Source organism: Nicotiana sylvestris, chromosome 5, assembly GCF_000393655.2.
Source record: "Nicotiana sylvestris chromosome 5, ASM39365v2, whole genome shotgun sequence".
In the NCBI taxonomy this organism is placed as follows: Eukaryota; Viridiplantae; Streptophyta; class Magnoliopsida; order Solanales; family Solanaceae; genus Nicotiana; species Nicotiana sylvestris.
The window spans coordinates 179,069,252-179,141,340 of NC_091061.1; the positions used below are offsets into that span (position 1 = coordinate 179,069,252).

General features: G+C 35.8%; 4 protein-coding genes and 1 long non-coding RNA gene across 10 annotated transcripts; 2 read left to right on the forward strand and 3 right to left on the reverse strand.

The window, feature by feature from the left end:
• Positions 1-24,826: 24,826 nt before the first annotated feature.
• Positions 24,827-25,852, reverse strand: LOC138869723 (F-box/kelch-repeat protein At3g06240-like). Its single transcript, XM_070147374.1, has one exon. It carries the CDS (start codon positions 25,850-25,852, stop codon positions 24,827-24,829), a length of 1,026 nt encoding a protein of 341 aa, XP_070003475.1.
• A 1,037-nt stretch (positions 25,853-26,889) lies between these two features.
• Positions 26,890-27,633, forward strand: LOC138869724 (uncharacterized). The gene has a single exon (XM_070147375.1). It carries the CDS (start codon positions 26,890-26,892, stop codon positions 27,631-27,633), a length of 744 nt encoding a protein of 247 aa, XP_070003476.1.
• A 9,956-nt stretch (positions 27,634-37,589) lies between these two features.
• LOC104219363 (NADH-cytochrome b5 reductase-like protein) lies at positions 37,590-51,165 on the reverse strand. Of its 6 annotated transcripts, XM_070145709.1 has the most exons (12): positions 46,975-47,110; positions 44,845-44,920; positions 42,125-42,184; positions 41,925-41,975; positions 40,882-40,936; positions 40,691-40,761; positions 40,539-40,590; positions 39,699-39,776; positions 39,066-39,155; positions 38,864-38,977; positions 37,949-38,017; positions 37,590-37,860 (listed from the first exon to the last, which is right to left on the reverse strand). In XM_070145709.1, exons 1-12 carry the CDS (start codon positions 46,976-46,978, stop codon positions 37,804-37,806), a joined length of 777 nt encoding a protein of 258 aa, XP_070001810.1. In that variant the 5' UTR covers positions 46,979-47,110; the 3' UTR covers positions 37,590-37,803. The 6 variants fall into 6 exon arrangements, 2 of the variants coding, with proteins under 2 accessions (XP_070001810.1, XP_070001811.1); XM_070145710.1 differs by lacking the exons at positions 44,845-44,920; positions 46,975-47,110 and adding an exon at positions 42,358-44,829; XR_011399980.1 differs by lacking the exons at positions 37,590-37,860; positions 37,949-38,017; positions 38,864-38,977; ... (1 more) ...; positions 40,539-40,590; positions 40,882-40,936 and adding exons at positions 42,358-43,112; positions 47,691-47,837; positions 47,934-48,735; positions 51,013-51,165 and having other exon boundaries at positions 39,747-39,776; positions 46,970-47,413.
• A 1,412-nt stretch (positions 51,166-52,577) lies between these two features.
• On the forward strand, positions 52,578-54,161 carry LOC104249193 (F-box/FBD/LRR-repeat protein At1g13570-like). The gene is made up of 4 exons (XM_070147376.1): positions 52,578-53,390; positions 53,486-53,647; positions 53,743-54,012; positions 54,129-54,161. The coding sequence occupies exons 1-4, from the start codon at positions 52,578-52,580 to the stop codon at positions 54,159-54,161; spliced, it is 1,278 nt and encodes a 425-aa protein (XP_070003477.1).
• A 682-nt stretch (positions 54,162-54,843) lies between these two features.
• Positions 54,844-57,670, reverse strand: LOC104249192 (uncharacterized). The gene is made up of 3 exons (XR_716657.2): positions 55,913-57,670; positions 55,671-55,817; positions 54,844-55,407 (listed from the first exon to the last, which is right to left on the reverse strand). It is a non-coding gene; the product is annotated as an uncharacterized lncRNA (long non-coding RNA).
• Positions 57,671-72,089: the final 14,419 nt, after the last annotated feature.

A 72,089-nucleotide genomic window follows, 5' to 3' on the forward strand; every position in this document is an offset into this window, starting at 1 on the left:
ATATGATAATGAGGTTGTGGGATTGAAGAAAAGGGTCACCATCTTTGAGAACAAAATGATCAAGCAGGCAAAAGACTTTAGGGCAGAAAGGGAACACTATTACGTAGCAATGGCACAGTTAGAGAGAGATTTGCAACAACTTCAAGAACAAAATCATGTAGCCGAACAAACTTTGGAAGCCAGGGCCCAGCAGATTGGGTGTTTGTTGTAAGAAAAGGGTGTCATAAGAGAGAAGTCAGAAGGATCGCCGACTATATCGCAATGAAGTGCAGTAGTTGTGAGGATATGACTAGATCTATGTTCTTTGCTACTATGATGACCTTTGTCCGCCAGATAATGGAAGATCTCTACTACCTCCAAGGGGATTTAGCGCGTAGGCCCGTGGCGAGACCGAACGATGTCCCGCAGGCCCCAGGAGCAGTTGAGGCATTAATGTATTCATGATTTTCATTGGAGTCTGTTAGTCTGTTTGCGAGTCTGTATTTTCTTTTATTGGAGTCTGTTAGTCTATTTTCCAGTCTGGATTCTCATCTTTCTGCTAGGGACCGTTAGTCTGTTTTGAGTCCGTCGGAGTCTGTTAATCTCTCTTTTTGAGTATTTATTTTTATAATCTGGTAGGATGAGTCGTTGTAATCAAAACTATTTTATTTTATGGAAAAATATTTGAAAATCCCAAAAATGTTTTTGTTTACTTTTACATTTATCTCCCAGAACTACGGTCGGTCTGATTCATGCGGGGTCATGATACGTAGACAATCTCCATAGGATTCGACCATAACCAAAAGAAAGAAAAAGAGTGATTAAAAAAGGAGAGGAAAAGAAAAAGAGAGAAAAACAAGAGGGAAAAAGAAAAGAAAAGAGAGAAAATAAGAAACTATGGAAAAAGAGCAATGGCAAAACAAGAGAGAGAAGTCTGAGAAAGAGCAAAGGCAAGAATGAAAAGAAAAAAAGAGAGAAAAAGGGAAGTTGCAAATAAAAATAAGGAAAAGCCGGGATTACGCAAGAAACCGACCAAATGCATAATAGAAACAGTTAACTAGTTATGTGCATTCATTCCCCAAATGTGTGGTTGCCTATCTGTTAAACCCTAAACGCTAACAAGTTTGTTATTGATGAAATTTCAGTTGAGGCAGGTGGCTAGTTTGATTGGGATTCTGGGAACTCACCTATACAACACCCGTTCCAAAAATAAATTGATCATGGCCAACCAAGAACTTGATGCGATGACCCCAATTCCGCCCAAATTAAAACCAGCCCAATTCCATACCCTTTGACCCATTTAACTACCCGACCCAAGGCTCCCTTAATCCAGACCGTTGATCAATCTGATCAACGGTCACGATCTCCCCTTTCCATTTTTAATTTCCCAAACCTTACCCTAGTCCCCATTTCTGTTTAGCCAGCCGCCTTTGAATGCTCTCCACCCTCAAACTCTCTCGAAGTTTCTTCGGAACTCTAGCTGTCTCCGACCCCTTTTCAACCGCTTTTCACCGGAATCCATGGCTTCTCAGGCCATGGATGGTTGGTACTCACCCCCCTCCACCATCAAACCATGGTTGTTCGAAGCTTCGAGGCCCGACTCCGATGGCTCTCTTCAGATCCTTCTCAGATCTGCAGTTCTATGGCTTCTTCGGCCATGCTCTGGCATATCCAAGCATTAGGAGCCTGATTCTAACTCATCCAACTCAAGATCGGACCTTCTTCCAAGCCTTTCTCATTTCTAGGGTTTCGAGGAAACCCTAAGCTATTCAAGGTTCTTTATCTGTTTGTTTGCTTAGATCTGTGTTGTATCTATGCTTTACTTGACATTTAAAGTATTTTCCCCAAATTTTCTTTTCAAAATCATTTGTCTTCGATTTAGGGTTTCTGAAAGTTTTTTTTAAAAAAAACACCTTTGTGATTCTTCCTCTTCTTTTCTTTATGTGTGTTTGTACATATCATGCTCGTGTGACTTCTTTTTACTACGCATGTACTGTCCTTCTACTTTTCTTTTATACATGTTACTCATGTGCTCACATGATTATCCTTGTTATGTTTTCATTACTCTTTTACTATATGTGTTTACTGTTAAGTTCTTCAATTTTGTTTGCTTTATTGGACTCTGTTCGTGTTCTTGCTAAATGTGTTTCATCTACCGCTTCTTAAGGTTGTATCACTTTTTCTTCTGAACTTGCTTAAGTTCTGAGTTTTTCTCAAAACGTGTTCTCCATGCTCTTGACTGTGTATCATGTCTGTTTGTTTCTCATGAGTCTCTGAAAGAAACCTCTGAGCCTGTTATCTGTCCTTTCGTCTCTGCTTCTCATTAAAGTTGAAAACCCTAGGCTTTGGGTTTGGGCAAGTTTTATCGTGGACTAGGGTTCTACTTTGGGACCCTGGACTCTCAGACTCATTATGAGTCTACAAACTGAACTCGTATCCCTTTGCTTATGATTCTGAACCTTTCTATGTTAGACTCTTTTCCAAGTAACATGACAGTTCCTTCTTGATTCACCTATTTGTGTGCTTTATATATGAGAAACTCCGCTTTCAAGAGGTTTTTACCAACTAATGATTGATTCTGAAATCCTTTAATGGGGGTTTGATTGATTGTTACTGATTTTCTTTGATTGAACCTCCTTTACCTTTTTTTGACTTGGTTCATTCGAATTGAACTTGTAATTTTGATTTCCCTAGCTGTTTGATTGATTCCCTTTCCTTATTTTTCACAAATCGTGTACCATTGGACTTTTGCCTTAAATAAACCCTGTGTATTTAGCCTTATTGTACTACTTGGGAAAAAAATTTAATCCAATTATTTCCTTAATTGTCTTCTACCAGTTTGAAATCAGAATCCCTTAACTGAAGGGAGATTCTGTGTGATTGATTGCATACTATTCCCTTACCTTTTCTTACTTGTTTTTTGCACTATAAAAAGGGCAAGACCCTTCTACACTTAGACACCTTGAGCCTTCAGTTTAATACTTCGAATTCAACACTTTAAACACACACACCTCTCAATTACAATACTCTTTCAACATTCTACTCTTTCTAAGATCTTTTGGAACTGTCTGCTTGCAACTTGGCTTTCTCAAGACTGTTTTTACTTGTTTGTTTTCCCTGAAACTGGTATGTTCTAATTTAACTTTTCTGCCTCACTCCCCTATGTGTTTATTTATAGTTTCTGCAAGCTTGTTTACTTTGCTGTTCACGTTTAGTGATTAATGTTAACTATGTAAATTATTTTTTTTCTTTGCATCTGCTGTTTGTTATGAATTCCCTATGCCCCCACTCCCTTCTATATGTTTGAGTTAAGGTTCATGGCCTGACAACATCCAAGTTGTTGCTTAGGTCTGAACCCGATCCTCAATGGATCCTAACTCCCAATTTGGCTAACAGGCTGGTCAGGGGTGTGCCAGCACTCCTGATTGTTGGGCATGACCACCAGCCTGTCCTGGCCTTCCCCTAAATCCCCTCTATACACTTACACTTACTCTTAGATTCTACGTTCTGCCCCCTCTTATGAGCCTTGCTTTGGGACCTTGAGTTCCCTCTGAACTTGGACATATGAGGGCTGGCATTTCCACACTGCACTATGCTCTTAATTCTGCAATATTTGGGTTGTAAGAACTGTCCGAAGTCCATTTGAGGCTCTTGAGGAACTTTGACACATCCCAAATAAGAGAAGGCTTTGGAAACCTAATCCTGGAAGTTGGTTCACCTCATATTGTTGGACCTTGAGTCTGAATTAGGCTCCTTGGTTGTAGCTTAATTTCTGATGTAATTTTACTTTTCTTAATTCATTCTGGTCCATACTATGTTGTAATAACTTATGGGGTTCTAGTGAAAAGAGGGGTCACTTATGTATGCAAAGTGTAGACAACATGCTCATAGGTGTTACCATTTACAATTTCTGCACTTCCGCATTAGAAATCCTGTCTGTAGGATTTTTTGCACCTCTGCATATATAGAAATCCTGCCTATAAGTTTTCTGCATTCATGCACGTTATATAGAAATCCTGCCTATAAGTTTTCTGTATTCATGCATGTCATATAGAAATCCTGCCTATAAGTTTTCTGCATTCATGCACGTCATATAGAAATCCTGCCTAAGTTTTCTGCATTCATGCACGTCATATAGAAATCCTGCCTATAGTTTCTGCATTTATGCATTTTACATCTATCATTAGGCAAATAGTTATAGGTTAAGTAATAATAAGTTTCATTCTAGATACCATGTCTATAGGACTCCTACACCTTCATAATCGTCTTAAAATCAACAGCGCCTAGAAGTCATGCCTATAGGAGTAACCAGTTGAATTTGATTCGTTTATTTCATCTACAAGTCTAAAATCAGTGGTAATGTCGTCTAACATCTGCAGAACTTATGTGTTTTCCACAATTAGTAAGCCTTCTTTAAGATCGGAGTAAGCAATATTAGATATCATGCCTATAGGTCTCACTTAGGCAAGCCATTAGGTAATTAATTAACTGTATCAGTCTTAGATAAATTACAACTAGGGAAGGCTAATTCGGACTCCTCATTTGAGAAATATATGATGAATCAGCCTATCCCACGCTTTAATTTGATTTCAGACCATAACCAGTACATGCAAGACATGCTAAACAATCTGTCTTTAAATGAGGAGGCATGTTTGAGCCCTTTAAACTGTTATGTGTTATCCCCATACCTGCCTTATATGTTTCGATTGTCGCCCTAGAATTTTGTCCTTTTAAAACTCTGAAAATCAAATCTCCCTTCCCTTTAGGACTATTAGTCCCAAATGCCTCTAGGACTGATAGGATTGGGGCGGGTACTAGCATGCAATAAGTAACGATACTATTCCGCGTTTAATACCTTAATGGGATGGGAAATGGTAGATATGGATATGATGACCGGTGCGCTAATACCACGTGCAACCCCTCTTCTGGGGAGCAATTGCCGGGTATTGCATTGACGTGATCCATATTGTTTGTAAACCTAGGCCCCCCTTTCTTTTAACTTGTTTTATTGTCCGAAAAATTTCCGCTTTCTTTATTCTCTTCAAACTTTCAATTTGCTTGCAATAAGATGTGAAAATCCCCTTATATTTGAGGCCCTTAATTACTTACTTGATTATGTGAAGTCACAATTGTAACATGGCTGGGAATCACACTAGTGGATCTTGAGGGGTGCCTAACACCTTTCCCTCGAGATAATTTCTAGCCCTTACCCGAACTCTAGTTCTTAAAACTCAAACCCTTCTTAGTGTCCTAATGCACTTAATTATTAGGTGGCGACTCTTCAAGTTCCAAAATCTAATTCCCAAAAGGTATTGAGTTGTCCTCCTAAATGTCACAAGCCCGATTTCGAGAGAAAAAGGGGGCGCGACAGCGGATATAAATCTCTGCCAACCTCTCCAAAGAATAGGTAACTGCCACATGAAATGAAATATGATGACTTAGTTAGCCTATCCACACTGACCCAAATGGCATCGAACTTCTTCTGAGTCCGTGAAAGTCCAACAGCAAAATCCATAGTGATACACTCTCACTTCCACTTAGGAATCTCTATCTTCTGAAGCAAACCATCAGGTCTCTAATGCTCATACTTTACTTGCTCACAATTTAGACACCGAGCTACATAAGCAACTATATCCTTCTTCATCCTCCTCCACCAATAATACTGATGCAATCCTGATACATCTTGGCGGTACCCGGATGAATAGAATACCGGGAACTGTGATCCTCCTCAAGAATCAACTCATGAAGTCCATCCACATTAGGCACACAAAGATGACCCTGCATTCTCAAGACTCCATCATCTCCAATAGTAACCTGCTTGGCACCACCGTGTCGTACTGTGTCCCTATGGACCAACAAATGAGGGTCGTCATACTGTCGATCTCTGATGCGCTCAAACAATGAAGACCGAGCGACTGTACAAGCTAGAACACGACAGGGCTCTGAAATATCCAACCTCACAAACTGGTTGGCTAAAGTCTGAACATCTGATGCTAGCGGCCTCTCGCCGACTAGAATAAATGCTAGGCTGCCCATACTCGCTACCTTTCTAGGCGTCACCCACCACATTGGCTTTTCAGGGATGATACAAGGAGGTGATATCATAATCTTTCAATAGCTCCAACCATCTCCTCTACCTCAGATTGAGGTCCTTTTTCTTGAACAAATACTGAAGGCTTCGATGATCCGTGAAAACCTCACATGACAAAACCGTAAATATAGTGCCTCTAAATCTTCTACGCATGAACAATGGCTGCCAACTCTAAGTCATAGATAGGATAATTCTTCTCATGAACCTTCAACTATAGTGACATATGTGCAATCACTATGCCCTCCTGCATCAATACTGCACCAATCCCAACACAGGATGCATCACAATATACCATATAAGATCCTGAACCTATGGGCAACACCAACACCAGTGTTGTAGAAAAAGCAGTCTTGAGCTTCGGAAAGCTCACCTTACACTCATCTGACCCTCTGAAGGGGGAACCCTTCTAGGTCAACCTGGTCATTGGGGCTGATATAGATGAAAATCCCTTCACAAATTGACGGTAATAGCCCGCCAAACCCAAGAAACTCCTGATCTCCGTGGCTGAAGTGGGTCTAGACCAGTTCTGAACTGCCTCAATCTTCTTAAGATCTACCTAAATGCCCTCTTCTGATACAACGTGCCCCAAGAAAGCGACTGAATCTAACCAAAACTCGCACTTTGAAAATTTATTATATAACTAAATGTCTCTCAGAGTCTGAAGTACAATCCTAAGATGTTGCTCATGCTCCTCTCGACTACGGTATTAGATCAAGATATCATCAATAAACACAATCACAAATGAGTCCAAATAAGCTTTGAACACTCGGTTCATCAAATCCATAAATGTTGTTGGGGCATTTGTTATGATGACCCAAAAGGTCGTCACTTGTTTTTAAAATGAATTTTGCATTTCGAGGCCTTAAAAACCTCTTTTAGAATCGCCTCGATTTGTGTGCGCAGTCCTTGCGCGTAGCCGGAAAGCCTACATGTGAAAAATCTTTGAAAAATGATAAATTTTGACTATAAAATGAATTAATTTGATTTCGATCAACGTTTTGGGTAAACAGACCCAGACCCGTGATTTGATGGTCCCGGAGGGTCCGTAGGAAAATATAGGACTTGGGTGTATGCCTGGAATCGAATTCCGAGATCCCAAGCCCGAGAAATGAATTTTTGAAGAAAATTATTTTCTGAAATTGTTTAAAGGATTTGGAAATGAATTTTGATTAGAACATATTGGTATCGGGCCCGTATTTTGGTTCTGGCATTCGGCATAGGTCTTATATGTAATTTAAGATAATTCTATGAAGTTTGGTAAGAAATAGAATCCGTTTACGTGATTCGGACCTTAAATGCAAATTTAATGTTTAAAGAAGTTTTGAGAAATTTCATTGATCTTGAGGTTTAATTTGATGTTCATGATGTTATTTTGGTGATTTGAGTACACGAATAAGTCTGTAGGATGTTTTTGAGGTTGTGTGTATATTTGGTTTGGAGCCTCGAGGGCTCGGGTGAGTTTTGGATAGGCCACGGGGTGGATTATTATACTTAGAAAGTTACAGATTTTAGCTGGTGTGCCCAAGCCTGCAGGCTTCGCATTGGCTTGCAAATGCGAAGCCTGGATCGTAAATGCGAAACTAGCCTAGGCCTGTCTTGCTCGCAAATGCGAGGCTTTGATCGCAAATGCGATTAGTCCTGTTTCAGTCTTGAGTCGCAAATGTGACTCTCCTCTTGCAATTTCCAACTCGCAAATGCGAGGGTCCTTTTCGCAAATGCGAAAGTCCAGCTTTCCTGAAGAGTTCGCAAATGCGAACCCTGTTTCGCATTTCCCAACTTAGCAGAGGTCGGGGTTCGCAATTCTCATACCTGCAACCTGCAACTTTTATACTTGGCCGATTTTAAACCCATTTTTCATATCCTCTCAAAACATAAACACCCTAGGACGATTTTTCAAAGTCTTCTTCTTCTTCTCCAAATCAATTGTAAGTCGTTTTTACCTAGTTTTTTTTAATCATTAACATCTTTTAATATAATTTCAACTTAAAATCAATGATTTTCATGGGGGAAATTGGGTAGAACCTAGGTTTTTCAAAAATTGGGGATTTGGACCTCGATTTGAGGTCCGATTTCAAAACAGATTATATATTTAGGTTCGTGGGGGAATGGGTAATCGTGTTTTGGTTTGAACCTCAGGTTTTGACCATGTGGGCCCGTGGGCAATTTTTGACTTTTTGGGCAAAACTTTGGGAAAACTCATTTTCATGCATTGGGGTTGATTCATTTAGCATTTATTGATGTAATTAAGTAACTTGTGACTAGATACGAGTGAGTTGGAAGTGTAATCAAGGAGTAAAGCTATAATTGAAACGTGAATTGTGTTCGTGGCATCGAGGTAAGTGTTTGGTCTAACCTTAGCTTGAGGAATTAGGAGTTGAGTCCTATTTGCTATGTGGTAATTGTTGAGTACGACGTATAGGCATGGTGACGAGTATCTATACGTTGGTGTCTGGCATGCTCGTGAGTCTTTATATTGTGATTATCATGACTTCGTTGTATCTTTCATGCCTTAGTGGTGGTTTCTATTTGTGGTATATAGTTTGTGGAAGGAATCGTGACCTATGAACATTGAGGAGCATTGACTCAAGTTGTATAACGAGTTGTGAAAGTATAAGTGATAATTGAACCTCTAGAGCATTGGCCCGAGTTGTGAAGTGAATAGTGAAGTAAAAGTGAGAAAGAGAAGAGATCATTATGTTGTCACCCTTGCCGTGCTATTGTTGATTTATTTGTTATCTCCCTTGACAGGATGTTGATGTTATTAACGTTTTTCTCTTGCCGGGATTTAATTATTGAATTGTTGTTCCCTTGCCGGGATTTTATTGCAATTTTATTTATTCCCTTGCCCTATTGTTTGTGATTGTTGTTTGGGTGAGGAAGAAAGTTAAAGCACGAAGAGTGATGCCGTGCATTGTTTGTTTTTGTGAGGAAATAGTGTAAAGCACGAAGGGTGATGCCGTGTATGAATGTGAGGAAAGAGTGTAAAGCACGAAGGGTGATGCCGTGCCGCACGCTGTACCATTCCGTGCCGATTTTATTGGTTATACGGTGAGGAAAGAGAGTAAAAACATGAAGGGTGATGCCGTGCACATTTTATTATATGATTGCTTTGGTGAGGACGAGAGTAAAAGCACAAAGGGTGATGCCGTGAATTTATTGATTGTTGATTCTTTGTTGATATATGAGTTATATTGTTTTATTTCATTTACTTGTTGTCTTTCCATTCGGAATTGATATCTTCCCCCGCAGCGTGCTCCCCCTCCCATACTTGGCCGGTTATTTCTGTATTACTTTTCCCCTGTATATATTTGAACTGCACAGGTTTAATTGGTAATTTGGTCCTAGCCTCATCACTACTTCGCCGAGGTTAGGCTAGACACTTACCAGCACATGGGGTCGGTTGTGCTGATACTACACTCTGCACTATGTGCAGATCCCGGAGCAGCTTTTGGACCGTAGTTGGAGGCTACCTTCAGTCCACGAGGAGATCCAAGGTAGACCTGCAGGCGTCCGTAGGCCCCGACGTCTCCCTCTATCCCTATTTCCTGTTTCATTTTCCTTTTATTCAGAAACAGTGTATTGTTATTTCTTCAGACTTTGTATGTAGCAAATCTTAGACCGTCTGTGATACTGTGACACCAGGTTTTGGGTGATTAAGGCTTGAGTAATTGTAATAGACATAGATTTCAAATATTTTATTGTTGTCTTCTGCTTAAATTTACATTTACGCTGTTATCATGTTATCACCTTATATTTATTAAAAAGAAATAATCAGAGAATAAAGTAATTAGTTTAAAGGATTGGCTTGCCTCGCTCACATTAGTAGGCGCCATCACGACTCCCGAGGGCGAGAAATCCGGGTCGTGACATTTGTCAACCCAAAGGACATCACTAGAAACTCATAATGCCCGTACTGGTTCAGAAAGGCAGTCTTAGGGATATCGAATGCCCTAATCCTCAACAGATTGTAGCCAGATCTCAAATCAATCTTCGAAAACACCTTGGCATCCTGAAACTGATCAAATAAGTCATCAATCTTCGACAATGGATACTTGTTCTTGATGGTGACTTTTGATTATTATAATTATTATAAAAATATAAATTTTCAAGGGTAAATTTTGATTATTGAGTAAATATCAACGTGCAATTATTAACATGCAACGTACGTTCATAGAGACTAGTTAAATATAAAGATGTATATAAACAACATATGCATATATACATGAATTTTCAAAAACATACATGATATATAGTGTACATATACCACAAACATACATTGTTTGACTAAAAAGCTTTAGGCCTTTTTGTTAAACTAATTGAATAAGAAGATATGGGGTAAATCCCAGTCAGAGATAATTTATTCTAAATATGAGTTAGGAGATAAAAATAAACAAGCATAGTTAAACATGTAATTTGATTATAGTTGCGATTAAATTCCATAATACAAGAAAAGGATGATTCCTCCAATAATATCGAATGACAACGAAGAATACATAAAGGAAAAGAGTCACCATTCTTGAATAAGATGGACCTCCGTACATTTGATAAAGTTGAATTACAGATGGATACCAAGATTCTAAGATCTTTGCTCCTTCTTGGGTGAAGATCCTCCGAGGAGGGAACCTCTTCACCTTCAGAGAGATGTATATGTTTGTGTGTTCCCATCAGCCCCTCCTTTTATTACTCTCTCTCATGATATTTATACAAAATATTTTCCTTACCCAGCGGTCCTTAACCGGGATACCTAAGTTCTTGGAATATCCCGTAGGATATTCCTCTAAAATATCTAAGTGTCGAACTTAGCCGTTCGGGCCGAATTGAATTCTCAACCTCGACCATAGCTAAATCACTCGCTGGTACATTGCTTCCTTTACATGACTTCGGCTTGGTTGAATCTTGGTCGTTTCTCCTTAAGTAGAATTCTTTTGATTAGATTTTGACCTATATAGTTAGTCCCTCCGCCCGTCGGGGTTGCCTTTGGGCGAGCTCGGTGAGCGGACTTCACCAGTCGCACTTTTGAGAAATTTGAGTACATTGGCCGAAGGGTGACCCCCTTTTTTTGTGAGGTGTCGACATGACGCTTCAAGAGCCGCACCTGACTGTTATGTCAGTTTTAAATGACATTATTTCATCATGCGTCATTATGGCGCACGTTCCCCATACGTTACATAGTTTCCATCGCTTCTTCCATTTCGAAATTAATGAGGCGGCGTTTGGGTTTTCTCGATTGGGATGCCCATATTCTTATAAATAGGGATATGCACTCCTCATTTGAATTGTTGTATTTCTAAAGCCTTTGAAGCCTGAGTTCTTTTCTTCTTCAAGTTTTTAGCTTCTGTGTTTTCTTTCTCTCTTCAATATCTTTTGCTACTGTCATCACCTTCGTCTTTGTATTTCTTTTTCGTACACAATTAGAAAAATGGCCAGTGCTTCCTCTGACTCTGTGACGTTGGCTGCGGATGCACCTCCTCATGAGGAAGGGGCGGTCATGGTGGAAGATGAACACTTCCCCTCTATGGACGAGATAATCCCATGCTCTGGGAGGGCTATAGGTCCAACTAGGGGTGTTCATAAAAATCCGAAAAATCGAACCGAACCAAACCGACCAAAAAAACTGATACTTTTTGGTTTGATTTGGTTTTGGTTTTAATCAAAAAATAACCGAAAAAACCCGAACCAAACCAACTATAGGAGTAGCTATTTCAAATAACATATATATATATTTATACAAAGTTTTAAAATTTTTATGGTGAATGTTAATCATTTGCACTTTTAGTACAGTTCTTTACCTTTATATTCTAGTTTGATTGGTAGTTTTCTTTTGTTAAGTGTAAGAATCCATTTTATGTTAAAAAAAAATATTTTTAATTGAGTCCTTAAATTATTCATCACTATTTGATTCAATTATCATCAATATATTTTAGTAAATAATAAATTTATCAAAGGGCAATTGATTTGATAGTGTTACGTTGAAAATGTGGTTGCCGGAATATGTGTTTGGTAGTGTATGTCTTATATTTAAGAAAAAACCGACAAAACCCGACATAAACCGAATCGAGAAAAAACCGACTTACTTGGTTTGGTTTCTTTTTAGGGAAAAACCGATCCAAATCGAACCATGAACACCCCTAGGTCCGACTTCAAGAACCTTCCTAAGGATAAACCTGAACCTGTCATTTCTACGATGGATGCGGCGGCGATGCATTTAGGACTAAGTGGTGAATCCCGACCCAGGTTGAAATCGTTACCGCTGGTAGTGATATTGTACATATACATCGCCTGGGATACTGTGCATTTTACACGTACCCGTTTGTTGTCGGCTACACATCTCCTCTCCCTTCCTTGGCAGAGGATTTTTGTCGTTTTTACAGCGTATGCCCGGCTCAGCTCTCCTTGTACATATACAAACTTTTCTTAATGCTTATCAAAGACGCGGAGTTATCCAACCGTGGTATTTCTTTACGCCCCAAGTTTTCACAGGAGCACGATGATTCATATGCGCCATCAGGGAACCAAGGGGTTGGTGGTAAAGATGGACGATAAAATTAATCGTCGCTTTTGGGAATATTTCTTTTATGTGAAGACAGATCACGTGGGTATCGAACCCCAGCGGATTCCCAAGAGTTTTCGCTGTTGAAAGTGAGCATTGGTTCCAACATATTGGACATGGATATTGTACATGGAAATGAGCCTAGAGAGGTGGAGAAATTGGTTGAGATGGCCTTGTGCTAGAAGTGGTACCATGATTACAGCCACATTTGAAGTGCATTTGTTGGAATAGAAGTATTAGAGAAGAGAAATCTTAGAATTGCATGGTTGCATATATGACAATACAAGTGTATATAGGTACAAGGGAATCTTTTTGAACTCAAATTATATAAATTAATTTAGTTTTAAGGATAATATGAAGTCTCATTTGCACCTATCACAATGAGCTTTGACACCATAGGTAATGTAAAGATAACATATATACCTAATGGATTCATTTGTAGAATATCAGAAATTAATGTTATATAAGATCTGGGCCTTTGTAGTATGTTATATTCAAAATGAAAATTAAGACCTCTTGAGAGGAGTAATAGTCAACCATTTGTTAAAAGGCTTGACTTTCTAGATTTTTGTCCATTTTCAAGAATAATGCAATTAAGGCAAGTAGATAATGAACTATAATTGTTTCATTAGATGGATAGAATGTGGATCTTTAAAATGAAAAAGCTGATAAATCATCAGCATCAGTATATACCTATTTTGCTGCAATATGTGCAAACTTTGTATTTCTAACAACTCCTGTTTGTTCTTCTTACTAGGCTTTAACATATCTTGAACTAAACTTGGAAGTGTATGTTGGCATCTCAAATTTACTGATCTAGAATATGATAGCTAACGGGGATTTTTTGAGTAAATAAGTTGGATTAAAAAGAATATTCCCCTTTTCTGAGTTGTTTTCGTTGAACTTCTACTCATGTCGAAGAAGTTAATCCATATACTATTCAGATGACTTGACCCCTCGGATCGCACTCAAGGTTTTGTTATCCCTAATTCCACATTTAAATCCTTCGTATTGATCCCTCATATACGTTAGGAGTGATGTTGTTCAACAACTACCTAAATATGCACTCTCTCCCGAGTAGTACACACTAAATAGGCACAGTCGACTAAGAGCTCTTCAACCAACCACAATAATAACGTAGTTAAATAAATAGAGAAAAAGCTACAGCAAATCTATATCAGAAAAGGCCTAAAAATGCCACTCAACTTTCAGAAATGGTCTATCTATGTCATCCGTTAAAAAATTGCTATTTCCATGTCACTGCCGTTAAAGAAATGGCCCGTCTATGCCATTATTTGACTAACGACTTGATTTTTTTTAATAATTTTTTTAACACTAACATTTCCACGTGTAATGTCTTCATTGGTCCGAATTAACCCATGCCCCACTTAATTTTAACCTCGGTTAGGTCGGTTAACCCAAACCCCACCCGGTTAAGTTTTTACCCAAATAATCAACTCAACCCAAAACCAAACCTAACCCTTCCAAATCCCCCCTCTCCGGTCATCTTCCCCAAATCAAAAATTGGCCCTTCGCGTCTTGGCCTTTTCCACCATTTTTCTCAAGGAACCCGCTACTTATGGTCTCTGCCTTGCTGAAATTGGTGAGATAATGACCAGGGAATTCCATAGTGGGGAGGAGGAACCAAGTGAGCTTGAAGTTGTTTGCTTGGAGGCAAGAAGGCTGATTGCTGAGAGGGAGATTCAATTTGACATAGATTGTGAAGATGCTGGATATAATGATAGTCCTAAATTGATTTCTCAGGACTTTATGAACCGAAACCCATTTCATTTTCCAATTGGAGGAAATGGTTGTTTCCCACTCTCTAAACTAGATGTAAGGATTTAATGGAGCTAGGGTTACAATTTCAGAAAGATAATGGAGAAATTGGGGCATGGGTTAATTCAGACCAATAATGACAAGACACGTGAAAATGTTAGTGTTAAAAAAAATTTAAAAAAAATAAATCCAGTCGTTAGTCAAATAATGGCATAGATGGGCCATTTCTTTAATGACAGTGGCATGGAAATAGCAATTTTTTAACGGATGGCATGGATAGACCATTTCTGAAAGTTGAGTGGCATTTGTAGGCCTTATCCGAATCTATATTAACGTAACAGGAAAATCATTCTCCAATAGGTTCCATCGAAACCCTAGATAACAAATTAGCTATTCATAATAGTATGCATAATTACAATACTAGAATTCATAACCAATAATGAAAATAGGAAGAAGTAAGTGAAAACTCATGGAAGAATTCTCCGCCTTGCTCCTAGTATGTTCTTGCCTCCTTAGGTCGAATCCCCGGTCTCCTTAGCCTCCTTCGGTCTAAATTATGTCAAAAGAATGTCCTCCCTCCTTAAAATAGCGTTTTTACATGTATTTATACCAAGTAGGGTCGGGCCCAGATGAAAATACCTTCTCCCGCATAAAATAGGACTCTGGATCTGTAGAATTTGCACAGGCGTGCCGCATGGGGCGACGCGCCACGCGGTGTGCTTGTGGGGAAGTTCAGAGAGTTGATTCTGACAGGCTGCGGGAATTTTTCATAGCGCGCCGCTCCATGCGTCGAGGTATTGGGAATTCGCAAAAATGTAAAATATGAAAGTTGTAGCCCTTTCAATTAGCTTTCCAACCATATATTATGGAGCCCAAACGGAGCTCTGAACAAAAAGTTGTGTATTTACTAGATAATGCACTGTATGCCCGCTCGATTCTTCGTTTCATTCTTAACTATCATCTGTTGATCCCCGAACACGATCCCGGCTTGATTCCTTGGGCTTTTACTCAGACTTCAAAGCTCCAAATCACTTGAATTCATTCCATAATATTTACATAGCTCGGAATCACTCATAGAAAGCATAAAATATACAATTATTGCAAAATACTAGCGATTAAAGCTCAAACTCAATTAAAGTGCAGTAAATTAGAGTGTAATAAGATACTAAAATACGTAATTATAGCATATCATCACCTAGTATTATCAAAGGCAACACACAACAACAAACTCAGTGAGTTTCCATAAGTAGGGTATGGAGAGGCTAAGATGTATGCAACCTTACCCTTACTCTTGAAGGATAGAGATGTTGTTCCCGATAAACCCTTGGCCGGAGAAAGGACGAAAAGGAGTAATGGCAACAAGTAGAAAAACTCCGATAACTCCTAAAACAATGTAAAAACAGAGAGATTGAAATGGAATAAATTAAGAGAATTTTTCGGGGGTAAGACAACATCTAGCATGTGGATGGAGTAAACAATAAATAAGATCTTACAATACATGAGCCTAAACAACTTAAACCAGTGCAACAAAACAAATCACCAGTCAAATTTCATTGACTGCGAACCATTGTACTTTTCAAATGAATTAGCCAATTAGTTTAATGAATTAGCCAATAAGAAAACTAAAGGCAGAAAGAAAATAGTAACCTTCACAAAATCAGGAATTCAAGATAACAAAGGAAAATTATAATATTTAAAATACAAAAGAAAGACGTGAAAGATGTTTAAAGAAGAGATTCGACTTCAGGATGCCAGAGACATTTGTGAGAATGAAGAAAGATTCTTAAGCCAAAATTACATATATTTTCGACCAAATACCACCCAAATCACAAATCAAAATGGACGAAATTATGTTTAGAAAATTACCGTAATTTTTCAAGCCACTCAAAACTCTCCTTAATCTAAAATTGACAAACTTATCCTTTGAATTCCATCATTATCATGTTGTAACAGCAGAACGCATAAATCACTCTTCCACACCAATTTATGTTCATCTTTGTTATATGATTATTTTATTACTTGTACATTGCTACGCAGCATAATAAGGTTTACTTTGGCATTGTCAATTTGTTCTGTTATAACATAATTTTGTGCCTAAATTTTGTCCAAGAAGCTTGCTTTTGGGGCATGCGCATGGGTGGCTCTGGGGTAAGGCCACTAAAGCTTATGCTTTAGGCCTTCAAAACTTTTTCTATTAGTTATAGTTATTTATCTTAATAAGATTTTTTAAGTTAACAAAACATTAATATTTTGTTTCAATACACAACATTGGTTCTAGTTATCAAATATTTTGTTCGTAGATATAAATATTAAATAATTAGACTCAAAATTTTAAAATATTAGACAATATTGTGGAATACTTGAAGGAAAACTTAAAATCATGAAAGAAAACTTGTTAAGACCACAAAATGATTTCTTGGTTATCTAAATTAGTCGTGTCTATTTGTCCAACCGTTGTCACATTACTAATGTTATTTCTTCACATCTTCAGTTTTGGCTTTAGGCCTCCAATTTCATTGAGTCGCCCCTGCTGAGGCAAATCAAGGATTTAAACGCGATGAATTCTACTTTTAAGGTTTTTAACATTAAATACATCGTGATGACATGATTTGGCAAATAAAGTGATGAACGGGAAATCTTGCTCAGAGAACAATAAGACTTTTCAATCAATTAATTCAGGAATTTTTGAATTAAATTGGAAAACACTCATCATATTTAACCTTGACTGTAGTTTAGAAAATTTGAACTTCTTAGTTTGATATCCAAAGTCCAAGTTGGATAATATTCTGTGAAAGAAAGCTTATAATCTCCTTGTTTGAGGTCCGTCAAGTCAACATGATTGTGACTTGATCGAAATATTCCAAACACATGGTTTGAATTTTGTGACACCCCTGTATATCAATAAAAATTTATTCACACTCGATCTTTACGTAAAAAATATTTTACTCTGAAAATATGATGTAATAACAGTATGTAAAATCATATGTTACCATTGGGTTGATGTAAACATTAAGAGTGACATGTTTTTCCATTTATTCCACAGCTCTATGTCTACATTAAAAAATTTGGCTTATGGATGATATTATGATATTTTCTGTACGACTTTTCAAAGATTGCCAAGTAAACAATTCCATATTATTTGATCACCTTCAAGTTCTTTATTATGTTAATTTGAAAAATGAGCAAATGAAAATTAATTTAAAGAACTAATAGAGAAGTTAAGAAGGATAATTAGAAGTACAATGATCAATTCATAAGCAAGTTTAACAAAATTTTGCTTCAAAACAATATACTGATAGTCATAAGTCTTGCAGCAGTTATGACTTTCTCAGTAGCTAGTAAACAACAAAAACTACAATAACCCAGTAAAATCTCACAAGCGAGATCTGAAGAGGGTAGTGAATACGCAGACCTTACTCCTACCGTAAGGGTGTAGAGAGGTTGTTTCTGAAAAATCCGCGGCTCAAAAAGATAATAGCTAGTAAACAATCTAAGAGAATAATAGAAAAAAAAAACAGAGAGAAACTATTTTTATTTTGTGATTTCTCTTATAATATGCACATGCTTTAAAATAGCTAGGTAGTTAATAATCTCAAGCCCCCTTTCTTTTTTTGTTTTCCACCCGAAGTTCGATGCCCGCATTGAAGCTCGACTAAATTTGATTTACGCCGAGAAGAGTCTCAATTGAGGGTAAAGCCAGGGGCTGAAGAGGGTTTATTACCTGAACCCCCTTCGACAGAAGATTACATTAGATATAAGGCAAAATCCGTTTTGTACCTCTATATATTATATTTTGAATCCTCTTGACAAAGCCCAAATGCATTGCTGAGTGGTCAAGGAGGTTCAAAACCTTTGTGAGATTGCTGGTCCAATTCCCACTGGTCACACTCTCTTGTAATTTTTTTTTATTTTTCCTTTTTTGAACCCCTTTAACGAAAATCCTGGCTCCGCCACCCATGAAGCGCTCCTAACACCCTTTGATATGTTGAACTTGCTGAAAATGCTTCTGAGCTGCTATATTACAAGCATTTGCTGTATCATCAGTGATTTCCCTGTCAGTTAATTGTGTCTCAGTGTCATGATTTCCATTAATAAATCTCTCATGACAAAGAAATTGGAAAAGGGTGCTCATAACACAACCCAAAATTGGAATTCTTGAAAGAATATATGCAGTTTGTTGTAGATTCATGGCAATTCACACAATGAAAATTAGTACTAAAAGAGTTTGAACTTTGTAGAATGGCTAGTGAGTTATGAATATGTGAAGAAGTTGAATTAATTTATAGTTGGGATTAATGGTGGGACCAAAAAGTTTGATAGCTTAGTCCAATTAATTAGCTTGGCACCCAAGTCCCAATTTCTTGTGATTTTCCTGCCTCTTTTTTATCTTGTGGAGAAAGATAATAGTGGCCTCCTTAAATTGACTGAAAAGTTTAATCCGTGGTGCAAGACTAACTAGGGACGGATATAAATTTGAAGTAGTAAGCCGAGTTAATATTTATGGATATTTAATAAAAAATTTAACTTTTATATATACAGGACCTGCGCAAAAATTACTGCATGTATATTAATCCAACATATTACATGATAGATACGTCCCCGAGACTAACCTTGTAGGGATTAATGTGTGGTTTATGGGTGATGACTTATTAGAACTTCACTATGCTTTTGTTCAAACAAAATTGGGTTAAGTTACTAACTGGCCGATAAGATTATCTGATTACGTGTGTTTGGTATGATAAAAGTCATTTAAAAAAAATCTTTTTTCATCAAAAGAGAAATATGACAAGAAAATGGAACCTGGATGTCAAGCAAATTAATGGACTATGCTTTCATGATCCCAATTAAATTAACCAAATTTAATCAATTAAAATTTGGTTACATCCCTCTATTCCAATCATTCTCGCGGATGTATTTTCTTCCTCCCATGTTTTGACTCAAGTATATCATTAATGTTATGAAACAATAAAAGAACAAGAACAATATTGCAGAGAAAGAGAGAGAGGAAATTCTTATTGAATTGGGATGATTTACAATGGAATAAAACCCCTCTATTTATAGGGGAAAAGTAACTTAACCACCAAGTAACAAACCCTAGAATCTTTCTAGAATATAGACATTCACCATAAATAGAATTTTATTTATAACACTTCCCCTTGAATGTCTATTCAACAAATAATGTGCCTCGTTAAAACCTTAACTAAAATAAAACCCAATGGGAAAATATTCTAGAAAAGGAAAAAGTACACATATTTAGAAATGCATCTTTTGGTTGCCTCGTTAAAAACCTTGCAAGGAAAACCCAGTGGGACAAAACCTTGTAAGAGAAAAAGAGTGCAACGCGCATTAACTCCCCCTGATGAGAGCATCAATTCACATCCTTGAGCCTTCGCATCACAATCTTGTGTATTAGCTTCTTGAATGTTGATGTTGATAGAGATTTTATGAACAAATCAGCTATATTATCACTTGAATAAATATGTTGCACCTTGAAATCATCATTCTTGTATATATATAATGTCGTGAAATAGCCTTTTCAATGTCTCCATAGATGGAAAAATTCCCACTATCACATTAACATGCTTATAGTTATAGCAAGATACATATGTGCACAAATTGCACGTAGGATGTAGTATTTCATGACCAAGAATTTTATATGCTTTTAGCAATATCCTTCAAGAATTGTCATATAAGTCATATAATAGACTTTAATTAGATGCATATTAAGTTTTCATGTCATACTAGATAAATAAGATATCGAAAAGTGATTGTACATATCATTGACTTTATATTTTCAAGTGTTTGAACTGCAGCTCCAAATACTTGTCTTTCATATTAAACCAATTCTATTTGAATTGCGTCTCTTCTATTTGGCCAATATTTTTTTGGGTCTGTATTCGACAAACTTAAGATCCTCATCGATACTTAGCGCTATGAAAGATGTCACCGACAAACATTTTATATCGGTTCCAATATTATCTTTTTCATAAAGACATAACATAGAGATCTCTTCTCTTGAGATTTATGAAGTATTATATCATGTGATCTTCTAGATCACTTGCCTCCTTTATTATGATCATTTGCTCATCTTCTTTATCAAGAAGTTTATTTGAAACCGATCTGTCTATATGCTTTAAGTGTGCCATAGACTTTGTCCTTCTAGGACTTATTCTAAATATGAGCATTTTCAGTGAGAATATAGTTACTTTCTTTGGGTCAGCAAATGCGTTTGGTATGCTTTGCAATATATTGCAGATGAATTATCTTTTTATGAACTTCAAGTTCATATTATCTTATTCGAGGATCTAGATGGACAAATGATAATTCTTTTTACGTAACTTTTTCTCAATTGTTTATCATGTCTCTCCATCATGTTAGAAAAACTAACTTTCTACCTCAATTTTGGGAATCCATCTTTGTGCGTTATGGTGTTAATCAAAATATACACTGCACATCAATAATAATAAGATGGAATTATTTGATTCCTGGCCCTGAACCACTTGTGAGGGGAGAATGTAATTTACTTTCGTATATAATGTATATCAAACTGATATAAAAAACTTAGTTCTCATAAGTAATAGTTTAGCTATTAAGTGGAGGCACTCAATAAATTATTTTACTAAATCAATTGTGATATAACCAACTTATCAAGATAAAGTCTTGAATAGAAAATCTGGAAATTATGCTCTAAATTAAATTACTGAGCAAGTTATCTTGCAAACAGCAGGTTGTGTGTTAATAATAATTGCAAATGTAACCATCTCATAGATGCATCTTATGTGGTATACACGGCAGGTGAATGGGCCCATATTCACCTTTTCTATTTCCAGCATTCATGGGATTCAATCCCAATTTTAGTTGGTCTATTGATTAATGAGAACAAGCAACATAAGAGAATTCGTAAATGCGTATGCATTTGATTTGCTATTTATTCTTTGCAAATGGATAATCTTTTGCACCTCTTTTTCACAAATAGAGGTACGTGGATCAAGATGAGACAGTGATGGATTTTTCCACAAAATTTCTCGTTTAGTTTCACCAATTTCTCCCCCTAATTTTGGAAAAAGTGTCTCATCGAATCGACAGTCTGCAAATCGAGCAGTGAATAAATCCCCCGTTAATGTTTCGAGGTAGCGAATAATGAAGGGCGATTCAAACTCAACATATATTTCTAAGCTTCTTTGGGGACCCATTTTGGTGCGATATGGCGGTGATACAGGCACATATACTGCGCATCCAAAAGTTCTTAAATGGGATACATTAGGTTCATGACTCAAAACTAATTGCAACAGAGAATATTTATGATAATTTGTCGGTCTGAGACGAACTAGCATTGCAAACGTTTAATTAAAGACTCTGCAAGGCCATTTGAGTGTGAACATGAGCTACATGATGTTCCACTTTTATCCTAACTGATAAGCAATAATCAGTAAATGCTTGGGATGAAAACTAGCAGCATTATCAAGTCTAATAGACTTAATTGGATTATCAGGGAATTGTGCCCGTAATCAAATTATTTGAGCCATTAATTTTGCAAATGCGAGGTTGTGAGATGACAATAGGCACACATGAGACCATCTAGAGGATGCATCTATTAAGACCATAAAATATCCAAACGACCCACTAGGTGGGTGAATAGGTCCACAAGTGTCCCCTTGTATACGTTTCAAAAACGCAAGGGACTCAATCCCAACCTTTGTTGGTGATGGTCTTATAATTAACTTGCCTTGATAACAAGAAGTGCAAGAAAATTTATTATTTAAAAGAATTTTTACATTCTTTAACGGATGCCCATTTGAGTTTTCTATAATTCGTCTCATCATAATTGATCCAGAATGTCTCAATCGATCATGCCAAAGTAAAAAAGTATTGAAATCAGTAATCTTTTGGTTTACAATAGAATGTGTCTTAATTGCACTAATTCTTGTCCAATACAGGCCACAAGTTAAAGATGGGAACTTCTCAATAACCCTCTTTTGGCCAGAGACATTCTTGGTAATGATGAGATATTCAATATTATTCTCATCTATTGTCTCAATATGATATCCATTTCGGCGGATATCTTTAAAACTCAACAAGTTCCTCTTGGACTTGGAGGAGAACATTGCATTCTCTATAACAAGTATTATTCCCTTAGGCAGAGTTATAGTAGCTCTTCCAGAGCCTTCAATTAATTTACTACTACCAGAAATTGTAGTAACATCTTCCTTACACATACTTAAATGCAGAGAAATATTTCTTTTCTTTGAATATTGTATGTGTCGTATATGAATCAACTAAACAAATATTTTTACAATTAAACATTGATCCAAGTTTTCTTTGTGAGATATCCATATTTGCTTCCCGTGGTTTTCACATACAAAAGGAAATATACAAATACATATTAATATTTCCAAAGAAAATAAAGTATTTTATTTCGAAGACGTTCTAACATCTAATACAGTAAAGGACAGTAAACATTGCCAATTTGAAGCCAAATCATACCAAAACTACAAATCCAGAAGCCAAAGAGGAAAGGAGGGAATGCGAGTAGGAAATCAGTGAAATAATACCATTTAATAGGAAAAAACCTTAAAAGTTCTCAAGCATCCAAATGTGGTCAGATTATATCAGGTACGTCGAGTTTTATTTAGCAATAATCATACCATAATATGTCCTTTTTGTTATAAAATAGTTGCAGAGTTTTAACCAACTGATGTAGATTATGAATTTTGACCGTTCTCAAACTTTATTCAATGACACATTATACTAATTCGATATACTAATTAAAACTACTACTTATGTAAACTACGATAATTACTTGATATTTATTCACTAACTAATACGAATAAGTAAAATAAAATAAAATCAAACAACTCAATCATCTTTAACCACAAATTCATCAGTGATCAAGTGGTCTATATTTCCACCAGGACGTTCAAAAAAGTCTGTCACATCTAAGTGGGTGATGTAGAATTCATTGTCATAGACAAAATTAGCTTCAAGGCCTTTATTCTTTAGAGATGCTTGATAAAGCTCAACCAAATGTCTTGGTACACGATATTTATGGATCTTGCATATAATCACATAGCCCAAAATATTTTGGCGTATAATAGGTACGTCATCAATGACCATTCATGCCATAATAATAAAATTATTTTCCTATTTCATCTCAAACCTCCTTTTAGAGGTGAGTGTGATATCTTCACTACCACTAGCACGTTCATATTCTTCCAAGAATGAATATGTATTCATAAATCAGATGTTATCACATTCTCATCATGAATGGACCATAATCATCTATATGTGCTTTACAAAATCTCATGTCAAATCGATGACAAATATAACTTTCAAATAGTGAAAGATTATTTTGAGAATTCTTATTATTCTCATTATCACAAATATGACGATTATAATTTCGTCTATTATCACGTCCACATCCAGTGATACCTTCACGGTAATAATTTGTCTTCTTTCAGACTTATCACATATTGTTATCACATTCTCTTAAGGAGAATGAGAATGAAGCAAATTCTACGGGACGAGTTTCCACTTCTTTGCCCACAATCATACATGAATTTGATCTTGGCAAGACATAGAAATTTTACCATTTTGGTGGTTATAATCTCTTGCAAACACTATAGGAGTTATAATCAAAGTTTATTATCTTTGCTTGCATTTTAAAATCAAATATAGAATTTCAAGAATTTAAAAGAGAAAAATAAAGTAAAATACTTACCTTAAATCCAGAATTTAATCATGAAGAAAGTTCATGGAGAATTGACAATCATTATGCTCAATCTCAAAGCTTCTACTCAATTGATTAGAGTCTCGTGCTGATAACGTGTTATGAAACAATAAAAGAACAAGAACAATATTGCAGAGAAAGAGAGAGAAGGAATTCTTATTGAATTGGGATGATTTACAATGGAATAAAACCCCTCTATTTATAGGGGAAAAGTAACTTAACCACCAAGTAACAAACCCTAGAATCTTTCTAGAATATAGACATTCACCATAAATAGAATTCTATTTATAACAATTAATATATAGATTAGACGAGCTATAAAAAGTGATGTTAATAAACATTTTTTTTAAAAACAAGCATAATAGGTAAAAGGAAAGGTGGTTTCAGTCACTTATTTCTTAGTACAAGAAATGGTTGTCAGTTCAGTGAGAACATAAAATAAGCTGATAACTTAAAATGAATACATTTCGGAACCAAAAGTTTTCAAGCGATAGACAATACTTGAGGTCCTTACATGATTTCCGAAAAAAACAAAAAGAAGAAATAAAAAAGTTTCTTGCATACATAAGCAAATATTAAATAAGTGATTTCGGTGAGATCAAACTTTCTGTATAAGCAATTCCATCGTGAACTCTAAAACATTAGGGCCAGAATCCAAATGGACCTGTGGATGTCCTCAGTGCAGTATGTGCAAATGTAATCATACGGTTTTGCTCCAAGGTGCATTTGCTAAAGTCTCAAATAAATATAGTAGCACTTCACCATTTGCAAATCTATATTTCAATTTGGCATATACAATATCGCTGAGTCGTATGGTAAATAATACAGTCCAAGATTCTTTGACACCATAGTCTTTCATTACCCACAACTTAAAAGTGCCCCATCCTTGATGTTTATGAGTAGAAGAAACGCAAACCATTTCTTCCACTAATGAAAGGCCATAATTAGACAACACATCTTCATTAGTTATGTGTATTTGCTCTAGCAAAGGTATCTCTCCATACACCTCATTTGAAGAACTAAATGAAGCCAAATGATAAGTTCTTGATATTGTTTTACCGAGCCAATGAAATGCTCCATGAACAAATACCATAGTATCCACACACAGACCGCAATTTTGGCAAGGATATATCACATTTTTCTGTCCCAACCTAGGGCAAATGGCAGTTGGATAGTAACAAATTTTTCTCCAAGAACCACTTTTTAGCGAGAGAATTTCAACAAATGGTTGATCAACTCGATGCACATCCAACTTAAGGATCTTGTACCCATCACTCATTGCGTCATATCCCAATCCAAACATAGTACGCAGTCGTGTAAATTCTAAATGGGGAAGAAGTGTCGACTCTCTTGTGGAGGGGTTCCACAAAAAAAGTTGATCAAATTTACTAACAAATCCGAGAACAGCCAACCCACTTAAACAACAAAATAAGTGGCACTCAAATGGTTTGTAGGTTGAAGGGAAATCGAGTTCTTGTACATACTTTGAAAGACAACCGAATTCTTGTATATTCGATAAAGGAGAAACATAGAAGCTAAACTTGATGGTACGTTCCATATCACCCCTATCAAGCGATGACTGGCAAACAAGAAGTTTGTGGTTATTCTTGGCATGATTGAGATGCTTCATCTTAAAGTAAGGATCAGAGATTAATGCCTGCCAAGATTTTGAAACACATTTGAACTGAAGAAGAGACTTCACGGGTAACCTGATGAGGATTTCCATAATTATATCGTCTTGGAATTGAATTCCAGTGGCCTAGATAGGACAAGGCAAGTGCTTTAGTATAGTTCAAGGTCTTTAGGGCAACAAGAACAAATATTAAAGAAAGAAAGGTACAGAAACTATCTTAGAGTGAAATCAGAACTAACATGATGATCAACAATATCCATCTGCTTTGACGGCTTTACAACTCTCTTCCCTGTAATTAATTAAAAAAATGTGGTCAGCCCCATTCATGTAGACCTGAGGCAAAAAAAATCCTGGTTGGCTCAAACCACCCTTGTTAAAAAAAAAAAAAAGAAAGAGAGAAACAGATACCATTACGAGTTCGTACTGATTTCTTCTTCTGTTGGCATCTGAGAAGATTTGCCATTATTGTCATATTTGGAGTTTCCCTATTGAAAAGATTAGCCTTTTTTGTCATCTTTGAAGCTTCTCTATTTGCGCTATGGCTTCTCTTCTTCTCCTATTGATTTGATTCAAAAGGAATTCAACTCCCCTCCATTTTCTATTGTCTCCATCTCTCCAAGTTCCTACTTGGATGGATTGTGAAAAAAAATAAAGTTAATTTTTTGGAATAATATAGAATTCTCTAAAATGTCCTAGTTTAGTATACTTGATATTTATCTAGTGGACATATCTAGATGTTCTAGAATGTTGTAGGAAGATAAGACATATCTAGATATTCTAGAGTGTTGTTAGAAGATAAGGTTGCTAGAATTTTCTTTGTACATTATCTAGAATCATATCTAGAATCATCCATAGGCTAGTATAAATAGGGGGTATCTTGTTCATTTATAAGTAAGCCAAAATCAAGAAAGCCTTCTTTCCTAAATAAGTTCTCCTATCTAAAATCTCTCTTCTTTTTTCAAGCTTCCTCTTCTTTAGTTGAATCCTCCAATCTTGGTTAACGATCTTGGGCTAGCAGAAGGTCTCCGAATAATACTCTTCTTCTGCTATTCTTTACATGGTATCAGAGCCATAAGTTGGCTCCTGGATTTCAAGGTCGGGTTAGTGGTTGATTCAACTGATTTCTCTAAATGGATTTGGGTGGTCGTGCTAATGGACTGGGGATTGAGTTATTGAACCAGTCCAACTACAAGGTATGGAAGACTTGTATGGAGTCATACCTTGTTGGTGAGGATTTGTGGGAAGTTGTCAATGGGAGTAACACAAGTCCTCCTACTGACGCATCGGAAAATAGCAATGCACGTAAGAAGTGGAAGCAGATTAATGCTAAGGCGGAGTTTATCCTCAAGAGGTTCATCTCTCATAATTTATTTGATCATATTATAAGGTGTAAATTAGCTCACGAAATATGGAGGACCTTCGATCGGCTATTCAACAAGAAGGATGAAGCTCGGCTACAGATTTTGGAGAATGAGTTAGCTAACACCACTCAAGGTAATCTCTCGATCGCTGAGTATTTTTTGAAGGTTAAAAATCTATGTTCTGAAATTTCTCTATTGAATCCGGACGAGGCTATCTCTGAAGCACGAATAAGAAGAATTATTATTCGTGGCTTAAAGCCAGAATATATTCCCTTTGTTACATCGATTCAAGGATGGGTTCAACAACAATCTTTGGAAGAATTTGAGAATTTGCTATCGTCACAAGAGCTATTAGCCAAACAGATGGCTGGTGTATCCATCAAAGAAGGGGAAGGAAATGCTCTTGTCGCCGATAAGAGGAACTTTAAAGGGAAATCAAGAGATAGCATGCACTTTCAATCCTCAAGTAGTTCGAGCTCGCTAGGAAAGAAGGGAGTCTTCCAGCAACGGTAAAAAGCCTTTAAAATGTTACCGTTGTGGCAAAGTCGGGCACATAAAAAGATATTGTCGAGCCAAAGAGAGCAATATAGCTCAAATCGAGGAAGTTGCTGAAGAAGAAGAAAAAGAAGAAGACTGGGGAAAGTGCTTCACAGCGGAGACTCGAGCAATAAATGCCATGGCTTCCATAAATTTTGAAAGAGACTGGATCATGGATTCAGGATGCGGGCACCATCTCACTGGAGATCAATCCAAATTCTCCACCTTTCGCGAATACAACGGATATGAGGTCATTGTTACAGCAGATAATACAATCCATAATGTGGAGAAGGAAGGCATTGTTGTGATCAACGAGAAGCAAAAAAATACTATCACCCTCAACAGTGTCTTTCACGTTCCAGGTATGAAGAAAAATCTATTTTCAGTTGCAAATGCTGTAGATGCTGGAAACTATTTGCTATTTGGCCCACGTGATGTGAAGTTCCTCCGAAATATCAAGGTACTCAAGGCAGATATCGTTCACTCAGGTAAGAGAGTTAACGATTTATATGTCTTATCTGCCTCTAATTCATATATTGAGAAGATGAGTAGCAATGATAATACACATATTTGGCATGCTAGACTTGTACATCTAAGCATGGATAAATTAAAAGTCATGGTAAAGTTGAATCTAGTAAAAGGTTTGCCTAACTTAAGAAATTTTGATGGAGGAGAGGTTTGTGAAGGATGTCAATATGGAAAGGCACATCGTCTTCCATTTGACAGATCCTTGTCAAGGTGCAATGCCCCACTAGAACTTATTCACAGTGACTTAATGGGGCCAACGAGAACTCCTTCATTTTCAGGCTACTCCTATATGCTAATTTTCATTGATGATTTTACTAGATTTACTTGGATTTATTTTGTGAAGCACAAGTCAGAAGTTTTCAGTAAGTTTGTGGAGTTCAAAGAAACTGTTGAAGGTGAACTCGATTCCAGAATAAGGCGGCTACGAACTGATAATGGCGGTGAGTTTACATCAGATGAGTTTCTTTCCTTTTGTCGTCGGCATGGCATTAAAAGAGAGCTGACATGCGCTGATACGCCACAACAAAATGGAGTGGCGGAAAGGAAGATCCGACACTTAACTGAGACATGTAAGAGTTGGCTTCATGCCAAGAATCTACCTAGAGCCTTGTGGGCTGAAGGTATGAAATGTGCAGTGTACGTGATTAACAGAATGCCGCTTTCTCCAAATAATATGAAGTCTCCCTATGAATTAATGTTTGGAGAAAAGCCTAGCGTGAAACACCTCGGGGTTTTTGGCTCTATTTGTTATGTTCACATTCCGGATTCTCAAAGGAGCAAGTTAGATGCCAAGGCAAGGAAATGCATCTTTGTCGGATATGATGAAAGGAAAAAGGGATGGAAGTGCATGGATCCTAAAACTCATCTCTTTGTTGTCTCAAGGGATGTCATATTCGACGAAGTGTCTTTGTATTATGGAGCTGCATTGAATGGAGCGAGTTCAAAAACTTTAAATAATGGAGATTCAAGCTTGTCCATTGCAGGTGCTTCTCTAGATAATACAACTGCCGAGGAGTTACGAGAAAGGGGGAGTCCTGTACCTCAACAACATGAAACTCAACAAGAAGATGATTCAAGTGGTTCGGGAAGGCCAAAAAGAACTATTATCAAGCCATCCCGCTTTAGAGATGAAAATTTTGTCAATACGTATTCCTGTTTCTTTGCAGGACCAATTGATGATGAAGAACCTTCCTCATTCGAAGAAGCTAAAGGAGTCAAAGAATGGGAGCTTGCTATGGATGATGAAATGGAGGCTCTGATAAAAAATCAAACTTGGAGCCTTGTACCAAAGCCGAAGGATGTACAACCCATTTCTTGTAAATGGGTTTACAAAATCAAAAGAAGAGCCGATGGCAACATAGATAGATATAAAGCAAGGCTAGTTGCTCGGGGATTTTCTCAAAAGTATGGTGAAGATTATGAAGAAATCTTCAGTCCGGTGGCTAAGATGATCTCTGTCCGAGTTGTGCTAGCCTTGGCAGCCTCGCATAATTGGAAGTTATGGCAACTTGACGTGAAGAATGCTTTCTTATATGGAGAGCTTGACAAAGATATTTATATGGAGCAACCACCCGGGTATGTCTCTAACTTACATCCTAATCATGTCTGCAAACTTAAGAAGGCCCTTTATGGCCTCAAGCAAGCTCCACGAGCATGGTATGGAAAAATTGCTCAGTATCTACATTTCCGTGGCTATAATGCATCACAATCAGATCCTAGCTTATTTGTTAAAAAACAAGGAGACTTGCATATGGTTGTTCTTTTGTACGTGGATGATATGATAATAACAGGAAACAATGAAGATGAAGTTGCTAGGCTTCAAGATGAGCTTTCCATAAGATTTGACATCAAGAAGTTGGGAGAACTACACCATTTTCTTGGCTTAGAGGTGACAAACATGAACAAAGGGATCTTTGTCACTCAAGAAGGATATGCCAAGAAACTTGTTGACAGGTTTGGATTGAAGCAAAGCAAAACATGTTCTACTCCTCTTGAGATAAGCACAAGGTTAAGGCGGGACGAAGGCTCACTTCTTGCAGATCCCAAGCCTTTTTGAGCTCTTGTTGGAAGTCTCCTGTATTTGACTATTACAAGGCCGGACATTGCCTTCTCGGTGGGATATGTCAGCAGATTTATGCAAAGTCCAAGAAAGCCTCACTTAGAAGCTGTAAAGAGGATTCTAAAGTATATCAACTCAACATCAGACATGGGCTTGTTCTTCCAAAAGAAGAATAATTTGGTGTTGGCTGGTTATACGGATGCTGATTTTGGTGGTGATTTGGATGACCGAAGATCAACATCGGGCTATATTTTCCTCTGTGGTAGAACAAGTGTTTCTTGGTGTAGCAAAAAGCAAGACTCAGTTTCTTTGTCAACCACGGAGGCAGAGTATAAAGCAGCTGCTCTCACTACTCAAGAATGTGTATGGCTACAAAGACTTGCTGAAGACTTGCATCTACCTATATCAAAGCCAACTGTGATCTATGGAGATAATCAAAGTGCCATCAAGCTTGCAAACAATCCAGTATTCCATGCAAGAACTAAACACATTGAGGTGGAACATCACTTTGTTCGGGAAAAGGTTCTTGATGGAACAATCAATACTTTGGAAGTGAGAAGTCAGGAGAATATCGATGATATCTTCACCAAGTCACTTACTAAAGCTTCGTTCGAGTTCTTCCGTGACAAGCTTGGAGTAGTTTCCAAAAAATCACTTTAAGGGGGAGTGTGAAAAAAAATAAAGTTAATTTTTTGGAATAATATAGAATTCTCTAGAATGTCCTAGTTTAGTATACTTGATATTTATTTAGTGGACATATCTAGATGTTCTAGAATGTTGTAGGAAGATAAGACATATCTAGATATTCTAGAGTGTTGTTAGAAGATAAGGTTGCTAGAATTTTCTTTGTACATTATCTAGAATCATATCTAGAATCATCCATAGGCTAGTATAAATAGGGGGTATCTTGTTCATTTATAAGTAAGCCAAAATCAAGAAAGCCTTCTTTCCTAAATAAGTTCTTCTATCTAAAATCTCTCTTCTTTTTTCAAGCTTCCTCTTCTTTAGTTGAATCCTCCAATCTTGGTTAATGATCTTGGGCTAGCAGAAGGTCTCCGAATAATACTCTTCTTCTGCTATTCTTTACATGGATAACAGATGTCTTATCTTTATATCAATGGTCTAAATTTAATTACTTGACACAACGTTTTAACCACAGTTAAAATAATAGATATCTTATGTTGTCTTATTTTCTTGCCATTATAATTGTTTGTTCATTGTGTCCTTTTCATTGTTCTTGAGCCGAGAGTCTATCAGAAATAACATTTCTTGGTTCATAAGATAGAGTAAAATTTGCGTACACATTACCCTCCCGGACCCCACATATGAGATTTCATTGAATTTTTTGTTATTATTGTTGTTGTTGGTATGGCTCTCTGTGTGTCAATTCTCTACCTGTAATTCCTTGTATATGGCAAGCTTGAAGCACTTCTTTTCGGCTATGCTTATAGTTAGAGCCACATAGATATCATACTATGCCTTAGTCTCAAACAAGGTTAAAGTCGGCTATTTGATATTTTGTATTGGTACGATCTTTATGGTTTGTCCACTAGCTAGCTCAAGTGGTATAATAATGTACTAAAAGGCAGTCCGGTGTACAAAGTTCTCGCTATGCAAAAGGTTAATTCCACTGTACGTAGCGTTACCTTGTATTATGCAAAAAGTTATTTCCTCGGCTTGACCCCGTGACCTCCTGGTCATACATGACATCAACTTTACTAACTACGTCAAGGCTTCCCTTCTGGTATAATAATGTACTACTATTGTTTATTTAGTCTCCTATTTTATGGAGCTTAATCTGTTTCCAAGCCAAAGTGACGTTGTTCATATTCTCTGATTTCTTAATATTGGTTTTGTTATGAATATCATTTTGTATACTGGATTAGGACTTGTCAAAGCAATCAAGAATTTTGTTCTTTTTCCTTTTTGGGGTCAGAAGGTGGTTTGCCTCAATTGATACATACAATCTCCCTGCTTGTGAAGTAACTCATAATATGGGAAAATTATACTCCCGAACCTTTTCGGAGTACAAGGGTTAAACTGATTTATTTTCGGTGTGATTCGGATATAGATTCTTTAAATTTTTTGAGTTAAATATATATTTAGAAACTACATAAAACAAACTATAAATCACAATAATAAACAATTTAAATTATTTGTAACTATTTGCAAAATCAAATAAAATCTTGTTTGACTCTTTAAATAGTAATAGATTTGTTCTTTTTAAAACGGAGAGAGCAAATGCTTCTTTGAGAATTTCAGATTTACAGTAGGTGCAAACTTGATCCAATTTTGTTGCGTTTAAGATCACATACATTCAATCAGATAAACTTTGGCTGAAATATTTTGGAAGTTAAAATTGGATAGATAGAAACAAATGTCGATATAGTAAGAATATTTTGTTTTGCCTTGCCGTATTAAAATGAAGGAAAAATCAAGGTTCATGAGGATATTCTATATTTGTTTCACTAGTCATCAATGTGATCATAACAAATTTAAATAACTAAGAGAAGTCAAGAAAGGATAGTGAGAAGTACAATGATCAATTCAAAACAATATAATAGTCATAAATCTTGCAGCAGTTATGACTTTCCTCAGTAGCTAATTCACAACCTAGGAGAAGAATAGGAAAAAAGTAAAGAGAAAAATTGTTTATACAATTATACTTTATGATTTTACACTTACCGTTTTTTAATAATCATGGTGTCCGGACCAATTTGTGTGCACGACGACTAATTATAATGTTGTACGATGGGCCGGGCTGGGACCGGGACCGGATCGGGCCCGCAGTCCTAACGGGCTAAACGGGTCTGGCGGGCCGGTCTTGGTGGACCGGTCCTTAATGGTGCAAAAAGCCCGTGGTGGGCCGGGTATGGTAAAAAAAACCACGAGCCCGGGACCAGCTAGCGGGCCTGGGCCTTTCTTACCGGGCCTAACGGCTAATTTTTTTAAAAAAAACTACGGTCAAAAATTAAAATTATAGCCGTTGGGCTGCAATTTTGACAGTTTGGAAGTTTAAAAAATAGTCATTTGGCCCTCAAACTTTATTTTAATCCCAAACTTTATATAATTATACTTTTTCCAATTTTCAACTATAAATACCCCCTCATTCTTTCATTGTTACTCACCAATTCATCAATCTCTCTACTATAATTGCTTATTTTATTGTTGAAATTTCGTGAAAAATTGTGAAGTTGGTGAATTGAAGTATTCAAGTCTTCAACGATTTTCAATTTTCAAGAAGTTGTTCGGCAATTCGGTAAACGCGTTCCAACTCTTAAGTTTTAATATTATAGTTTTGTTAGTTTTATTTAGTATAATTATAATTTATATGGCATTTTCTTTGAAAAATATTTTTGGTGGTAAAGGTAAAGCTAAAATTGGTGAAAGTAGTGGCCATCCTACTACCCTTCCCCCGGCTCCCCGACCCAGACCTGGTAGACGTCCTGCTGCTCCTATTATTCTTGATAGTGATAACCCATGTTTTCAATTTTCCGATAGTCAATTTTGCATAATGTTGCACCAGGTGAAAATTTAGATGATGAAACTATGAATGTTCTTTATCCTAATGAGATACAATGTAGATTATAGTGTACATTGTACTTTGGCATATCTTCTTTTAGTTTTTTTTCCTTTTAATGGTGGTATTAGTACCTTGTTGTGCTCATTCCATTGGGGGGAGGAAGACTAAGAAAGATATTCCATTTTTGGTAATAAAATTATAAGACATGCCCTTGAATATCTTTTTACAATATTTTTTTGTCTTTAACTTGCAATTATTTATAAGCTATAATATATATACATAACATACAATATATACTACAAGAAAATATATAAGGGAATATATATACATAACATACAATATATACTACAAGAAAATATATAAGGTAATATATATACATAACATACAATATATACTACAAGAAAATCTATATATATATACTACAAAACATTATAAGAAATTATATTTGGAAATATATATACATAACATACTATAAATAGTATACTATACTAGTATATTATATATACTACAAAACAAGATTTTTCAAAATTCAAAATGAGGGCCTCATCCCCAATGACCACCAACGGCCATATTGCACAAATAGCCATTTTTTTTTCAATTTACAAAACTAACCTTCTCTAACACTATAAATACCCTCCTCCCTCTTTTTCATTTCAATACTCAATACTCATTTCTCAATCTAAATTTCTCTCAATCTCCAATTTCAAGACTTCAAGTCTCAATCTTAATTTTCAAGTTACATCATGGCTCGTTCGGAAAGAGTGCGCTTATTTGTTTCGCACTTCACTATGAAGTGCTTGAAGAAAATGAAGAAGGCCAAATATTAAAATGCAAGAACTGTGGAAGAGTATTAAATTTTCGTTCAGGGTGTACCACAGGTATTTTAAAGAGGCATATAACGTATTGTGTTGATGGTATTTATCCGCAAATTCATCTTTAAGATATTTCAACAATTTTTGTTATTTTAAAATTATTAGACGTATTTATGCTTCATGTTGTACTTTCTTATTAATTTATTATGCATGGCAATTTAGTTTTACTATTGTTTTGTTATTTTAGTTTTTCGTCAAGCACTTTAATGATTAGATTTCTACATATATATTACATATATATTATTTATATAGCCATGATATGGTTTACAAGAAATTGCTTTAAACAAAAAAAAATTAAAAAAAAAAAGCACGGAAATAAAAAAAGCCCGTTAGACCCGCTAAGCCCACGAGCCCGGCCCGTCACGGGTTGGTTCCACCCGTTGAGTCCACGAAGTCCGGGACCGCCAGAGCCTAGGCCCGTTTGGCCCATTTAGGCCCGGCCCCGGCCCAGAATACAGCATTATGCTTTACATTAAATGGTTGATAATATCAACCCCCTTTGATATGTTGCTGAAAATGCTTCTGAGCTGCTACATTACTAGCAATTGCCGTATCATCATTGATTTCTCTGTCAATTAATTGTGTCTCAATCTCATGATTTTCATTAATAAATCTCTCATGACAAAGAAATTGGAAAAGGGTGTTCATAAAACACCCTAAAATTGGAATTCTTGAAAGAATATATGCAGTTTGTTGTAAATTCATGGCAATTCACGCAATGAAAATTAGTAAAAGATTTTGAACTTTGAAGAATGGCTAGTGAGTCTTGAATATGTGAAGAAGTTGAATTAATTTATAGCTGGAATTAGTGGTGGGACGAAAAAGTTTGAAAGCATGGTCCATTAATTTGCTTTATTTACTTGACACCCAAGTCCTACTTTCTTGTCATTTTCCTGCCTCTTTTTTGTTCTTGTGGCGAAAGATGTAGCCATCTCAAATTGACTGACTCTTCAAACCATGAAGAAAAAAGGTGCAAGATTAAACAGAGGCGGATACAAAATTTTAAGTGCAGAGTTACTATAATAATTCCGAATTAATATTTATAGTTATATAATAAACTTTTTAATACACATATAAAATTAACATAAAAATTACCGACCACACGTAAACAGAGGCAGAGCGAGCCTACTAGGTGCGAGTTCGACCGAATTCAGTCACTTTTGCTTAGACACTGTATTTTTATTAAGGCGAAGATGAGGAATAGTGTGACTCGTCGAGCCAAACATCTTTCAAAGCACTACTACTATCATTTGTGTGTAGTCTTAGCTCGGCTATCAGCTTTTATTTGGAATTAGGATCATGTTTGATCCGAAGTTAGGTTTTTAATCTTGTTTAACGTGGTATAATTCTAAGTTAACCCAAATTTTTAATTAATGGTTGTTTGGAAAATAGTAGATATAAATTGAGATATTATCCAATCATACTTTAGTAATCTCAGTTGGTTTTTTAATAATAGTAAGCTACTATATTATTAATACTGAAATGTATCATTAATATAATAAATGTATATACTATAAAATCAAGATCTAGGCTCTAGCATGTACAAAGGAGAATTCTAGCGAGAAGAATAATTTTCTTTTCAACTACCAATCAACAAAAAGAGATTTTAATTTTTGCCAAAAGAGAAACACAATAGGATCAAGTGTGTATATATTGAGAACAAAAAACCACCTTTTGAGTCAAAAAGGGAAAAAGAACAAAATTCTTGATTACTTTGCAAGCTCTAATACAGTATGCAAAATGACCTTCATAACCATAAAAATATTAAGAAAATCAGTGAATAAAAACATCGTTGTGGCATGAAAACAGAACAAGCTCCATAAAATAGGATATTAAGTGAACAATATATATTGTACCATATTGAGTAGTTTTTTTATAAAGTTGCATATGCAGAGGCGGATCTAGGATTTGAAGGTGGTGGGTGTCATAATTTCTTTTAGTGTATACCTTATAATGACTAATAAAAAATTAGTTAGAAATATTTATTCAATTTTTTAAATAAGAAATCATACCTTAATTATAACAACACAAGTAAAATCAACATTTACACTAGTTACATTTTTTTTTGTATATTAAAAATAAATTTACACAAGATAACATCTTCAATAAGGGAAATACATCAAGCAGAATAAGAATTTTTAAAAAAATATCTTCAATAGATAAATTATACCCCACAAGTATAGAATTAAATAAACTACAAGTTTTTAAAAAAAAACAAAATCATAAATATCATATTTTTCAAGCAACTCTTACAAAAATTTTGTCATAATTTAATAGTAAAGAGATTTAAATTATATTTAAAAACTATAGAATAACACAAATTTTTATGATATAAAAAAAAGATGAATTTTTTTTTATCTCAATCGAAAATTTCCATTTAGACCCAAATTTTTTGGGTATGAAAGAAGAAAACTCATAAATTTGAGACTAAGAGGAATGTTTATTTTATAGAATTTTATAATTTTGGAGTTTCTTTTTAGAGTGTTCTTGTTAGAGAGCACATATAAATAATAGAATTAAAAAAGAAAAGAAAATTACAAAAATAATGAAAAGATAAATAGAAATTTGGGAGGTAGCCAAAAAGGAAAATGATTGGGACAAAAAGAAATAAAAAGCACACGAAAAGGGAAAGTCGGACAAGGTTCAAGATAATTTCCATCTTGAATTTTACACACGAAAAAAGCTTTCAAAAAGATTTATCAGCCATGGCACTTTTGTCTAATTTACGACTGCGGGTGGTAGGATCAGATATTTAACCTAATTTAAGAAAATTTCAACATATGTATATAAAAATTTTATCATCTTAGCGGATGTCATGTCATGGCACCCCATTGTAAAGGGGTGGATCCGCCCCTGTGCATATGTGCTAGCTAGTGAACAAACTATAAAATTCATAGCAACGTATCAAATTACAGGTATAGATAATTAACACACTGCGATAAACCAAGAGTAAAGAGATATCAAGTTTTTTTATTTTCCCCCTAAAATAAGTATTTTCTAGATGTTTCAAAAAAAAATCCTCACTTAATACAATCTGTACCATGGCCTTCAGTAAACATCCTGAATGCTCGTCCAAACCCTTGGATTATGTTGTGTAGGATATTGTGTTTCTTCAAAATTCTTTTATTCAATGAAAGATAAGGGAAAGTAAAGATACAAACTAATTAAAATTTGTACACCATGTTTTCTGTAAAGCCAACATCCTTGAGTAGTCCAGTTAGCTGTCAGAAAGCAAACATAAACATCATTAGAGGCAATGCAATACTAAGAAACAGGTAATTAAATTCTTTTGGTAGATGGAATAAGTACCTCGCCTTGCTCACGAGGTTTTGGCTTTTCGCCAGATAAATGTTTCATCATCCCAGGAGGGCCACATACCTGGACACAAACATAGTTTCGGATGATTCCACATAAATCTAATGTCATTACGGAACAAATTCACAATATCAGTGATTCTTCTAGCAACTCATGAAATCTTGAAGAGTATGGCACAGATCACTTACCCTAACCCAGTCACTCTACACCGAGTAACAACTTGCCTATAGAAGTCCGCACCCCTACCCCTCAATTATCATGAATAGCAAAATACTCTACACAAGAAACCAACTACAGCTACATCCTTAAAGTTACCGCATACGGGAGAGCTGCCTTTTTTAGCACCTTTGCTGGAAGGCCCCTCTAACGCGTGCTATAGTAAACATAAGTTGAAGGGAAAAGGAAAAGTGAAAGAAAAAGTTCTCTATAGGAAACTTCTTCCATATAAGTGAAATACCCACTTTTCCATGCAAACCTATAACATCTCCAAAGTCTACATCCCATTTTGCAAATCTTTAACAAATGGAAACCCCAGGTAAAAGGTTTCACACCTTCTGCTTTAAGTAAAGTTGCATATCTTACTATATTGATTACATGTCCCATCTGCACCATCTTTCACATACTTTTGCATAGCACTATTAGTTCATGAACTTACACCTTGTCCAGGCACAACTATTGGTTTGCACCAGCTACCAGTCAGACTGAAGCCAATAGAAAGGAAACATACAATTAGGACCTTATCTTCCTTCTTGCTAATTCTCAGGTATTTGTGTTCTCAATTACTATATAGTCCTAGACCAGAAAGCAGAGACAAACGTCCAAGCATGAAAATCCACTTTCATGTCATACAAAAGAGTGAATTGTTGGCCTTTGAGGCACTGACAATTAAACCTCTTTCAGAAAACTTACAAGGATAAGTGTATCATCACTGGGCGGAGGTAGTCCTTTCACAATCATGTCCTTTGATACGTAACCGATGCCGCCTCTCCAATCATTGGTTGGACTATCTACAGTGTAAAATACCTGGATATTGCCATATAGAGAACATGTTGGTTTAATGAGGAAAAGGAGAGGGCAGAAGAACAACATTTCATATTAACTCTGCCAGTACCTTGAGATTAGGGTGAGTTGCCGCAAGTACATCAAGCTTCTTCTTTAGCAGTATGTCATCAGGTGACACATTAGCATAAATCAACGAGACCTAAAAGAAAAAAAGGCCCATGAGTGTTCTTGTATATTTATTGATAAAAGACCAACTCAGAAAACAACAGGGGCAAATGCTGCCAGCAAAGTACATCTTTACTACTTTGCATACTACATGGGTATTGAATTCGTCCGTTCAGTTGGTTTTGAATTGTTGAGTTCAATTTAGCAAGTTCACTCAATAGACAGGTAAACCGATTACTGAACCTATATAGGATCAGTTTGGTTTCAGTTTGGGCCTCTTTGGTCTCTAATCGATTGCTTCATAATACAAACTCTTTTTGGCCTTAGATTTGTAGAAATTAATTGTCGCGCCCTCTCCAATCAAAATTATCTTACAATAATTTTTGGACAAACTGTTTTTAGAATAAGTAAATAGGAAACTTTTGTGAAGATTTCGGTGCTTTTGCCTTAGAACCAGAAACTCAAAATATTTAAAATGGAAAACCCGGTCGATTTACTTGGTAAGTGCAAAGTGATAAACACCCCCTCCATACTGACTTGTGGATGACGCAGTAAAAGATTGGATAAATAAACATACCTGAGTATGATCGTCAGGGTTTTTAAGAATGGCCTCTATCACCTGGAGCATTGGAGTGATGCCACTGCCCGCTGCAATCTGGCATTGGAAGAATGAGTTTGAATTCTATTATATTTCAGACACACATGAATGGAAGCATAATATAATTCAACCATAATCAGCATCTGATAGAAACATCTATTGAGAATTGTACAAACAGTGAGAATTATAAATTAAAGTGTGCCCAATGGATAGAGGAGATTTGATTCAAACCATCACCGGGACATGATAAACCTAGATAACACCCACATTTTCAATCAAAAAGAACCTTAATGTTCATATTCACAATACAAGCTTTGTCTACCAGAGAGATCCTAAGAGTATTTAACAGTTTAAAATTATCAAGTCCTTGATACACTATGATTCACAGGTAAAGTTAAGTTTTGATATCAACAAGCTGCATATAACTAGACTTAGCAAATAGTTCTTCTTCTTCACAAGTTTCACATCTGACTCCTCCTGTAATCAGCATGAGTTCCATGCTTCAGTGACATCATTGCATAAAGAATATCACGTAAAGGACGCCATGTATTCAAAGCTGACAGAATATGAACATGCCTTCCACCAATTTCAACTTTCAGAATGGATAGTACTTTCTCTGCTGCTGTTTTTATTTTTGTTAATAAGCATAATAAACTAATTCTGGTGAGTACTCTGCCTACCTTTAAAACTCATCCCAGAAAGTGAGTTATTTCTACATAACTTCCTAATCAAGACCATGAATTAGAGTTTCAACCTAGTCATATTGCACTCTTTCTAAAATTGTAGTGTCACAGAGAACACTTAGATGCAAGCTCTTACCATGCCTATATGTTTCTTCATGTTTGGACTATAACGCAATTTCTCAATGGGCCTGCAGATATAGAATGCAATTGTTGACTTGTAAACTACAAGATTAATAAGATTACGAAAGAAAGAATCTCTGCTAGAATTTACTAAGTTGTGTAACTGACCCTTTCACTTCAAGTACATCGCCGGGTTTTAAGCTTGCAAAATGCTGGCTCATTTTCCCTTCAGGATAAACCTGCATTTTTTATAGTTCCAAGAAACAATGTAAAGAAAAGCAGGTTAAACAACATGTTCTGCAAGTTAGGTCAACAGTAAGTTCGATAATATATAATGTAGGAATACTGCAAGCATATACTTTAATTAACAAATCAAAGTATCCCTTGGAATCTGGATCAGATATAGGAGTATAACTGAAAACAAAAACATACTTAAGAAGATTACTTGCTGTTCAATTTAGAGCGTCCAATGAGGTATCTAATAATAAGCACCAGCCTAAACTCACAATATCAATTTTGAAGGGACAATAAACTGTGTGTGTGTGTTAACTGTACATGTCTATGAAAATAAAGCTTAGAGACTGTAAACTGTGGCACTTACTCTGGGCAGAAGCTTTAAAAGGGAATTTGACTAGTTGGAAATTTTTGCCATTTAGATACGGGAAAAGACTGTTGGTATAAGTTACACTTGGATGTAAAAATTATGACAACCTTATTGTGACAAAGAGTGTAAGTGATTAGCTGAAGATTTTAGTCATTCAAGAGAAGAGATGAATTTGTTTCACATTGATATGAAAAGTAGGTCCATAAAAAGGGATAGATGGAATTGAAGAAAAGCACATAGATGTTTCTTTTTGGTTTTAATTCACTTGAAAGGCATAGCACCCAAGGGTGTAGTCTAGTAGGCAATGAAAATGGAATAGACCATGGAAGACAAAGGTTTAGATCCCAGCAGAGAAAAAAAGCTAGGTGATTTTTTTTCATTCGTCTTACCCTTAATGGAAAAAGTTACCGGTACTTGTGTTGGTGAAAGGTAGCAGAGTATTAGTGAATAGTCGAGGTGCATGCAAAATACTCCAAGACATTACCAAAAAAAATTAAGCAGAAAGGCATATTATCTGAACCCAAATAAGATTTTTCAACATTTTATGTGTCATCCTTGACTAGGGAGTATTTGTACTCCTCTCAACCATGGATGTAACCTTCTCACTTTTTATCAGGAAAAAAGACATAATTTTCATAATTAATATTGTTATCAGCATAAAAATGTAAAAGGAGCATGACTGCTTTCTCAGTTCATACAGCTGAAGAGCAACTAATAAGCATTCAAATGCATCAAATAGTAGAGCTATACATGAAAAAGGAAACGCTAAGAAAGAAAATTTATAATAATGAAACTTACGGTCGAATGACATATTTTGGTTTTCCTTCAGCATTTTCTCCCATCGGTGCCCTAAAAGAAGGAAACAATGTATTAGTATGTCAGAAGTAATGATCCAGAAACCATATTCTCCATAATTCTTGTAACAAGTACAAAACTTCTGAACTTTCTCATGAAACAAAGACACTATGCAAATGAGATTAAAATGTAATGGAACTTACCTCGTAAGAATGCAAGATGCAATATCAAGACCTAACTTTGAAGAAGGATCGAATGAAAACCTACAATATTGGAGGAAAGAAAGAACAGATCAATAGTATAACCTAACTCAGCCATTAACTACTCTTCATATATCTGAATACAAAAGTGGAAAACAGTTCACGATTCTTTTTTCCAGTTCACAAGTGGAAAACATTATCAAACAGGCCCAGTCAGAAATGGTAATGAACACCACCTTGGTTAAACAACCAATGGTGACTTTGAACACATCCGTGTTTGATGTCCCTTCTCAGTCAGTAGAGTCTTTTGGGGAGTTCAAAGGTGAATCTGGGCAGCTTGTCCTGTCAACTGGGAACAACAATGAGGTTATCCAACAAAAGGTAAAGGAAATGGCTATCAATTCTATGTTGTGGCGTGAACAACGAGAGGAGGATGATGAAGATGATTGGGGTGATGGGTTTGCTGGCTATTCATCTGAAGAAGGTGAGCAGGAGAGTGCAGGTGAGGAGATCGATCCTCCAGTAAAGCCAAAGCCTCATGAGGCAACAACATCAAGTCCCACGATCAAATTGAACATTCATGCTCCTATTTTCATCCCCAGAAACTCTCCTACTGCTGCTATGCCAGATGCAGCAGCTGGAAGGTTGGGTAGCGCAGCGGAAACATGTGCCAAGCAGGCCACTCCAGGTGTTAATACAAGTCAAATTGTGATTACACCAACACTTAAAATGCAGCAGCAACAAAATGATCTGCAAGCCTCAACTAGTATGCATACTGGTGATCGCACAGCAGCAACAAAACCAAATTCTGGGCAGCAGCAACTCACAACAACTACTCCAATTATTTCGGTTGAGGAGAGACAACTACTTGATGCAATTGTAAGTACTGCTCCTCTACTTTCTTTAAGTCAAACAGTCTCTTGCACTGGTCGTGGGAATGTGAGCAGGAACAAATCACAAAAACAACAACAAAGTACGGCAAATATGGTTCCTGCACAAGCTGGAAATACATTGATGACTCAAGGTGTTTCTCAACACATGCCAAATCCAATTTTGGTAGGTAGAGATATATATGAAGAAGGAGAGGAAGATGATATCTTAAATCAATGCCGGGAAGAGGCATCAAGAAAAGGTGACCTATCACCTATGCATAGTGGAAAAATAAAAAAGCACATACAAGGAAAAATAGTTGGGACGACAAGGTCAGTGATTTTTTAAATGTTAGGCGACCTCCAATGAGAGTTGCCAAACAAAAGAAGGATGCCCCAACTACCTCAACGAGGTCCAACCGTTCAAAAAAGAAATGATGATTTTTGAATACTTTTTGAACACGGTTGAGGAAAACAACAAAGAACTGCAAATTGCAGATTTTACATGTTTGGAAAAGAAGGGACATGAACCAAATTGGTACTTCATTCTATTATACCACTTTATTAGTATTCTCATTTGTAATATCATCACAGATTATGTTATAAACTCTGTGATGATCATTGAATATTTGGTACTCTCCAGTTCTTATTTTTTACATGCGTGCTAGTAGGTGAGGCCTTTTCATTGCCTCAATAGGATTAGTAAGGTAAGGTTTAGCCCGGTTTGAGTTGCCTTGGTCCTATGCCTTTGGAAAAATATCCACACGGCTATGAGATTATATGCCTTCGTGAGACATTGCCGGCAGCTACACCATGAATCCTCTACATGAGGCTGTCATCATAACGCAATGTGAGGCGCAGAGGAGTGATTATATAGCCAAGGCATATAGGTAACAATACCGGTGCTATTGTCCCCCTTATTTGTACTATTCCTAATTGTTGTACTTTTATTTTCGTTTATTAATAAAAAACTAACCCTAGGCGCTTGCCTAGCGGATTGCCAAAAAAAAAAAAAAAAAAAACTTGAAGGGGATTTCAACAGTCATAAAACCAAATATACGAACCCAGCTCGGGAGGCTAGTCTATCTACCTTACAATGTAAAGTCTACCCTGTTATAACATGAAAGTCCAACATGATATATTTAGTAGCAAACATAGTGAGTGGAAACGATACACAGAAGTCCACAATTATCTACTTAGTACTAGCAGAAACAACCGATGGCAACAAAACCAAAGGTTTTTTTTCCACCCCGCCAGCTAGCATTTTCTAAATCCAAAGAAAGAGTAGTAAAGGAAAAAAGATTGAGAAGGAACAGATAGTTGAAAAAGCAAACTTATTAGTTGACTCTTTCCTTTAATCTACATGCCCAACCTTCCCAACCTTTTATTAGAATCTTCTAAAACAGTATGCAATAACAAGATTCAGGTGATGTTATGATGCAGGATAAAAAGGAAATAGTGCTTCCCAAAAGCTAAAGTCCACACATTCAACCACCTTCTTTAGATACAGATAGGCTAGAAAGCTTGGTTTTTCATATTTTAATTGGTGTAAGACCACAGTTGCAATAGTGGTATTATGAACTCAATTTGCCTACAGAGTTTTTTGACCAAACAAGCCAGATTTAGTTCACAGGGAGAGACATCATTTTCTTTTTGATAACAAAATAATTTTATTAATGTTTGGGCAAAGAAAACGCCTGTATACAAAAGTAAGAAACCTACAAAATGAAATAGTCTTCTACGAACAACACCCAATCTTCTATACAAAATGGAATATCACAGGGAGGTCATCAATGAATGAGTAACATCACTAATAAAGCATTAAAGCCACAATCTTATTAAGATAAAAATAACCTGAACAGATGACTATTGTGGCTAACTGGTGCTCGATCTTGCAGCTTAAATTCAATCCATTTATCAGGATTTAGAGCTGAAAACGAAGACAACAGTAAAATGCATTCAATTTCTTGATCTTTAACAACTATCAAAAGAAACAAATCTTCCATAAGCTGATATTACTGAAGCAGTTAAACTGGAAGGTCATCAAAAAATATGAACCTAAACAGAAGTGTAAGAGAGAGGGTACATATAGACAGATTAATGAAACAACAAAGCTCAGATCTAGCAAAACTTAGCAAAGAAGAAAATTTTATCCTCACCAAGCATCTCTTTACGCAAACTTTACAAAACTTAGCATATTCTAAATGCATGGTCATATTCCTTAAATAATATGTAGCACCTTACACGTTTAACATTCTAAGCTGTTAGGCCAGTAAAGGGTTAAATCCCGAAGCGTTGACCTGTCAGATTGTTCCTCTAGAGTCCAAGTAATGACATCTATGTGGCATGCAAGCAACTTCAAGTCGCTTTTTTTTCTTTCATTTGTTCCACCATTAGCAATTATATTTGGACGGAAAGATTTCAAAGCAAAGGAGAGGAGACAAACGACTATAGTAGCTTCCTGTTACTTCCATCCTAAACATAACAAATTATAATAGATTCTGATCAGTACTATGCAATGACATCCTACGGGATCAAGTCCACCGTACTCACAGGCTAAAAACCGGTTTCTTACGGCTTGTTTGGATGGTTGTTATACATTATTTCATAATGTATCGTATCGTACTGTATTGTTTAATAAATACAATGTTTGGACAGATTGTGTCGTTTGTCATAGTTTCATGATATCACGCACCAGCAATATGAAGAATAAACTTGCAATATTATTAAAAATAATTATGATACAACGTAAAATTACTATATAAAAAGGTAGGGTAAATGTTAAAATAAAATAATTTTATAATAATAAAGGGTGAGATTGAGAGAAAAAGACAAGGTAACGACGCGACCACAACAAATCGGTCGTTACATAAAGTGGCACATTCCGTCATTATGTAACGACGGATTTAACAATACGATACAATAAAATTTAAGTAACAATCAAAACAAACATTGCATTTAAAGTAACAATACGATACAATACAATGGGTAACAACCATCTAACAAGTTGTTAGTTAAAATACAGTTTTGTTACAAAATAAAGAAGGAAAATTTCCTTAACGAAAGCAAGAAAAATAAAAACATTTATAGACAAACTAAGAGATTAAGGGCTCGTTTGGTACGAGTGATAAGAATAATTAATTTTGAAATTAAATTTGAGGTGAGTTTATCCCATATTTGAATGGAATAAAATTGTAGTGTAACAGGATTAGTTATTCTATAATTATAATGTTATTTTTATCCCTATGAAAGGGTGGGATAATAATTACAGGAGAATCGCTTCGGGGATGGTCCAGTTGGTTTGAAGGGCGGTCATCCATGTAGATGACCTGGGATAGATCCCCCTCAATGCCTTTTGGGTCGAGCCTGTCGCCTAGTGCGATTTATATATCCTGTATGGTTTGTAGGCTATTACATAGTAGAGTTTATTCACTGCGCACATAATGCTCACGACAGAGGCTGTAGCCGCTGCGAATTTTTCTGGGGTTCCAAAAATCACATGTTTCCCAACCAAACGACCCCTAATCGATTGAAAGGATAAGCGGTGGGATAAGATATGGCGCAAGCTTTCAAGTTCGTGGCCATGAAAAGCTTACTCATCAATGAAGATGAAGTACCAGACCAAAATATTCACTGAGGTATCAAAGATTTTTGTGTGCATCTTCTAAAGCAAGAAGTAGTCTATGTAAAATTTTATGAACGTGGAAATTTAATCAAATCATGAAGTTTGGTTGAAATGTTATGGAAGTTAAAATTGAATAAGAGAAACAAATATCGATGTAGTAGTAACACTAATCGCTTTTGCAATTGATGAACCTCTACATTACAGGAATAGACTTTGTTAGGAGAAACCGCTAAAGGGATTTTATCTATCGAAGTAGAGAACCAAACCACCACCAACAACAACAACAACAACAAAATATCCATACCCAGTATAATTCCACAAGTGAGATCTGGAAAGAATAGTGTGTACGCAAACCTTACCCATATCTGGCGAGGTAGAGGCAAGTAGAGAACCAAACCAACACAGAAAATAAACAGCCAAAGTTTAGGTTCATATCCAAGTCATAGAAATACTACTCTCCACCAGACAAAAGACATCCATATAATATTGCATTCTCCTGACTCAATTCCATTCCCTTTCCAGCTGATATACAATTTCAGCTTTACGTGATGCCCGCTGAAATGTCGATAACTCTGCAAGTATCTCCGCTCCTTTTTCTTTGTTTACCCAATAAAAGTCTGGCTCAATCAACATTCTCACCAGCATCGGAGATTTGGCCAATAGAAGCTTGATAAGCTGCATATCAAGCTTTGTGCCTGTTATTCCTTTAACTTTAACCGTCCTAACATGATTCAATGTCACATCTGAAAAGCTTGTAGAAATGTCATCAGCTTCATCATCTGATTCATCCATAGATACCTAAGAAAGATTAAGAAGATTGAAGATCTAATGAGTATGAAAATAAGGAAACCGTTATTACATACAAAAGAAAAGAAAAGGGCAGCCCGGTGCACTAAGCTCCCGCTATATGCGGGGTCGGAAGAAAGGCTGGACCACAAGGGTCTATTGTACGCAGCCTTACCCTACATTTCTGCAAGAGACCGTTTCCACGGCTCGAACCCGTGACCTCCTGGTCACATGGAGGCAACTTTACCAGTTATAGAAGAAAAAGAGAAATATAAACATCATTAAAAACCTTCACATCAAGATCTTGTAAATATGGGGAGCTTCGCAGCAAGCAAAGAGCACAGGAAAGATCGTCTAGTCCATCCAGAAATACGCAAAGACGTTTAAGATGGTTAAGAGCAAGGGAAAGCCTTCTTGGTACTTCAGCAACCAAGAACTACAAAATAAAACAAAAAATCAAGATGACTCAAATCCCAAAAGATGGTACATTCCATTAAAATGCATTACAATGAAGTTCTAAAGCAACACTTACCTGGACACTCCCGTATTCCAAGCGGAGGTGCTCAAGAGCATGATGTGACTGAAAAAATTTGTCAAGATCGCATTTTTCTGATTCCTCAAAAGATTCTCCATACAAAAGAGAGAGCTTAGCAAGAAGAGGAACATTGTTTAAGGAAATAAGTTTTATAAAGCCCGAGAAGTCGAAGGATCTCAAATTGGGAGCTTTAATTTGAATGTGGTTTACAGTATCTGAGATTTTCAATACTAAATTCTCAAGAAACGGGCTACAAGAGATTAAACTTTCTAGTGACGTAGAGGAAATTGAGACATAACACAGTTCCAGACTAATTAACATATCAAATCCTTTGAAGGCTGGTGGAGGACATATTAAACAATTTTGGAGTGTCAAATGCCTCAACTGCGAACACGTGAAAAATGATGGAGGCAATTTGTATCGGTTCCACTCCGAAAATTGAAGAACAAGATGTTCAATGCCGTTCCTAGAGAGGAAATATATCAAGCTGCCAATCTGAGGATACTTTTTCAGTTCAGACATGGAGAGGGTAAACTTAGTAACTGGTCCACAATGAAGGGTCAAAATGCTGTACATAATGCTTGCAAACTTAATAGAAGGGGATGGAAAGTTATCTGTCGTCTTCCAAAGTTTATCATCAAGTGTCAACTGTGGAAGTCTGCACCAGTTATACCTCCATTTCTTTGATAAGATGCTCGTCCTCATCGCATCTCGCAAAGGCAAACGCATCAGAATGGCATTGACAACATTTTCAGGTAGATCGGTAGTCCTAGGTGGCATCATAAACGCCAAGAGGAATCTGCAGAAAATAAACAAGAACACACAGGTAAGTAGTATTCAAATTATCTGCATATAGTACACAAATGACACTCATCCATCTCCTCCTGATATCTATAAATTGCATTCTTTAGAGCAACAACACCTTTCCAATAATAATTCAAGAATACAGGGGATTATACAGATTTGTTATTGGAAAGGAAAATTCAAAACAACACATATGAGAATCACATTGTCTTTTGCCGCTAATAAGCTTCAAAAATTTGACCAGCATCTGGTAATTTTCACTCTTAAAAAGCAGCTCAGCAGCTGTTCACACTTTTGCTGGATTCAACAGCAAATCAGCTACTATTAGATTTCCAATAACCTAATACTTACCTTAGTATTTATTAAGTATCAAGTTGAATTCTATTAAATTACCAATGGAGGAAATGTAACGTAATCATCTAAGAGCAATTTATAAAAAAAATTCAGCTTACCAAGACTTAAGATTTTTGGTGAAGGAAGATCTATATCAGGTGATTAGGGTGAGGTGATTAAGCGGGACATGATGCTACTTCAGCTTAGTAACGACATAACCCTAATTAGGAGGGTGTGGAAGTCGAGAATTAGGGCAGAAGGTAAGGGGGTAGCTAGGTGTATTCCTTTGTCATCCTAGTGGCAATAGTATGAGTCTTGTAGTCTTTTTTTGTTTTTTCTAGAGTTATATTCTACCTGTTATTTCTTTTGCTTCATTTATTTTATTATATCACTATTGTTTCTATATCGATATTGTTGTTGCTCATTGCTACTGCCCCCTTTCATTTTCTCCTTCGAGTCTTTGGAAAGAGCATGGGTGGATCCACATTCAATAAGCACCCATTGTTTAAGAGTCCGAAACAGTATATTTTATATGAAATTCTGAAAAATTGCTATATAATGACAATGAGCACCCACGAGCAAAACTTGGGGTTGGGTGCTTTGGTTTAAGGTCACTCTTAGCTCTCTATATCGGACAATCAAAACTTGATTGAAGCATTTTTATTTACTGTTAGAAGATCCTCTCTTTATTTCTATTTTTTCTCTTTTGCGCTTTTCCTTATTTCCTATTCTTGTTATCTTTTCCCTTCTATTTTAAAAAAAAAATATTTTTTTCTTGTGCGCACCTGACTAATTTCATGAGATATGTATTATCTTCTTTCAGCAATAGTTAATGAGATAACTCTATCTATCAAAGGTTGGATAAATACCACGTATCAGATATACTTATATTATGTGTATACCAAAATTAAAAGTAGTCGACCACTGGGTATGGATAAGGGTCTATTGGGAATAATCTCTCTACCTATCTAAGGTTAGGGTAAGGTCTACATACAAATTACTCTTCCCAGACCCATTTGTGGGATTTCAGTGGGTATGTTGTTGTCGAGCACCCATTACATAAAAATCCTGAATCCGTCACTGGGAAAGAGCCTCTCTACCCCACGAGGTAGGGAAAAGGTCTACGTACACACTACCCTCCTCGGGCCCCACGTGTGGGATTACACCGAGAATGTTATTGTTGAAGATCTACTTATGTTTCCTTATGCGTTCCTTACACAACGGTATAGCCTATCGGTTAATGAAGGTGGACCTAAAACCATAGCAGACTAAGTTCAAATCTAGACAACAACCATCCAAAAAAGTAGTTAGGTGATTTCTTTCTATCTACTTAAATATTAATGGAATGGATAGAGTTTACAAGTGCCCAAGAAATAGTCAAGGAGCGAAAGCTAGCCAAGGCATCACCATTTTAAGTGGGGAAAGAAAACGCTTTAATTTTCATATTATACTTGTCTCTAATTTTTTGCTTCCAAAATGAATATTTCTTTATAGACATGTACATATCCAAAGGAAACAACTACTAAAACAGAGTATGAGACAGAAGATAAAAGACTTAGAGCCCGTTTGGACATAAGAAAAAATTTCAATTTTTCGCGAAATCATCGTTTGTTCTTAAAATTTCTAATTTTGCATTTTGAAATTTTTTCGGAAATTTGAAAAACTTCAAAAAGCTATTTTTCAAAATTTTCACTCACATCGGTCACAAAACTTCAAAAACAAACCAAAATTATGTTCATGTCCAAACACAACTCTAATTTTTAAATACCATTTTCAGTAAAAAAATAAAAAATCACTCTTTTTTGGAATTTTACAATTTTTATGTCCAAATGCCCACTTAATTTTTCTGACGATAAAACGCACAAAATAAAATAACAAAATAATGGGAAGAAAATTTTAAACTTAACAAGCAAGAAGATTTTGCTGATGATGGATCTACCTTTTTCTCTGAGAAACCTACTTGTGTACTGCTTCAGCTTTTGCTTGAAAGGAAAATGAACAAGTGGGCTTAATTTGTGAGCACGTGTCCGATGCGTGGCAAATTTTTGGAGCTAATCTGCTTTTTACTATGTGCTGCTTCAGCTCTTGGCCACAATGTTTACTTTTCACAAGTTTCCATAACTACTATGGGACTAAAAAAAGAAAAAAAATTCAAAGAATTTTTAACAACTTGTTTGGATTTGTTTGGATGGTTGTTATTTAAGGGAGTATATCGTATTGTTATTTTAAATATAATATTTATTTTTAATTATTATTTAAATTTTATTATCATATTATTTTATTTATCGTTAGGTAATGATAAAAAGTATCACTTTATAAAAGATAGATTTGGTATGGTAGTTAGGTTGCACAAAGGAAACCGACAAACCGCACCAACTCGATAATCCGAATCAAACTGATAAAAATTCGACTATGGTTTGGTTTGATTTGGAAAAAAAAATCCGACCATAGTTGGTTTGGTTTGGTTTTAACTAAAGAAAGTCAAACCGAAATCAAACCAACCCGACATTACATATATAAAATTGTTAGATATATTTAATATATAAATATACTTATTTTGATGTAATTTATAAATATTTCTTAAAAAAATTCATAATTTTATCTTTTAAGGTATTATTTCAAGGTTGGACTTATAACTTTTGAATATTCCAATAAGTTTTATAGCCATTAATATTAGTAAATTAAATAATATTAATAAAAGCCCAAACCAAAATCAAATCAATACTAATGCTAACAAAAGACATTCAATTCAATATTGCAAACGAGAATGTATTAAATATCTATTTTTTGTTTTGCAATAATTTAGATAAAAATGCATAACCTATTTTTGTTTTTCTTTAGCGTTTAGTCATATAATTAATACTCCCTTATTAGTCTATTTATTTTAGCATGACTTAGTACTTTTAGATTATGTATATTTTTATTATGGCTTTTTAATTAGTAATATTTTTATAACATAATTTTATTGTTGAATATTTTAGGATAATGTCATGTCACGTCTCATATTTTGTATTATTTTCTTGGAAAATACTTTATATAGTTATATCTTACTAGGATTAAAGAATTTTTTGAGCATACGTTATACGTTTTGTTCTACGAAGATTTTACCGGAAAAAATCCCGAAAAAACCCGACTAACCCGAAAACCCGAGAAAAATCGAGATTGAAAAACCCGAATTTTATTGGTTTGGTTTGGTCTTTAAATTTAATAACCCGATACAATTGGTTTGGTTTGTTAATTGTAATATTCGAATCAACCCGACCTATGTACACCCCTAATGGTAACATGTTACTTTGTTTTTTCTAGTCTTACCCTTTTTAATAATTATATATTTTATTATTTAGATAATAAAAGGACATAATTGACTAATTTCAACTAGAATGCACCTTTATTTCTTATGTTGATTTGACCGTGTGTATAGCCGTTCTATCCAAGTAGTTTGGGTATTCCTTACTTCGTATAATTGCTTATTTTCTGCAGGTTCTTGGCGATTATTATTATATGATGCCTCCTAAGAGAAGAAAGTATTGTCGAAGTTTACCTCCTGACGTCCTTAGCGACCTTCCTGATAATGTAATCGATGTCATTCTGATGTGTTTGCCTTGTAAAGATGCTGTGAGGACTAGCATCTTATCGAAGAAATGGAGGTATCACTGGTGTAGACTTACAAAGTTGACGCTTGATTCATCTCTGTGGGTAACAAAAAAAGATTTACTAAACCCTACAGTCAAATTTACAAAGATTATCTACCAGCTTTTGTCCCTTCATGAAGGACCCATTACTAAGTTTACCCTTAACATTGGTTTTCTAGAAAACTCTCCTGACATTGGTAACTTCATCTCTTTCCTCTCTAGGAAAGACATTCAACATCTTGTTCTTGACCTTTCGTGGAAAATGCTATACAAATTGCCTTCTTCACTTTTCACTTGTTCGCAGCTGAGGCATCTAACTCTTCGTAACTGTTTAATGCATCCTCCATCGGCCTTTCAAGGTTTTGATATGTTAACCAGCTTGGAACTATGTAATGTTAAAATTTCTTCTGTATTGCTCGAAAGTTTAATATCTCGTTGTCGGGTGCTTACGAGGTTGATTCTGAATATCCCAGAAATTTTAAGCATTATTGAAATTAATGCCCCAATGTTGAGATCGTTTAATTTTAGAGGCGATATAAGTTTTATCTGCTTAAAGAATGTCCCTCTTCTGGTAAAAGTATCTCTGGCAGGTGACGATATGAGGGCAGAGAATCTTGATTTTGCAAAGGTTTTCGAGTCTTGTTCTGCTCTCGAGCATCTCCGCTTGGACTTCTTTAATGCCATGGTAGGTGTTACTTCATGACTTCATTGTTATGCACTTTAGCAGATTGAACTTCTTTTGGGCTGAATCATCTTGAATTTTGGTTATTTTTTTCCTAGTTCTATGATGATTACGATGAAGCACCAACAAGGCGTCCCTTTGTTCTTAACAGCGTCAAACGATTTTACCTGCCTCATATTATGCTGATAGATTCATATAAGCTCTCATTTGCGCTTTTCTTGATAAGAAGCCTCCCATGTTTAGAATATCTCGAAATACAGGTTCGTTCTTTCTTTCTTTCTTTCTTATTTAGTGACTATTTTTCATATTTCTTAGATCCTCAATAATCTGAGAGTTGACTTGTTATCTTTTTTAGGTTTACAATGAAGATGATAGTGGTACAGAGGAATCCCTTGAACTCAAACACTTGTCAAACGTGACATTTAATCACCTAAGGGAAGTTAAGATAGAACTCTTTACAGGAAGAACGTCTGAGATGCAGCTTATCAAGCTTTTGTTAGCCAACTCCCCAGTGTTGGTCAGAATGCTAATCGATCGACGGTTTCTAGATGATGAACCTCTTGACACAAGATTACAAGTTTTCGCTGAGATATCAAAATTTTCACATGCATCACCTAAAGCAGAAGTAGTCTATTTAGATTAAATATATTAGGATCTTGAGCTTAGAAATAAATATTGAAAAGAGAAACAAATGTTGATGTAGCTGTAGAACAGTGTTTTCCCTTGCTGTATCTGTTTCAGAACATGGCATTGCTGGATGGATGTTTCAATTAGTTTGTGCTGTAATAACACCTTCATTACATGTTAAGGATTTTTCACTTTTACAGCCTCCTTAAAAAATGTAGTGTAAGGTTGCATTCAATGGAGCCCTTCCCCAACCCGGAGCATAGGAAGAGTTTAGTGCACCGGACTGCCTTTTTAGTGATGGAATGTGACATACACATGAAGTGACATTGGTTTCCCATTCGGTGTCTAGTATCCGTATTGGAGCCCTTATATGTGAATGTTTTCAATTAGTCTGTCCTGGAATAACATTGTCATTTCATGTTAAGGATTTTACATTTAGTGCCTGCTCTAAACTGAGAGATTCAAATGTGACTTAATACACATGAATTGATACTATGGTGGTTAATTATAATACATATAGATGTACAAATGCATACATAAGCATATACAAGTACAAAGCAATGAAGCATATTACAGAAAGCCCTCCAATGTCAACCTCTCACATCTCCAATATATAATGTGTATATTATAGAAAACCAAGTCTTCTGGCATGTTCAAAGGAGAATCATAGTTGGCAATGACATTAGAATCAGTGAATAAGAACAACATTACTTTGGCTTGAAAACAACAAAGCTCCATAAAATAGAAGATTAAATGTATTATATATATCATATTAGAATCAGTTGCCTGCTCCACAACATAATATTGAAGTAAACCACCACAGCATCAATTCATGTGTATGTCACATTCCATAAATCATTCATTTGCAGGCAACTAAATGTAAACATTCTTAACATGTAATGACAATGTTATTACAGAACAAACCAACTAAAAATGTCCATCAAGCAAGCTCATGTTCCCAAATAGATATTCACTCGTCTCTCTATCTAAAAACGGCAAGGCTAAACACACTGTTATAATACTAGATAGACATTTGTTATAACTTTTTATAGACTAGGTTCATATCCAAGTCACAGAAATACATCCATATACTACTGCATTCTCCTAACTCAACTCCATTTGACATACAATTTCAGCTTTACGCGATGCCCGCTGAAATGTTGATAACTCTGCAAGTATGTCAGCTCCTTTTTCTTTGTTTACCCAAATATAAGTCTGGCTCAATTAGCATTCTCACCAGCATCGGAGATTTGGCCAATAGAAGCTTGATAAGCTGCATATCAAGTATTGTGCCTGTTATTCCTTCAATTTCAACAGTCCTGAGGTGATTCAATGTCACAACTGAGAAGCTTGCAGAAACTTCAACTTCATCATCCAATTCATCCATAGATACCTAAGAAAGATTAAGAAGATTGAAGACAAATGAGTATGAAAATAAGTCACCATTACAAATACCACATACAAAAGAAAAAAAGGGCAGCTCAGCTCCCGCTATATACGGGGTCAGGGGAAAGGCTAGACTGAAGGGTCTATCGTACACAACCTTACCCTACATTTCCGCAAGAGGATGTTTCCACGACTCGAACTAATGACCTCTTGGTCCAACAACTTAAACAGTTACAAAAGAAAAAGGGAAATATAAACTTCATTAATAACCTTCACTTCAAGATGTTGTAAATATGGGGAGCTTCGCAGCAAGCAAAGAGCACAGGAAAGATCGTCTAGTCCATCCAGAGATGCGCAAAGACGTTTAAGATAGTTAAGAGCAACGGAAAGCCTTCTTGGTACTTCAGCAACCAAGAACTACAAATAAAATGAAAAATCAAGATGACTCAAATCCCAAAAGATGGTACATTCCATTAAAATGCATTACAATGAAGTTCTAAAGCAACACTTACCTGGACACTCCCATATTCCAAGTGGAGATGCTCAAGAGCATAATGTGACTGAAAACATTTGTCAAGATCGCATTTTTCGGATTCCTCAAAAGATTCTCCATACAAAAGAGAGAGCTTAGCATGATGAGGAACATTGTTTAAGGAAAATAAGTTTTATCCCGCCTGAGAAGTCGAAGGATCTCAACTTGGGAGCTTTAATTTGAATGTGGTTTACAGTATCTGAGATTTTCAAATCCTTTGAAAGCTGGTGGAGGACATACTAGACAATTTTGGAGGGTCAAATGCCTCAACTGTGAACCCGTGAAAAATGATGAAGGCAATTTGTATAGGTTCCACTCCGAAAATTGGTTTGGAGTTCTTGGATTATCGATCTGTTTGGAGTAATTTACTCCATAACTTTGTTTAAAAAATTCTATTTAAGCAAGGGAACCCTTCTGGCATATGACTCACTTCCACATCTCTCTCTTTAAAGAAACACATGGTTGATATGCCATCATAAAGATATTATCTTTTTGTAAAACAATAATTTGGGAATATGTCTACCCATTGAGTGTATAAACTCTTAAAAAGAGGAGGGCATATTACCTTTCCTTTACGGTACTAAGTCCCCATTCATCTGAGGCTAATATCTTTTGTATTACGGTAAAAAGAAATGTTGAATTTCAGTTGATCCAATAGACGAGAGTATTAACTCGTAATTCATCCTTTATTTATAAGGAGGAGTGGCGTATGACACTATATCGAAGAAATGCATGGCTGCTATGCCATCGTAAAAGATATTATCTTCGACGATGTTTCATCATCTGCTTTTCTAGCTTAATCTCATTGTATAAAGCTAAACCTTCTTGATTGCATACACTAATAAGTTCTCCATAAGTGTAACTATTATAGTCGATACTTATTGATGTCCCTCTAAGGGTTTTTCTAACCCTTTCAGCAAATAATGGAGGGAGTCCATCAATAAATTTGGACTTCCAGAGAGTGCTATTACACTCTGGTAATTTCATAACACCGGAAAGGAATACATCTTTATACCACCTAAAAGGTGTTGAAGTTTTGCACCTAAGATTATGGAGCATAGTTTGTATGGTCTCACTATTATCATACCATCCTCCTGAGAAGTGTTCAATAATATTAATAACTAATGAATCAACAGCATTTTGGACATTTTGCCCATTCTCTACCTTTACTGCTCCCATAATGGTTGCCTTGTGCTCAGCAGTAAGGTAATTATCCCACCAACCTTGTAATTGGCCTGTAAAGCCTGCTACAATCATTTCAGCAATTGCTTTATCCTTATTACCATTAACCTCACATATTGTACTATACATACGAATTCAACGTATCGTATTATAGATCTGACGATCAGTGAAGCCATCTATGTTCCATTCATAGATTTTTGTCCCACTAAAACTATGGGAAAGATTGATACCATCGTATCGATTAAAATCCATCTGGTGGAGACGTTTTAATTTAAATTCTCTCACCTCTGATGGAGGTTGGATGCTACCAGTAGCAATAGAAGTGATCTGTTCACCAAGAATACTAACATGCTGCTTGAGCATAGTATTAACCTCTTGAGTAGTATCCATTAAAATCCATCTGAAAAATCCATTTCGGATGGGTTTGGGTAAAATAATTAAACAAAATAATGGAAGACGATTTTAAGCTTACAAAGGAAGAAGATTTTGCTGATGATAGAATTTGCCCTTTTCTCTGGATTGGATTTTGTGTGCTACTTCAGCTCTGGATAGATTATGACCTTTGCTCGGAAGAAAGAGAAATATAGTACTAGTAGTAGTTACACCTGTTAAATGGGTCGACCCGATCCGGCCCATTTGACATGTCCTTTCAGTTGGCCCACAATCCACTAACTCACTTTTTCTTCTTTATTTATTCCGTTCGTTCACAAGATTAATTTATTTTTTTATTTTGGTTCAAAATAAGTGTCCAATTATATAATAGAGAAATAATTTAATTTATTTTTACAAAATAACTCTTATGTACATATTACTAAAAAGTTTCCTTACTATTCACATTAAGAATTTAATTAGAGATAATTTAGTCATAGTATATATTTTTGTATAGAATTTACCGCAAATGGACCCACAAAGACACTTGTCAAACGTAAGGTGTGTCACTCAAGAAAAATTTTATTTTGTGTCTCATACAACTAACACTAGTTGTATGAGTCAATTTTTTTTTCTCACAGTTTTGTGGACCCAGAATTTTATGAACCCAGAAGTATAATATTGGGATCCATAAATTTGTGAGATAAAAAAGAGCATATTTTCGTGTATTGACAATCTCATTTCTTCTACTTAATCAATTCTTGATCGTATTCCTCCCTACAATATTTAGAACACTTTTACAGCTTGGAGCCCGCTTGGTTGAGCGGTCAAAAATTATTTATTTTTAAAAGTATTTGTTTAAAAGTACTTCATGAAAAAATACTTTTATAAAATAAGTAGCTTGTGTTTGACCAATTCGGTTGAGTAGTGCTTTTTGCAAGCTCATTATGTTTAACCAATCTTTTAAAAAAATACTTTTAACTATCAAATTACGAAAATGGACAGTAAATGTTAAATTTGCGATTAGTATTATTTAGAAAAGAAAAATAAATTTAAAATATTTATTAGAAAAGATTTAATTAAACATAGAACGTGAAGTAAAAATTCTAATTAATATAAAATATAGTTATTTCAAAGCAATAATATTGAGTGTATGGTATTATTTATTATTTACGTGATAATTTAAATATGTCAAAATACATCATTCAATATAAATTTAAAATTTACTCTTATGAATAGGAGATAGAATAAAAATATAATGAAAGTAAAAAAGTGAATAAATGTATAGCAGAAATTTAGCTCAATTCTAAAGATCTTTCGTAATTTCTGTTTATCCATGAATTTAAGGTAAATTCTTTCTCAATCTATTATGGATTCTTTGCATATTGCTCACAAAAAAAAAAAAATAGCAACTAGATTTAATTCAGCTTGACGTCTGTAATGATCAACTGGAATACTACAACAAAGTAAGATATAATATTCGCACTAAAATAGTTACAGCAATACTACAAGTTTATATCGATCTTATTTTAATTTAATAGTAAATAGTATTTGTTGATATAATTTTTCTTGCAGTTATGATAGCAAATAGATGTGAGCACAAATTTGTATTTATGTACCAAAATAAGGAGCATTTTGTTGACAGGAAGACATAAATTTTATATTGACAAAAAAAATATTTTGTGGGCGCAATTTTGTATTTCATATGCATATTGATAAGAAGAGTATTTTGTACGCACAATTTTTGTATTTCATATTGATATTTATGAATATCCTCTAAAGGTCTAGTTTCAAATGATATGGTGCAGTGGATGAGACTGTTCTTCCTTAACCAGAGGTTTCGAGTTCGAGCCCTGAGTATGAAAAAATTCTTAGTAGGGAGCGCTTCCCTCCGAATGAAGCCCTACGCAACATGAATTCCAATATAGCCGAACTCCAATGCGAATACCGGACACCGAGTGTGAAACCAAAAAAAATAAAGATAAATTAGGAAAATATAAATTGTGATAACAAAAAAAAACAAGATATATACAAAATGTATAGTAGTAGTACACAAGTGGGTTTACTTTGTAAGCCACGTGTCCAATGCGTGGCAAATTTTTCACTTCTCCCTCGCTTTTACTTCTGCTTCACTTCTAACTTAAAAATGTTATGAAACAAAGACTATAAAGTAAAGACAAGTATAGAGAGAAACTAATATATTATTCGAATTCAAACTGATGTACATAATGAACTGAAATCTCTTCTACTTATAAAAGAAAGGAAGCTGCTCTATAAGCTGCTACTACAAGCTGCTGTGTAAGCTGCTACTACAAGCTACAGTGTAAGCTGCTACTACAAGCTGCAGTGTAAGCTACTATAAGCTGCTGTGTAAGCTGCTACTGCAAGCTGCTGTGTAAGCTGCTACAAGCTGCTGCGTAAGCTGCTGCTGTACCATATATGGATAATCTTCTACTGAGAGCAATATTTATCCATAACGGAGTACTGAATGGATAAGCTTATTATATCCGGTATGGATAATCTTCTACCGGGGATAATGTTTATCCATAACCGGGTACTAAAAAGATAAGCTTATTATACCCGGTATGGATAATCTTCTATTGGGGGTAATGTTTATCCATAACTGGGTACTGAAGTGATAAGCTTATTATACCCGGTATAGATAATCTTCTACCAGGGGTAATATTTATCCATAACTGGGTACTGAAAAGATAAGCTTATTATACCCGATATGGATAAACTTCTACTGGGGGTAATGTTTATCCATAACCGGGTACCGAAGTGATAAGCTTCTTCAGGAAGCTTATTTCCAATATAGTACTAAATAGATAAACATATTTACGGTGGAGTCCCATATGGATAAGCTTCTTCAGGAAGCTTATTTACAACGGAGTACTAAATGAACATCCATAATATAATATATTTATAACACTCCCCCTTGGATGTTCATTAAAAGATAATGTGCCTCATTAAAACCTTACTAGGAAAAACCACGTGGGAAAAAATCCTAGTGAAGGAAAAAGAGTACACATATTTAGTAATACGCATTGCTGGTTGCCTCATTAAAAACCTTATAAGGAAAACCCTGTGGGAAAAACCTTAGTAAGGGAAAAAGAGTACAACGCGCATTTTACTCCCCCTGAAGAAAACCTTATTTCAAATATTTAAATCTCCGCATTCCAATCTTGTACACCATATTCTCAAAAATTGATGTTGGTAAAGACAATCTGCTAGATTGTCACTTGAACTAATTTGATGCACATCAATGTCACAATTTTCCTGAAGATCATGTATGTAGAATAATTCTGGTGAAATGTTCTTCGTTCTATCTCCTTTTATAAATCCTCCCTTTAATAGTGCTATGCATGAAACATTGTCTCCGTATAATATTGTGGGTCTTTTATCACATTCCAACCCACATGTTTCTCGAATGAATCACTGATCTCAATCATATGCACTCCCTGCTTGCCGGTTTGAAATCGAGCTTTATGGGTATCGGATAAATAACCTGCATCTGCATTACCAATACGATCTGCACCACTTTTGTTAGAATTAGCAAGATAAATAAGTGCACCATCAACACCGAGATAGAGTATTTCAGGACCAATGAGCTCATCATCCTCTTCTAGAGGTTGGAACGGATCGTTATTCACTTCAAGTGATTGAATATTCATTGGTGTACTTAATGAGTACACTTTGTCCATGTAAAAGTAATTTTAAGACCCTTTCTGTATAGGCAGATTGATGGATAAAGATCCCATCTGCTAAATATTCAATTTGCAGACCAAGACAAAGTTTTGTCTTTCCAAGATCTTTCATCTCAAATTCTTTCTTAAGATATTCAATTGCCTTTTGAAGCTCTTCTGGAGTTCCAACAAGATTTATGTCATCAACATAAACAGCAAGTATAACAAATTCTGATGCCATTTTCTTTATAAAAATACATGGACAAATAACATCATTTATGTAACCTTCTTTCAGCAAATATTCACTAAGGCGATTATACCACATGCGCCCAGATTGCTTTAAACCGTACAAAGATCTTTATAATTTGATCGAGTACATTTCTCAAGACTTTGAATTATATGCTTCGGGCATTTTCAATCCTTCAAGGATCTTCATATAGATTTAGCCAAATAAGTCATATAGGTTAAGACTTGTATCTAAATGGTACGACATCTTCAAGTGTCTGGACTGCTAGTCCGATCCTCACAATCGTTTACAATATTGTGCACTATATTGTATTAAATGTATCGTCGACGATCATTTTGTGTCAGTTCCGAAGCGACATAACTTGTGGAGATCTCATCACTTTCTTTATTTTCAGGTACCTGAACTTTTCCGGGAGTTTCATGAAATGTTATGTCGTGGGCTCTTCTGGAGCATATTTCCTCCTCATTATGATCATTTTGATCATTAGCTCCTACTATTTTTCAAGGATTGTTACCTTTGGAACCGATTGGTCTACCACGCTTCATGCGTACAGTAAACTCTATCCTTCAGGGACTTTAATTTTAATAGGAGCATTTGCAGCTGAAATATGATATTTAATTTTGGATCAGCAAATGCTTCTGGCATTCGACTTGAATTATCTTCTAAGTGAGGATCATGATAATTCGATTCATATAGCATATTTTTCAACTGTTTATTCCATCCCCCAAATGTTAGAAAAACTAACATATATCCCCAATCATCTTTGGGAAACATATCTTTGTGTATTATGGTAGAGAAATTAATCATATACCACGCAACAAAAGATAGTAAAAATATTTGGTTTCTGATCCTAAACCAATTGTGAAGGGAGGACTTATCATATATTGTTGATCTGATGCATACAAGTGCTGCTATATGCAATTTAGAAAATCTTAGACCAACACATGAAGCTTTGTTCTCATAAGCAATGGTTTAGACATTAATAGGAGGTATTCAATGCTAAACCAGCTTGGATATAAACCAGCATTATCAAGATGAACTGTCTTGATTTCATAATCTGAAAATTATGCTCTTAATCGAGAAAAGCAATTCCAAATGCCAAACTGCAGGTTGACAATAATTACACATGTAACCATCTCATATATGCACCTATAAGTGGTTCACATGATAGGTGAACGGGCCCATATTCACCTTTTATATATTTCAGAATCAGGGGTCTTAGTCCCAACTTTAGCTGGTATAATCAATTCATTATGAGAACAAGCAACACATGAGAATTCCTGAAGAATCTTCTAGTTCTTTAGTATATGCTTATCTGAATTCTCAAATAGCTCATTTAAAAATGGCAAATGAAAACTTCAAGTTTATCATGTCATGTGTTATCTCTTAGTAAACTTCTGGTTTACTATGGCATAAACTTTTGCTTTAGTAAACTTCTGGTTTACTGTGATACATGATATAGTACAAATTAAAGAATAAGGCAGGTAACTTCTCACATACATATTATTTTACCCCCTATGATTGTGGAAACATGAAGATTATCAATCTTCCAATCATTTGTAGTCTCAATATGATAGCCATTTGTATTAGTAAACTTCAGGTTTACTACAACATATGTTTTGACCATAATCATATAATATGAATGACATATTTGTATATAAGCTCTTCGAGAGCCTTAATTTATTATCCACAATCTAATATTTATCTGGCACTACTGGTGTCATGTATTCTTTAGGCAAACATTTAGCTCTTCAGGAGTTATTGATACATTTTGTACTATCAAATATTGCTCAGACACTGCTGGTGTCATGAGAGAAAATCACAATCAAATAAACAATGTAAAACAATTGTTTAAGCACACGAAAACTCTTCTTCATAATATTTTTCCACTTCAGGAGGCAATTTCAACTGTGTTACTTCTTCAGGAGCAAATTTAAAATACGAAATATTGAGTATATATTCTCTCAATTATATTAACTCTTCTGGAGGTGAATTGTAATGTATTCACATCAAGAGCGCGTTCATATTTACCCGACTTATTAGTATTGTCACATTCACTTCAGGGAATGGATTAATATTATCAAAAGTTCTCATCCTTCAGGAAATCGAACATAATTATCTGAATGCGCATTAATCACATCAAATTGTGATGCCTCAACCTCTTTTAAAATATTTACTACTTCAGGAGCAAATCGAGGCGTGCATTTAATATAGAGAATATTTATGTAGCTTATCTTCAATTGTAACTATAGAAAGCCTAAATTATCACTTCTGGTGATCATAGACATATACCACTTCTGGTGGTTAACAAAATATAATTACAATGAGATATATGAAATATAACTACTTCTGGTGGTTGTATATTTCTTGCAAACTCTGCTAGAGTTTAAGTTGATCTAATAATATTATCCATATTCTTTAAAATGACATAAATAAGATATATTATAGTAAACATCATTATCAAATCATAATTTTTCTTTATGTACAACAATTACATAACCATACTATCTATTACAAATAACAAAAATTAAAATATTTACATTTCTACAGATTCACCACCGATTACATGACTTGTTTCTCCTTCTGGGAGTGCAAAGTAATCAGCTACATCCAAATGCATGAAGTCTAAATTATCTTCAGAAATAAAATTTGCTTCAGCATTTTTCTCTGTCTTCTTCAGGGAGGCTTGATAAAGCTCAACCAGGTGCTTTGGCGTACGACAAGTACGTGACCAGTGCCCTTTTCCTCCACATCTATAGCATGCATTTTCTACATTTGGCGCTTGCACCGCTTCATGCTTTTGTTCCTTCCTTTTCCACTGCTGGTGGTGAGGAGGCTTCTTTGGTGCATTATTATTACCATGATTGGGGTTTCTTCCCCGACCACGGTCATGACCACGACTGGGGCCACGACCTCTTCCACGTTTAGCTTGGTGGAAGTTCGTCTCATTCACTTCAGGGAATGGACAAGAACCAATAGGTCGGCTTTCATGATTTTTCATTAATAGCCCATTATGTTGCTCTGCTATAAGAAGATGTGAGATAAGTTCAGAATACTTTTTAAATCCCATCTCTCGATATTGCTGCTGCAGGAGCATATTCGAGGCATGAAAAGTGGTGAAAGTTTTCTCCAACATATCATGATCAGCAATATTATCACCACATAACTTCAATTGGGAAATAATTCTGAACATAGCAGAATTATACTCACTGATAGATTTAAAATCTTTGAGCCTTAGATGAGTCCAATCATAACGTGCCTGTGGAAGAACGACCATCTTCAGGTGGTCATATCTATCTTTCAAATTATTCCACAGTATGACTGGATCTTTAACAGTAAGATATTCCATTTTCAGGCCCTCATCAAGGTGATGGCGTAGGAATATCATTGCTTTGGCACGGTCTTGGTTTGATGCCTGATTTTTGTCTTTGATGGTGTCTGCCAGACCCATCGCATCAAGATGAATTTCAGCATCAAGCACCCAAGACATGTAGCTTTTGCCCGATATATCCAGGGCTACAAATTCAAGTTTAGAAAGATTTGACATTATTTAGGAAAAGAAAGTTCTTACCTCAGATACTTTCAAAATATTTGCTCGAGATGGTAGAGCTTCGTGCTGATAACGTGTTATAAAACAAAGACTATAAAGTAAAGACAAGTATAGAGAGAAACTAATATATTATTCGAATTCAAACTGATGTACATAATGAACTGAAATATCTTCTATTTATAGAAGAAAGGAAGCTGCTCTATAAGCTGCTACTACAAGCTGCTGTGTAAGCTGCTACTACAAGCTGCAGTGTAAGCTACTATAAGCTGTTGTGTAAGCTGCTACTACAAGCTGCTGTGTAAGCTGCTACTACAAGCTGCTGTGTAAGCTGCTACAAGCTTCTGTGTAAGCTGCTGCTGTACCATATATGGATAATCTTCTACTGAGAGCAATATTTATCCATAACGGAGTACTGAATGGATAAGCTTATTACATCCGGTATGGATAATCTTCTATCGGGGTAATGTTTATCCATAACCGGGTACTGAAAAGATAAGCTTATTATACCCGGTATGGATAATCTTCTACCGGGGGTAATGTTTATCCATAACTGGGTACTGAAGTGATAAGCTTATTATACCCGGTATGGATAATCTTCTACCGGAGGTAACATTTATCTATAACTGGGTACTGAAAAGATAAGCTTATTATACCCGGTATGGATAAACTTCTACTGGGGGTAATATTTATCCATAACCGGGTACCGAAGTGATAAGCTTCTTCAGGAAACTTATTTCCAATATAGTACTAAATAGATAAACATATTTACTGTGGAGTCTCATATGGATAAGCTTCTTCAGGAAGCTTATTTACAACGGAGTACTAAATGAACATCCATAATATAATATATTTATAACAAAAAAATATTTTTTATTAGTTTCTTCTAAGAAAAATTATATATTTTTATATTTAAATTAATTTAATTTTTAAATTATTGTTTATCCACTCTATTATCATTTAAATTGATATGAAAGGACAAAAATAGTATGTAGTAGCAGTTAACAAGTGGGTTTAATTTTTAAGCCACGTGTCCAATGCATGACAACTTTTTGGTGTTAATCAGTTTTTTACTACTTATTTCTTCCTCCGTTCTAATTTCTGTGAATTTATTTTCTTTTGATCCGTTCCAAAAGAATGATTCCTTTCTAAATTAGTAAATAATTTAGCTTAAAATTTTATTTATACCCTTAATGAGAAGTTTTTATAATCATACAAATATACTAGACCCCTTTTTGACTTATTTGAGATCATAAATTTTAAAAGTCTTCTTTTTTTCTTAAATTTCATGTCTAGTCTGATGACCCAAAAAGCCATCACTTATTTTAGAAACAAATTTAGTGTTCTGAGGCCTAAAAACCTCATTTTAACTCACCTCGATTTGTGTGCACTGTCCGGACGCGTAACTGAAAAACCATTATATGGAAAAAAACTGCGGGAAATGATGAATTTTTCCTTTAAAATGAATTTAAATTGACCTCGGTCATCATTTTGAGAAAACGGACCCGGATCAGTGTTTCGACAATCCCGGAGGTCCGTAGAAAAATATGGGACTTGTGCATATGCCCGGAATCGAATTCCGAGGCCCCAAGCCCGAGAAATAAATTTTTAAAGAAAATTATTTTCTGAAAAATATATGAGTTTTTGAAAATTAAATGTGTTTGAAATTTAATTGTATCGGGTCTGTATCCTGGTTCCAGGGCCCGATACAGGTCTTATATGTGATTTAAGATGAGTCTGTGAAATTTGGTAAAAACGGACTTGAAATGATGTGAATCGGACCTTATTTGAGAAAATTAGAAAATTTGATGTTCTTAAGCGATTTCATGATTTTGATGCTAAATTCATAGATGTTGATATTATTTCGGTGATTTGAATGCACGAGCAAGTCCATATGATGTTTTTAGGTTGGTGTTCATGTTTGGTTTTGAGCCCCGAGGGCTCGGGTGAGTTTTGGATAGGTCATAGAGTGTGGTGAGTTTTGGATAGGCCACAGAGTGTAATTTTAACTTAGGAAATTGCTGGTATGTTGCAGGCATGTAGGCTTCGCAATTATGAAGCCTAGCTCGCAAATGTGAGTAATGTGTCGCAGTGCGAGATGTGGCATGGGCTGCCTTGTTCGCAAATGCGAAGTAACTGTCGCAAATGCGACATAGCAAATATGAAGGCAGAGTCACAAATGCGAAGATCCTGTCGCAAATGCGACTTTGAAATTGCGATACTTGAGTCGCAAATGCGACAACTGCAGATCTTTGAGGGGTTTGCAATTGCGAACCCTGGTCGCAATTGCGACATCAGAGACCTGTAAATTCACACTTAGACGCATTTTCATCCATTTTTCATATCTCTTCAAAACCAAAACACTCTAGGAGGATTTTTCAAAGGCAATTTATTCTCCCAATTGATTGTAAGTTATTTCTAATTTGTTTCTTTCAATCTTTAACATCTTTTCACATGATTTCAACTCAAATCAAAGGTTTTCATGGGGGAAATTGTGTGTTTTGGGTAGAACTTAGGTTTTTCAAATTTTGGGGATTTGGATCTCAATTTGATTTTCGATTTCAAAACAAATTATATATTTGAGTTCGTGAATGAATGGGTAGTCGGGTTTTGGTTCGTACCTCGGGTTTAGACCATGTGGGCCCAGGGTCAATTTTTTACTTTTTGGGAAAAACTTTAGAAAACTTATTTTCATGCACTAGAATTTATTCATTTAGCCTTTATTGATATAATTAAGTAATTAATGACTAGATACGAGCAAATTGGCGGTGGAATCAAGAGGTAAAACGATAGTTGAGGCTTGAATTGTGTTCGAAACATCGAGGTAAGTGTTTGGTCTAACCTTAGCTTAAGGGATTAGGATTTGTGTCTTAATTGCTATGTGTTATTTGTTGAGTACGACGTATAGGTATGGTGACGAGTATCTATACGTTGGTGTCAAGCATGCCCGTAAGTCTTATATTATGACTAATTTTTCTCCGTTTGTATTGTTCATATTAATGTGGTGGTTGTTATTGTTGAGCAAAGGTTGTGGAAAGAATATTGGTAATTGTATATTGAAGAGCGTTGGCTTAGTTGTAAAGTGATTTGTGGAAGTAAATGTGAAAATGAGAAGAGAATTATGGTATTGATCCGTTGTCGGGACGTTGTTGATTCTAATGTTGTTCCCTTGCCGGGATGTTGTTATTTTGATAATGTTCCCTTGTCGGGATTTTATTATGATTCATTTATTCCTTGCCCTTTTTGTTTGTGTTTGTTGTTTGGGTGAGGAAGAGTGTAAAGCACGAAGGGTGATGTCGTGCATTATTTTGATGAGAGAGTGTTAAAGCACGAAGGGTAACATCGTGTATTATTTTGTGAGGAAGAGTGTAAAGAACGAAGGAATTCTGTGCCGTATGATGTACCATCCCGTGCCGAATATATTAATTTTATGGTGAGGATGAGAGTAAACGCACGAAGGGTGATGTCGTGTAGTTTATATTTATTTTATGGTGAGGATGAGAGTAAAAGCACGAAGGGTGATGTCGTGCACTTGTTTGATTTCCGATTCTTTTGGTAATTGAATTGTGGTTGTGAGCACGTGATTTTTGCCTTGAATGAGAATTACTCCCAAAAATTTCCAAATAAAATAATTTTGTTTGTTTGCAATTGTTGTGAATTTTGTGGTATTTTTCTTTATTATTCGCATTTGTCTATGCGTGTTTATTTTGTTAAATAAATACAAAATACAAAAATAGGTCGCATTTGCATTTTAGGATTTAATTCTACCATCAGGAGTAATTAAGTTTGTTTTACAAAATGAAAAAATCACAAAAAATAATGTATTTTGCATTTTTAGCATTTAATGTCCAATTGTATGATTTTATTTTTAATTGGTATTTAATTACGTGTGATAATTGTTATTAGGAGTTAATTAGTATTTTAATATAATTTTGATTTTATAATTTAATCTTAGCATTTTAGCTTTATTAATTAGGGAATTGAGTAAATAGAAAAGAACAAAAATAGAGAGAAAACCGGACTGGGCCACCTTTCAAATTAAATCAACTAGGCCCCAAAACCCAAACCCCTTTACCCATTTTTGTCCGCCCTGCCCCATGGCCCAAACGACCCCCCTTCTTTTACTTTTATTTTTCAATTACATTCACCCTTACACCCAAATAACCAAACCCTAGAGACTCCTAAACACCCGCCCCTCCTGCTGCGTCGTCTTCTTCAAACCACCAAATAGTCGCCACCCTCGAGACTTCCCTCCCCACGAACCAGACGCACCCCGTTTCGTCTCCAGCCTCAATCCGTCGAACCAGACACCTCCAGCCATGAACGACGCACGACCACCTTAGGAAGCAACCAAACGACCTTTCTCCTTCCCCCAGCTGCCCAGCGACGCCAAACCTCCATTAACGCCAGCTCCACACCGGAGACCAGCGTCCGAAACGACCACCAGCCTTCACGTCCCAAACGACCACCAGTACACCAACTAAACGACCCTTCTCCTCTTCTTCACAAGAGCCAGCAAACACCCGCCAATGACCCGTCGTCGTTACCACCCCAAGCTCTGCCTCACGACCAGAACATCCAACCCGTCACCTTCTAGTCACCAGCAGCATCTCCAAGCCACTGCTGCTCCAGCTCCACTGTCACGCCAACGACCCATTCGTCGTCTCCACCAGTCCGTCTCCAAACGCACCTAAACCAACCACCCGCACGACCACCATAACCCGACGTCCAGCTTCATTCGCAAATGACCACAAACCAGTGAACTCCATCGTCACTCCATCAAAAACGAAAAGGGGCTGAAAACAGTGAGGTTTGTTCATGCGTGTCGAGGTTGATGTTCGAACCCGGTCTTTAAACTGGTAGGTTTCCGTTCTCTTTTCTTTTAGTTTTCATTCAGCAAATTCATCTTCTACTCCTTTTCTTCTTTCTCTGATTGTGTTTGTGTTCCAATGGGTTAGTTTGAATTCGAACCCAGGTCTTTGTTTGTATTATAGATAATTCATGTTCATTTTGTTTGAAGTTTATTAGTTCTCATCAAGTGATTTAATGTCGAGTGTTTTATGTGCTAGTCCTTAGATTTTAGCTTCAGGGTTCATCGTCGATATACTTTCAGTATTACTACATTTTTGTACAGGTTTAACTTAGAATTATGTTTGTGCAAGAAAAGGATTAGTGCGACAACGGAGAATGGCTTGTCTCTAAACTCTATCCCTCAAGCATGAGAGCAAAATGGGAAAATAAGAGAAAGGGTTTGAAGTCAATCGACTTTATAGCTGAAGCCAGAATGTGGCTCTACATCCTCTGCAACAAGGTGCCACCTTGTGGAAATGTTTCAGATGTCTCCTACACCAGAGCCTTGATCATTTCATACATTCTAGACGGAATTCCTGTGAATGTTGGTTACTATATCCTGGGGGAGCTAAGAGAGTATTTGTTGGACGATGATACAGGGTTGATGTTTCCTTCACTGATCACAGAGTTGTGCAGACGGGCAGAGGTTGAGGTGCATAGAACCGATCATTGATTGCCAGTTGATAAACCCTTTCATCTATTGAGAGTAACGGGGAGGGTAGTGCAGTAAAGAGAAAGAAGAGGAAAGTCACCACTACTGCTGTCGGACTAGAGTTATCCTCACAGGCAACTGCACCTGAGGGACCATTTGGGATGCTGAACTCCCAGCTTGCATCCCTTCGTGACTTAGTGTCACATCTCCCTAGTGGGCCCTCATCCTCCCAGCCTATGCCCACATACTTCACCAGGGAAGACATGAAGACCTACTTAGATGCACAGAAAAAGCAGGCAGAGTCTCAGGAGAAAATAACAGCATTTGTTGGCATACTCGAGACAGCCTATGGCAACTTAGCCAAGGCACATGCATCTTTTCAGTCAGACTTCCAAAAAGAGAAGGTGAAGAACAAGAAGAAGGGCAAGTTTATGATCAAGATATGGAGAGGCATAAAGGCCATCTTCAAATGGGGGCAGCCGAACAGGAAGATGCCAGTTGCGGAAGATGATGATAACGAAGAGTATTCTTTCATATCAAACGTTGCCGGTGATGATGGTAATGATGAGACTGATGATGATGAGGCTATGAATTCTTCACAACAGTGATTAGCCTTCCTCCCGCAGTCTGCTAGTCTGATGCAAACCTCAGGGAGACCCTCAAACTACTTGTATTTTATTTTGATATTGTGCAATGAGGACATTGCAATGTTGTTAGTTGGGGGTGGCTTTAGGGAGTGCATCTTGTTTATATATTGCTACTTGACGTGTGCCCTTGCCGGGCTTGTTTTGATTGTGCTCTTACCGAGCGTAGTTGTGAGTAGTTATATATGTGCAGATTAGTCACTTTTGTTCTATTTTATTTTTTTTCTCTCTTCCTTTATTTATTTTTTAGTAGTTTATAGTTTATGTTATTTTCGCTCTTTTAGTATTAGTTGTTTTGCTAATTATTTTCTTTAGTAGTTTTCATTATTTTATTTCTTTAGTAGTATTTCTTTGGATTTTCTTTATGCTACGGTTCTTTCCCGAGGAAATTTTTTGTGTTGAACCAGGTAACTTTTCCCTATGATGGATGGCATACGACTTTCTTAAGGAAATTAATCTTATTTTGTTATGTGGAGACTTTTGGATTATTTGGTACTAATAGAATTAGTCTCTTGCATGTGAAATGTGAATTAAGAATACCCCTTCGAATTTTGGTTTTAAATTGAAAAAGTAAGCGCATGGGAAGGAATAATTTTTGTGATAACTTTTTGGCTCTTTTAATGTCTCTTTGCCCACTAATTGGCATGATATTGCTCTAAATGCTCTTATAAAAAAAAAGTAAAATTGATCCGTCTTGACTAGTTCATGTACCATGTGTGTTAGTTTTTGTTAGAAATAATTCTTGTGTTTACTTATATCATCTAGAACTTGCCCGGTTGGTCTTTCAATGCTAATTTTAGTTATGTTTGGCTGGAGGGATGACCTTAGGCATTCTTTATGATCTTTAAAAAACCTCTTTAGTCTTTCAAGTCTACCATTGCATAAATATTATCACTAGCTTACCCCATTTGAGCCTTTAACCTTTTCTTTGGCCACCTCATTATAAACTTTTACCCTTTTGTGAAATAATTCCATCTTT

Excerpts from the sequence above, each read along its gene's own strand:
- LOC104249193 (XM_070147376.1), top strand. The coding sequence starts at position 52,578 with ATGCCTCCTAAGAGAAGAAAGTATTGTCGAAGTTTACCTCCTGACGTC. Across the intron at positions 53,391-53,485 it reads TGGACTTCTTTAATGCCATG|TTCTATGATGATTACGATGA; the intron begins GTAGGTGTTACT and ends TTTTTTTCCTAG. Across the intron at positions 53,648-53,742 it reads TAGAATATCTCGAAATACAG|GTTTACAATGAAGATGATAG; the intron begins GTTCGTTCTTTC and ends TATCTTTTTTAG.
- LOC104219363 (XM_070145709.1), bottom strand. Across the intron at positions 42,185-44,844 it reads CACAATAGTCATCTGTTCAG|GTTTTCATTCGATCCTTCTT; the intron begins GTTATTTTTATC and ends CCAATATTGTAG. Across the intron at positions 38,018-38,863 it reads GTGATGATACACTTATCCTT|GTATGTGGCCCTCCTGGGAT; the intron begins GTAAGTTTTCTG and ends GTTTGTGTCCAG.
- LOC138869724 (XM_070147375.1), top strand. The coding sequence starts at position 26,890 with ATGGATTTGGGTGGTCGTGCTAATGGACTGGGGATTGAGTTATTGAAC.
- LOC138869723 (XM_070147374.1), bottom strand. The coding sequence starts at position 25,852 with ATGGAAATCCTCATCAGGTTACCCGTGAAGTCTCTTCTTCAGTTCAAA.